The 52,768-nt window shown below is 45.3% G+C and overlaps 2 protein-coding genes across 5 annotated transcripts in view; both read right to left on the bottom strand.

Moving 5' to 3' along the window:
* The window catches only part of LOC141083465 (hepatitis A virus cellular receptor 1 homolog), a 9,303-nt gene extending 1,462 nt beyond the window's left edge, over window positions 1-7,841 (bottom strand). Inside the window, exons 1-5 of one of the 3 annotated variants that reach the window (XM_073567741.1) lie at window positions 7,734-7,841; window positions 3,444-3,782; window positions 2,287-2,364; window positions 2,101-2,159; window positions 1,195-1,231 (exon numbers count right to left, since the gene is read on the bottom strand). In XM_073567741.1, coding sequence (XP_073423842.1) covers window positions 1,195-1,231; window positions 2,101-2,159; window positions 2,287-2,364; window positions 3,444-3,782; window positions 7,734-7,806 — 586 coding nt within the window. In that variant the 5' untranslated portion in view covers window positions 7,807-7,841. Of the gene's footprint in view, window positions 1-482; window positions 1,232-1,936; window positions 2,160-2,286; window positions 2,365-3,443; window positions 3,783-7,733 lie in introns of those variants that run through there. The other 2 variants (XM_073567740.1, XM_073567739.1) reach the window with 2 other exon arrangements.
* A 17,241-nt stretch (window positions 7,842-25,082) lies between these two features.
* Window positions 25,083-50,277, bottom strand: LOC141083466 (hepatitis A virus cellular receptor 2 homolog). 2 transcript variants are annotated; one of them, XM_073567743.1, is made up of 5 exons: window positions 48,784-50,277; window positions 48,016-48,348; window positions 25,988-26,050; window positions 25,694-25,766; window positions 25,083-25,173 (listed from the first exon to the last, which is right to left on the bottom strand). In XM_073567743.1, exons 1-4 carry the CDS (start codon window positions 48,830-48,832, stop codon window positions 25,741-25,743), a joined length of 471 nt encoding a protein of 156 aa, XP_073423844.1. In that variant the 5' UTR covers window positions 48,833-50,277; the 3' UTR covers window positions 25,083-25,173; window positions 25,694-25,740. The 2 variants fall into 2 exon arrangements, with proteins under 2 accessions (XP_073423844.1, XP_073423843.1); XM_073567742.1 differs by lacking the exons at window positions 25,083-25,173; window positions 25,694-25,766; window positions 25,988-26,050 and adding exons at window positions 44,718-44,789; window positions 45,268-45,325; window positions 46,615-46,692 and having other exon boundaries at window positions 48,784-50,276.
* Window positions 50,278-52,768: the final 2,491 nt, after the last annotated feature.

The raw sequence follows: 52,768 nt of genomic DNA on the forward strand, positions 1-52,768 counted from the left end.
GGGGTTAATGGTACTGCAGACTGCACTTTGAGTGTTATACACTCTGGGAACCTGCTATGCCAAAAAAAAAATGCTATTAATCTATAGATATGGGGTTGATCTGCTGGTAATTAGCATTGTTAACCTGTGCAGCAGCTTCAAGGTTTATCTCCTTGCAGGGAGAAAATGAACTTTATTTCTCCCAGCAGACTCTGGCTTTCAGTCGTAGAGGCATGGCTTCAGTCACCGTTCAGTGAGCGGTGGCTGTAACCACATCCCCAGCACTGACTACCAGCCGGGTCTGTACTGATGGATAGATGTCAGTCAGTCCTGGGGGCATGATTACACCTGTTGCTCACGGAGCAGTGACTGAAGCAGCGGTAAAATCTGCAGCATGCGTACAGCAATTGCGGAATCCCATAGGATTGCATGGGAATGTGTTTTTAAGCGGTTCCGCTGCGGAAAAAAAGCAGCAAAAAAGCTTAAACGCAACGTGGGCACACACAGCCTCAAGGGTAAAAATCCTGCTGCCTTCAATCGCAATGTATGCGCAGTGCATACTAAGCTCCCCCTGGTGGTCACAACAGGTAGCAAGAGTTTTGGGGTTAGGGACAATTCTGAAACAGATGGTTTTTTTTGTTGTTTTTTTTAATCTACAGCAGAAAGCTAAAGCAGAAACTAATTTTTGATGGGTATTGGCATTGTTGTAATTTGGAGTCAGAAAATGTAATTATGGTCTAAATAGATAAGAGCGAGAAATGGGGAGCACGGATGCAAGGTAGAAACCAAACTAAATGAAATTTTTAATCATGATTTTTTTTTTTTAAATTTTTTTTTTTTATTGGATGCGTTAGGCTGTGTGCACACGCTGCGGATTCCGCTGCGGACACGCAGCAGTTTTAGCTGCGGTGTACAGTACCATTCATTTGAATGGTAAAAAAAAAAACGCTGTGCCGACGCTGCGGAAAAAACCGCGCGGATTTGCTGCGGTTTTGAATCTGCTGCGGGTTCCTATCTCCACCATTGTGGAGATAGTGAATCCGCAGGACCAAACCGCAGGCAAAACCGCAGATAATCCGCAGGTCTTTGGACCTGCGGATTATCTGCGGTTTTTGCAAAATCCGTGCGGATTAATCCGCAGCGTGTGCACGTACCCTCAAAGTAATAAAAAAAAAACTTGCCAAAATATACACACTCAGTAAAACTGATATTTACCTTTCTTTTTCTGTGGCTTTCCCATTTCGATATTTACCTGGAAAAAGAATAATGGGGTTCCAAATACTTCAGTGATAGGTGATAATAGGGCATTGTGTAAAATTAATATATAGCAGAGGGTCCTCAGTTGCTTCTACAAACCCCGCAATTTGCTTCATGACAGAAACAGCGCAACCTCTGTCCACTGGCTGCTCCTGGTATTGCAGCTCTGTTCACATTTAATCACTATATGAAATTCTCAGCTTAATGAGTCACATTTTCTGACCAGGCATTTCTATAGGGTGCCCCGTATTATCCATACTTATATATATGGTGACTCCCATCAAAGCAACAAGGAAAACTGCTCCAGAAACACCCGCGATCACAGAAGTGGTGACAGATGAGGGTTTTTCCAGTGATGTGGTCACCTAGAAACCAATGAAAAGTACATAAAAGCACCTATAGATCTTCCCGGACTCCTATACAAATTTTCTTTGTGGAAGCCACTTCTGATTAATTTAGGGGTTGGCTGTAGTAATAATAATAATATTGGCAAATACCTCAAATTAGAAATGTAGTATAGTTCTTCTGATTAGCTATGTTGCTTACCCCATGTGCAGGGCATTGCATAGCTTAGGTATCCATGGTTACTACCACTAATATAGTAACAGCTAGCTAGTTGTTAGTGGCCATAACCATGGATGTCTAAGCTACTGCAATGTCTTGCACATGGGGTAAGAGACATGGCTAATCAGAAGAACTATACTATATTTCTGATTGGAGGTATTTGCTTATATTATTACTACACGCCTTAATTTTCAGGTTTTGATGAGGTTCTACTTTATTTGTTGCAGTCACTTGCTTTGAATTTTCAATATTTTTGTGCATTAGGTCTATAACTAAGTATTGTGAGCAGAAACATCTCACCTTTGAGGCGTCAGACGTTCCCAGAGTCGTGAAAGACACAGAATTGTTAGATAAATGATCTATCAAGGGAAAAGAGAAGATGTGAAATTTCTAAAAAAAAATAAAGTTGTGCCCCATTTCTTCCATTCTACTTTATTTTTTTACTTGGCCGAGATCTAATAAAGCAAATGCGTCCGCCATATTTACACGTGTCATTCATGGTCGTCCTCGCGGTTGTGGAACCTGGTTCAGGATTTTTAACGCCGATCATTGTTGCGTTGTCCACTGAAAAGAGAAAATAATTTCTAATACATGTAAACTGCTGGAGACAAATGAAGGATTTGGGTTGCTGCATTTGGGGTGGGAAGTCTAGTGCTGCTGTGCCATCAAAACAGTAAGTATTGCAGCAGCATCCCCCTCCTCTCCCTCTTGTCTACTGTGTTTGAGTAGGAGGCGGTGGGTCGTAGCATTTGCAGAAAGTCTGCAGATAGGGAAAAGTAAACTATTCTCACTGATTAGGGGGCATTAACCCATGGATGCTTTACGGAGGCCACTATCAGAAGAAGGCCACGTCCGCAAGACTCCTAGGGATAGGTCATCAAGTGCCCCTATAATCACTACTATATTGTACATACAGTATTTCCAGATCTGAGAGTTATCAACAGAACTGGCCTTTGGGGTGTTCAGCGTATGTGGCTATAAGGGGTACAGGAACAACCCACGATGATAGAGGTGAGGTACCAACACAAGCAATGGGATGAAACTGAATGGGAGGAGACACAGATTAGATATTAGAAAAAACTTTTTGACAGAGTGATCAATGAGTGGAACAGGCTGCCACGAGAAGTGGTGAGTTCTCCTTCAATAGAAGTCTTCAAACAGAGGTTGGACAGACATCTGACTGGGATGATTAACGAATCCCTGCTTTGAGCAGGGGGTTGGACCAGATGGCCCAGGAGGTCCCTTCCAACTCTATGATTCTAAGATCTGACCTTGATGAAACTTTATATCAATTGTATCCCAGAAACTATTAATCATTTGACTAATCTAATCGTTCAACCGTTCTTGACTACAGACTATCTGTAGAGTTTTTTTAGTGTTTTATGTCTCTCTCTCCCTATTTCTATCGGTGCGCTCAGATGTTGTCTTAGTGGACTCACCCCAAAATGACCCCTGCATTCATTGCTTCGGCTTTTATACTGGCTATGAGAGTCCTTCTTCATAGGCTGCCTATAGGTTCTGAGTGACTATTCATCTCTTATCATTCATTGACCTCTTACTTGGGACTATGCCCTGACCCAATGGAATATAGCTTCTCATTTCCTTGACACAATCTAACAATTTGGGGTTTTCCTAGTTCTCACCTTCTCGTATCATCACTTTTCTATCTATTTTCTTATCATTGAATAGTCCAGGGATCTGCACGCGGCAGCAGTAGGTTCCTTCATCCTCTTTAGTGACCCCGGTGATGGTCAGGGACACGTCCCCCTGACTAATGTTCCCCAGCAGATGGTATCGGTCAGATTTCATCATGGTCACATTTTGGCCGTCAGTCCTGATAATCTCATTGTTACACCCAGATAATGGGCATTCGCCTCGTCCCCAGCAAATGTGGTGTTGATATTTATGAACAGTGTAAGTACAGGGTAAGGTTAGTGTATCCTTCACGGATCCTGTGACAACTTCTCCTGATACGGTCACAACTGTGGGGGACAAAATTATGTTTAAATTACACAACACAAATCATTTTTTTTGTTAAAGCAAAATAATGGCCAATGCTGAGAGTCATTTTCTCTTAGCCCATTTCTGCATCCGTAAGACCAGTGTCAGGCTGGGAAGCCAATGGCCCGCCCGTGGCATCAACTTTGGGGGCCCATTGTTCAACTACATGCAAATATTTCATTACCCTAATTCACAAATTTATGTAAAAATACACTGTGAAGTTTGTTAAATGAATGATCAGAAGCTTTATGTAATGAATCAAGTCAACTTGTACTTCCCATATGGGACGGTGAGGGATCCACTCTGGCACAGGAGCCCGTTGCAGGGATCCATCTGTTCCCCTATGGGCGCAAGACTCCTATAACCGGTAACTGTGACCCCAAAAATCAGATTCAGAGTACGGATTTGGGGTCTTTGTGTACCTCAATGTTGTAACATGAGGAACATGGACACCAAAGAAAAATCCATCCATGTTCCTTTTATAATACTATAACCTGTGGTGGTGCATGGAGCCATGGACTCCCTGCTCCACCAACATTCTTTGCCTTTAAAGACGCAAGTCGCTTTAGGACAGTGGAGCCATGCAACGGACGTCAGGGTCCTGATGCAAGTAGTGAGATAACATGATCACTTCGTGAATCCTGTGCTTGACTTCTATTTCCCCAGAGGAGAACTCGGTTGTCCTGGTACTCAGGATTAGGTGAGTATAGATTTCATGTTTTGTTTACTTTTATTTATTTATTTATTTTGGGGGGGAGCATTACTACATATAATAAGTAGCTTTTATTGCTTTTGGGGGGGCACTCAAGGGTTTTAATTACCCATTTATGAAGGACTGTGCGCCCCATTATTATCAATTATAGAGACACTCTGGGCTTTACTATTCAATAAAGGAGCACTCTGGGCATTTGTACTCATTAAGGGGATCTGTAGACACCCTGGGCATTAGTACTCATTAAGGGGATCTGTAGACACCCTGGGCATTAGTACTCATTCAGGGGATCTGTAGACACCCTGGGCATTAGTACTCATTCAGGGGATCTGTAGACACCCTGGGCATCAGTACTCATTAAGGGGATCTGTAGACACCCTGGACATTAGTACTCATTAAGGGGAACTGTAGACACCCTGGGCATTAGTACTCATTAAGGAGAACTGTAGACACCCTGGGCATTAGTACTCATTAAGGGGAACTGTAGACACCCTGGGCATTAGTACTCATTAAGGGGATCTGTAGACACCCTGGGCATTAGTACTCATTCAGGGGATCTGTAGACACCCTGGGCATCAGTACTCATTAAGGGGATCTGTAGACACCCTGGACATTAGTACTCATTAAGGGGAACTGTAGACACCCTGGACATTAGTACTCATTAAGGGGAACTGTAGACACCCTGGGCATTAGTACTCATTAAGGAGAACTGTAGACACCCTGGGCATTAGTACTCATTAAGGGGAACTGTAGACACCCTGGGCATTAGTACTCATTAAGGGGAACTGTAGACACCCTGGACATTAGTACTCATTAAGGGGAACTGTAGACACCCTGGACATTAGTACTCATTAAGGAGAACTGTAGACACCCTGGGCATTAGTACTCATTAAGGGGAACTGTAGACATCCTGAACATTAGTACTCATTAAGGAGAACTGTAGACACCCTGGGCATTAGTACTCATTAAGGGGAACTGTAGACACCCTGGGCATTAGTACTCATTAAGGGGAGCTGTAGACACCTTGGGCATTAGTACTCATTCAGGGGATCTATAGACACCCTGGGCATCAGTACTCATTAAGGGGATCTGTAGACACCATGGGCATCAGTACTCATTAAGGGGAACTGTAGACATTTTGGGCATCAGTACTCATTAAGGGGAACTGTAGACATTTTGGGCATCAGTACTCATTAAGGGGAACTGTAGACATTTTGGGCATCAGTACTCATTAAGGGGAACTGTAGACACCCTGGGCATTAGTACTCATTAAGGGGAACTGTAGACACCCTGGGCATTAGCACTCATTAAGGGGAACTGTAGACACCCTGGGCATTAGCACTCATTAAGGAGAACTGTAGACACCCTGGGCATTAGTACTCATTAAGGGGAACTGTAGACACCCTGGGCATTAGCACTCATTAAGGGGAACTGTAGACACCCTGGGCATTAGCACTCATTAAGGAGAACTGTAGATACCCTGGGCATTAGTACTCATTCAGGGGAACTGTAGACACCCTGGGCATTAGCACTCATTAAGGAGAACTGTAGACACCCTGGGCATTAGTACTCATTCAGGGGATCTGTAGACACCCTGGGCATCAGTACTCATTAAGGGGAACTGTAGACACCCTGGACATTAGTACTCATTAAGGGGAACTGTAGACACCCTGGGCATTAGTACTCATTAAGGAGAACTGTAGACACCCTGGGCATTAGTACTCATTAAGGGGAACTGTAGACACCCTGGGCATTAGTACTCATTAAGGGGAACTGTAGACACCCTGGACATTAGTACTCATTAAGGAGAACTGTAGACACCCTGGGCATCAGTACTCATTAAGGAGAACTGTAGACACCCTGGGCATTAGTACTCATTCAGGGGATCTGTAGACACCCTGGGCATCAGTACTCATTAAGGGGATCTGTAGACACCATGGGCATCAGTACTCATTAAGGGGATCTGTAGACACCATGGGCATTAGTACTCATTAAGGGGAACTGTAGACACCCTGGGCATTAGTACTCATTAAGGAGAACTGTAGACACCCTGGGCATTAGTACTCATTAAGGGGAACTGTAGACACCCTGGGCATTAGTACTCATTAAGGGGAACTGTAGACACCCTGGGCATCAGTACTCATTAAGGGGAACTGTAGACATTTTGGGCATCAGTACTCATTAAGGGGAACTGTAGACACCCTGGGCATTAGTACTCATTAAGGGGAACTGTAGACACTTTGGGCATCAGTACTCATTAAGGGGAACTGTAGACACCCTGGGCATCAGTACTCATTAAGGGGAACTGTAGACATTTTGGGCATCAGTACTCATTACGGGGAACTGTAGACACCCTGGGCATCAGTACTCATTAAGGGGAACTGTAGACACTTTGGGCATCAGTACTCATTAAGGGGATCTGTAGACACTCTGGGCATTAGTACTCATTAAGGGGAACTGTAGACACCCTGGGCATCAGTACTCATTAAGGGGATCTGTAGACACTCTGGGCATTAGTACTCATTAAGGGGAACTGTAGATACCCTGGGCATCAGTACTCATTAAGAGGAACTGTAGACACCCTGGGCATCAGTACTCATTAAGGGGAACTGTAGACACCCTGGACATTAGTACTCATTAAGGGGAACTGTAGACACTTTGGGCATTAGCATTCATTAAGGGAAACTGTAGACACCCTGGGCGTTAGTATCTGAGGAAACACTGCCACTCTAATGCATTATTTTTTAAGAGAGCGCTCAAGATGCATTATTACTTTGTAAGTGACACATGACACAGGGGACATTATTATCGTCTGCAAGGCGACACAGGGCACTTATTTTTTTAGGGTGCACATGGGTCATTATTATATTCTAAAATTTATTAGTGTATTCTAGAGTTATTAGCAACAGAATGGGAAGTTTCTGTACGTTGGTAATCGGTATAGATAGTGTTGGAAATATGAGGAGTCAAATGTGTCTTCGTTGGAAACAATGCAGACAGCAGTCATGCTTGTGAGAAGTCGCCATGCAGGTCAGGGCCAGATGGAAAACAATGGAAAAGTGAGCAATTCTGATAGCAAAGGATGGACCTCCTTTATCCGTGCCAATACAGCATCATTTTTCATATAAGGCAAAAATATTACGGTAGTAAGGTGCTGATGAGCGTAGATTACTCGACTCTCTAACTGATGGACACAAATACCCGAGGTTTAGTTACTCACCCACAAGATGCAAGAAGTAGAGACAGCCGGCTGCAGAGGTCTTCATCGTCTTCTTCTCGCTCCCCGGTGACATGTCGTCGTGTCACTGTAGAATAGACAGCAAGACCAGTTCTCTATGCTCTTTCTATGACAGGGCTTGTGGGGTCTCCTCTCATATCCTTTTTCTTACCACAGTGCACAGTGAAACGAAAGGTTGACTATATGAGTCTGTTTCACAATGCGCTGTGGTCAGGCAGTGGAGGAATCTCATCTGCAGTTTGTAAAAGTTTGCCCTCCCTGATCTAGTACCAACTATGTGAGAAACTGGCATAAAAGCAGAAAAAACACCCCAAACTTTTCTATTCAGAGCAAAATTTGGGGCATGAACAGAAATATTAGATTGTTTGTCTGACACCACCACCAATCACTGGAGCAAAGGACCCCTGTGCGGTGGAGAGGCTTGGTATAGAGGAGTAGTAGTAGCTGAGAAATGGACAGCATGAAGTGGATCCATTAGACATGTGACACCATATGGTTCCAGTTCCAGGTGGCGTGTGACGCCATATGCACCACCCGAGTCCCAGTGACCTAAACAGTGATGGGAGTCAGGTCACGTAGATGTCTTCGTAACCTAAGTCAACACATTAGCAAGAGTCAGGTCATGTCAACTCGCACACAGCCAAGAGATAACGTTAAAGGATGGGACAACCACACCAGTCGCCATGCATGAGCAACCCAGTAAATCCAATAACAGTGGTGGGTTGAGTGGACAAGGATCAGGGCTGCCACCGGGAATTTCATGGCCCCATACTGGCAACATTTTCGAGCCTCCTTAACGCTCTGCCCCAGCTCCACTCCCAGCTCCGCCTCCTCCCCTCAAACCTTTCACAGTCCCACCGCCCATTCTTGGAAAAGCTCCACTTCTGCACCATGTCCCTACCAATCACACATTATCAGTTCCCATCACGAGATCACATACATAGCCAGCAACTTTTCCTTTGACCAAAAGATTTTTTAAGCCGCCGCCACAACAAGGTAGACTCTTTTGGCCGGGCCCTACTCTACTCTAACCTATTAAACATTTGTTAAAATATCCAATACTCTTTTTAGGTATATTTTTATTTATTTTTCAATTTTTAAAATGACCAATAATATCATATACAAGGGATAAATACCGTCACACCATGACCAGACCACATAGTGACTGAATAATACCACATACAGGGGACAAATACCATCACACCATGATCAGATTACATATTACCATCACATAGTGACCAACAATACAACATACAGGGGACAAATACCATCACTCCATGACCAGACCACATATTACCACCACATAGTGACTGAATAATAGCACATACAAGGAACAAATATAGCCACACCATGATTGGACCACATATTACCACCACATAGTGACCAAATACTACAATACTGATCATTAATTAAAAAAAACACAATACTAATATTACCATAAGTGTCATTGTATACAGGAGCGCTGCACATAGTATACACTATCAGTGTACAGGCAATACAGTACAGTGATCACAAGGGACTTTATACACAGGAGCTCTGTATATAGTATACAGATGATCACCAGTGACATTACACACAGGAACTTTGTATATACTATATAGCAGGGGTCCTCAAACTACGGCCCGCGGGCCGCATGCAGCCCTCCAAAGACTTTTATCCGGCCCCCCGCCAGGCCGACTTTGAGCTCTTGAACTGCACTGCAGTTCAGTGCCGGCGGGCCGTGTAATTGCGGGTGGGACGAGGCGCCGAGGAAAGGCGTTGCTCAGCCCTCCCGCAGCACAGTGCACAGAGACGACGTGATTGTCATCACGCTGCCTGCGCGGTCTGATGACGTCACGCCGCCTGGGAATAATGGAGGATAATGGAGCCTCCAGCACCGACCTCCACCCGCTGAGCCCCACTCCACATAGAGAATAATGGAGCCTCCAGCACCGACCTCCACCCGCAGAGCCGCACTCCACATACATGGCTGCTCTCAGTGCTCTGTGCTGTGCGCACAGGACCTGTGATGAGGTCACAGGAGGGGAGGAGACAGGGGTCACATGATCGGGGGCCCTGACACCTTCCCTCCTGTGAGCTCATCACAAGCCTTTGCACGCTACCAGCAGCATCAGCGTTCACGCTACTTGTAGATGCTGCTGGTAGCAGAGCACATAATGCCGCCCCCACGGTCACTCACTTTTAGGTGGGGAGAAGATGGAGTGCCATTGCAGCAGCCAGCAGGAATGTGGTGGGGGCCCCCTTAGAAGCTCTTGTGGTGGGGGCCCCGGGGCTGAAGCCCCGCCTGCCCTGCCTATAATCCGGCCCTGTGCGGTGGCGGATTATAATGGGGCAATTTACTGGCCTGGGCTGTGGGCCCCTTAACCCCACTGGGCCCGGGGCAACTGCCCAAATTGACCTCATTATAATCCACCACTGAACACAGCGTTCACTCGCTGTCAGAAGGCAGCCCCATCTCACTCAGACGGGACCTTCCACACTGGACCAACCAGGTCTCAGCATTCACCCCATGTGACTCACCCTGGCCACATTAAATGGTTCATAGCCAGGCCCACCGGGTCACATGACTCTGACCTCATCACAGGTCCTTCAAGCATTTACACACTCTTTACAACAGTGTTCTTTAAACACACCCTCTGGGTGGATTTGTAGGTAACCAGGTCCGCCCATCTCTCTAGTTACCTGGAGACTTCTCCCTGACACATTGAAGCAACACCTCAGCAATGTCATTGCTGATCAACACACATACATAAGTCTCCATCTCAAGGCCACCCACCTTGAGATACATAACCGTCCTTCAGGATTCTGCCACTCATCCTCTCTCTCGGGACATCCACACAGCGCCCCCTAGCGGACACAGTGGTTACTACACCACACTGTCTACATATTGCGGCTTGCTTTCAGTAAAAAAAAACTTGCTCCTTACCTGGCCGTGGCCAGCGGCGTTGTGTCCTCTATCCATTTGAGGCGCGGACTCGCCAGTGCATGACAGTGACGTCATATACTAACAACGTGCACGCTGACATCATCTGCCAGCCTGTGATTGCCTGGTCTCTCTCTCTTCTTGATACATGACTCAACTTGTATGCTACATAATGTATATTTTCAATTCTATTAATTACATTTTCCATGGTAGCGTAAATAATCAGCACAATCAATATCACCAGGGATCAGGAAAGTTCTCCAGGGAGTTCTTCAGGAATGTAATAGGCTAACACCCAGCTCCTGTTGATGTTTTTCTGCAGCATTCACACTGTGTAGACAACATTGCTCCATGCACAGTAGACACACACAGCTCTGCTGCACAAACTGTACATACACAATTCTGCAGCACACACATCACTGCTGCATGTACAGTAAATAGATGTACAACACTGCTGCATATACACACACAGCTCTGATACATGCATGCACAATTCTGATGCATACACACACAGATATCGCTGATGTATATATCACACAGCTTTGCTTCATACACACATATTTCTGCTGCATACTGTTAGGAATGGCAGAACGCACTAAATAAAAATATAGATAAAGTGCGTTCGCCGCTCGGGGTCCACCGTGCAGTAGGTGATATAACCGCTGCTAAGTGGTGGCAGGAGCAATATGGAGGAATTGCACACAGGGTTAAACTCCACCGAGGTGTGCAGAGCAATCTCAGTTAAACTCACGGAGATGCCAAAAGTACAAACACAAGTAACTGAGCCTGTTGTAGTCACAGAATTCAGTAAAAAACGCACACACGGTATACGGTCACTGGAGTAACCCAAGACGGCGGCACTACGTCCGTCTAGACCTACCGTGTGCACGGCGTTGCAACTGCAAATGCAAAGGAGGCTGCTACTGCAGCGCGGCGTGGACTCTGCCGCCAAGCGACAAAGGCAAGGCGCAAGCACAATGTTGGGCGCTAGCAGCTGTGCGAGTTGAAGCAGAGGAGCGCTGGCGCTGAAACTAACTCAGTCCCTATCCACATGCGTAATATCAGAGGGAAGGGGGTTTCAAATGAGTCAGTCACCAGAATCATACATCCGTCCTCATACACATAGCAGCAAGTATGACTATACTAGCACATGGCGGAACAGCCATGCGCGCCTTTTATAGTAGCTGGGACCTTCTGCACGCTTCCAGATCTCTGAGATGGACCAATGAGAACTGGAGCGGGACCTGAGCACATGACTGGGAGATCGTCCCATGAGCATGCCCAGTCCAGTATGAGGACAGAAGGACAGCCTCAGGAGAGATTTGCTGCAAGGCAATCTCCTCTGCAATCTCGTCTGCAGTGGCAAAATAGGAGGAGACTGCAGAATGTGAGGGTCTAGATCCCTGCTGAGTAAACGCAGGAATCCGACTCCTAACATTACCCCCCCCTCCTAGGGCCCCCCCCTCTCTGAGCCTTACGATCCACCAACTTGTGCCCATAAGAGGTATAGGCCTCAGACTCATCCACAGGCAAGTCTGATGTCCCGGTAGATGACAGAGAGACCCGGGACACGTGGAAGGCCTCAGGGGTGGCAAGATCGCCAGGTCTGAGAAGGGACCCGTGGGAGACAGCGGGAGCGGAAGTTAAAGTGGAACGCCACCGTGTATCGGCAGGCGTCTCCGCTCTTTGCTTAAGGAGGCTATTCCGAGCACAAAAGGCACAGGCCCGAATATATTTTTTAACATCCCGAGCCCTGTGCGTCCACCAGTAAGACCCTGCCAGGAGTTTTGTGGTCTGCATATAGCCGCAGTGACCACCACTCCTGGACGTGTGTGCCCAAGCAAGAACCTTCAGCCAAAGGTGGGGAGGAACAAGGGTCTTACCCGGCAGTACAGAATCTGGCCATTGCGGGGCACAGTTGTTCTGAGACCCCGCGTGTTGACAAATGAGGCCGCGACTGGAGTCTTGTGCCGGACACGCCTGAAGAACGACGCGAGACACCTCCATGGGCTCTGGAGGTGGAACCTCTGGCTCGGGTAGTTCCAGAGGCTCAAAAAAATTGGGAGCCGGAGTAATCTTCCGTTTGGATTGAGCACGCTCCATACCGCGCTCCGAAAAACGGAGGTCAATGCGGGTGGAAATGGCAATCAGCTCTTCCAAACTGGCAGGAACCTCTCTAGTGGAGAGAGCATCTTTTACATGCTCCGCCAAACCTCTCCAAAACACAGGGATGAGGGCTTTATCAGACCACTCCAACTCGGAAGCCAGTGTCTGAAAACGGACGGCATACTGACTAACCGAGAGAGCACCCCGAGTCAAAGCTAGAAGCTGAAGAGAGGTATCGTGCGTGACCCGTGGACCGAGGAAGACCTGCTTAATAGCTTTTAGAAAGTGAGCAGCGGTCCGGACCTCTGGGTCACGACGCTCCCATAGTGGCGTAGCCCACTCCAACGCTCTGCCCGACAGCAGGGAGACAAACACCACCTCGGCCCGTTCCGTAGGGAATCGCGCAGCCAGTAACTCTAACTGAATGGAGCACTGGCTGATGAAACCCCTACAGGAGGCGCCATCGACAGAAAATTTATCGGGCAATGGAAGGAGGGTAACTGTCGGCGCGGGGGAGGACGTGGACATACGTGAAACCGCGTCTGTGATTACCTTTACAGCAGCTTCGGTGGATTGTGCAGCTGGGAGAGCCCTCTCAAGAGTGGCCAACCGGCCCTCAAGCTGCCGAATACACTGTAAGAGTTGCTGCTGTTCTGCCATCACTAGCCAGACCCTGGCGCTAGTATAATGTTAGGAATGGCAGAACGCACTAAATAAAAATATAAATAAAGTGCGTTCGCCGCTCGGGGTCCACCACCGTGCAGTAGGTGATATAACCGCTGCTAGGTGGTGGCAGGAGCAATATGGCGGAATTGCACACAGGGTTAAACTCCACCGAGGTGTGCAAAGCAATCTCAGTTAAACTCACGGAGATGCCAGAAGTACAAACACAAATAACTGAGCCTGTTGTAGTCACAGAACTCAGTAAAAAACGCACACACGGTATACGGTCACAGGAGTAGCCCGAGACGGCGGCACTACGTCAGTCTAGACCTACCGTGTGCGCGGCGTTGCAACTGCAAACGCAAAGGAGGCTGCTACTGCAGCGCGGCGTGGACTCTGCTGCCAAACGACAAAGGCCAGGCGCAAGCGCAATGTTGGGCGCTAGCAGCTGTGCGAGCTGAAGCAGAGGAGTGCTGGCGCTGAAACTAACTCAGTCCCTATTCACATGCGTAATATCAGAGGGAAGGGGTTTCAAATGAGTCAGTCACCAGAGTCATACATCCGTCCTAATACACACACAGCAGCAAGTATGACTATACTAGCGCATGGCGGAACAGCCATGCGCGCCTTTTATAGTAGCCGGGACCTTCTGTACGCTTCCAGATCTCTGAGATGGACCAATGAGAACTGGAGCGGGACCTGAGCACATGACTCCCGATCTCCAATGGGAGATCGTCCCATGAGCATGCTCAGTAGGAAGACAGAAGGACTTAGCCTCAGGAGAGATTTTCTGCAAGGCAATCTCCTCTGCAATCTCCTCTGCAGTGGCAAAATAGGAGGAGACTGCAGAATGTGAGGGTCTGGATCCCTGCAGAGTAAACGCAGGAATCTGACTCCTAACACATACACACACAGCTCTGCTACATACACATGTCTGCTACATACACACACATACTTTTTTTAGTCCACTTTTCATATGATTTTAAAAATTGCTTGGATTTTACCTTGATGTTTATAGAAGAACCCTGCAATACAATGTCCCAAAAATATAATCATATAGTACTCAGGTAACACTGCCTCAGTGTCCAAATAATACCGCCGTAAAGTGGCAAATCTGAATAATCAAACTGGTTCGGATCTAGATGGTCTAAGTTTAATCTCCCTGTAGGTCTAAGGTGGTAAAAAGCCATAAATATCTGGTACAGGACAAGATGAGATCAGGGACCCCCATAATGGAGATAGGTATGAATTTCAGCAGGGGGATCCGCATCAATTCTGTTGGTTTGCCATAAAGGTCTAAAATTAGAAATCCCATTTTTAAAAATTAAACACCGGTTGCCTGGTGTACAAAAGGAATTAAAGTAGTCAATAAATATGCTGTAATCTTCAGTCTCGGGAGCAGAATTCGGGTGGTCCCAGGAAAGGTGATTTTTCTTTTCTCAGCATGTATGTAGTTTTATCATGTATAGATATTTTCTACGGCTTCATTTCCAGTTCCTGCCAGAGACACTCCCAAAAATAATGGTCAGACAACTTGATTCCATTTCATAGATAATGCGATAGATGATCTGCAAATTACTGTATTTAATAAATTAGGTTTTCTTACCACCAAGAAAATACTCTAAAGTGCCGGCCACTAGGTGTCTCCCTTCTGTCCACTGCCTGTTGTCAAGTGTAATCTGCCTCTAACAACAGAGAAGAATTATGGGAAGTGGATGGCAGGTCTATATTTTACAGAGAAAGTAGAAGACGGAGCTCTTTCTCTACACAGTAAGTGGGAGGTGTGGCCATGTCTCTTTACAGGAAGTGGAAGGCGGGGCTATTTCTATACACAGGAAGTGGGAGGTGTGGCCACGTCTCTTTACAGGAAGTGGAAGGCAGGTCTATCGCTCCCTTTTTTGGAAGTGTGGATTGGTCTTTGTAGTTCTGCTGCTGCTCTCTCATATTTCAAAGCACATACAGAAAGGGCTTTCAGTTCAGTGAACAATAGGACAATGTAATGCATTTGAGGAAGTGAGGGAAAGGAAGTTCTGGCACAAATAGTGCTGGCTGAATACTGATGAAGGAACCGTCCAATCAAAAAGAGTGAATGGAACATTTCAAAGCACAAAAAGCTCAACAGCTTCTAAACATATTCGACTGCTATGTGCTTAAATAGCAGTTGTAGCTTGAGGGAGGGGTGAGGACAGAAAGACTACTAATCTACAGGTTATGTGCAAAAAATAAAAATGAATTATCCTGATTTATTTATGTTTCTGTTTTTTGTCATCTTTTTACTTAGATATTTACCTGGAAAAAAAAATTAAATATGGAAATTTGAAAACACTGTAGTCTTATAATAGCTGGTATCGAAATGTCATTGTATTAAACAGCATTTTTTGCTAAAAAATTCTCTTTTATTGATAAACAGTTTTTTATAACTTTGCAATATCTGTTTACTACAATCACCGACATACCAGAAATAAATCTATTTAAAAATATTTCCAAGCTTTCCCAGAGTCCCAGCACACAATCATAAAGACATAATAAAATTATATCTACCTGTAGTCACCACCATGAGTTAAACACTATCACAGCCTTCTCCTCAGTGTGGATTAGCTGCTGATGACTCTAGTTCTGTGTCTATATAATGAGTATTCATGGTTCTGTGTCTAAAGGAAAGGAAAATCGCTCCAACATCATAGGTAATCACATAAATGGTTGTGTCTCTGGATGAGGATTGTTCCGAGGTATTATGCTCCTAAAAAACAATGAAAACCAAAGTTATTATATATATCAACAGTCATGGCCCAGAGTGTTGGCACCCTTGAAATTGTTCCAGATAATGGATTATTTCTCAGAGAAAACCCAGCTTTCTGACACTGGACACTGCATTGCGACACAAAAAATGCTTTGTTATTCTACAGATTTCATGATGCCTTGCACACAGTCAAGACACCCAGTGCCAGAGGCAGCAAAACAACCCCAAAACATCTTTTAACCTCCACCATATTTGACTGTAGGTACTGTGTTCTTTTCTTTGTGGGCCTCATTCCGTTTTTGGTAAACAGTAGAATGATGTGCTTTACCAAAAAGCTCTATCTTGGTCTCATCTGTCCACAAAACACTTTCACAGGAAGATTTTGGCTTATTCACGTACATTCTGGCCAGAGCCAACACTTTTAGCGGCATGCCCCTGATTGAGGCCCCCTGGGGGAATGGGGTCCTAAAATGCCTAGTTTGCCTGCCCCTACTTTGCAGCATTTATTCCACATCTGCTTCAAACTTTTACACAGTACCGTATACATAGATAATACAGTATTATAGAGAACACCGCATATAATAAAATATTTAGACTCAAGGTACCAAAAGAATGAGAAATAATATTTTTTTTGCAAACTTTTATACAGTACTATATCTACAAACACATAGCACTGTGTAAACGTTTGTAAAAATGTGTTATCATTTTTCATTCTTTTGTCTATTGGGTCTGAAATTAAAATTTTCTTGTAGGAACTTGTTACCTGTGAAGTGAAGAAAGTTCTCTCCGTTGTGAGAGTCACAGGATTGTAGGCAACATTATCTATCAAAGAAAGAAAGAGCTAGGATTCTTCTTAAAACGCATGCACCTCCATACACCCCAATATATTTGTATTTTTCTTGCCTGATCCGTTTACAGGTCATGGTCTAGGTAACACAGATACATATACAGTGCAGATACCTTCTACTTACATTTTGTAAATGTGGTTTGTTCTTCAATTGGGAAATGGATACCAAAATTTGCCATTCCAGAAGAATTTGGTTTTTCTACCGATATGAGAGAAGAAACAACAATATACGAGACTAGTGGAACATTTAGGACACTGCATGTGGACATTGGGGAAGAACAGGAAATGGTGCACTGTAGAGAAGAGAGATGTTGTGTGACCTCAGCATTGTCTTTTTTTTTTACATCCGCTTGCTATAAATGTCTCTAGTGCTGTACTGTGGGCTCAGCCATCTACCTCTCCGTCTTCTTTTTAACTGAAATTCTGAGTGACGAACTGCACCAGCATCTCCCTCCTATCCCTCCTCACTGGTTTCTTTTGACTGTTTTACATTAAATTACGTTCTTGATGACTTAAGAAATTTCGAGGAATTAGACTAAATATGGTTGAACCTCAGGTTATTGGTGGGATTGGCCAACAGTCTAATGTGTATGGGAGCTTCGTGACCTTCCTCAAACATATGATAAGGATCTGGACAGCTGATTATCATAGGATCATCCTTTTGTTCTTCGAGAGATAAGCTATTGATAGAGGAGTCTGATGGTGGGTATCTCACAGAGAAGAGAATAACGATCTTACATGCAGACAATTTGTGTGTACTTGGCAGACTCAAGACAAAAGCAGCCGGCCGAAGAATATCATATGTATGGTGGCCTTTATAGAATACATTCAGGTAGGTAAAGATGATGTACAGACTACTGGAAGACAACACATTCTCCTTATAAAATCAATCAAGTGTCCCAACGTGTCGGAGCCTCCTCCCCTCTCACAGCATGCTTTCTGACCGAGATCATTTTCCTTTTTCTTTGGCTTCTATTTACTGGAATGATGGCTACACATTAGCCCCCATACTGTATGAACAAACTTAAACAAGTTGTCCAGGCTTGGGGCTTAAGTTAGCAAGAGATCATCACTAGAGGACTAGTAAACTTGCTTCCTTGTTGTCCAACATATTCATGAGCTCTGTATAACCCCACCCCCACCACTGATTGGCTGGTTTCTGCCTATTCACAGTGTACACTAAAAGCTGCCAATCAGTGGTGTGGACAGGGTTATACACAGCTCAGCATTCACAGAACTGGTAGATCTGCAGTAGAGGAAACAGGAATTTTTTCAAAACTGCAGTAAGCAGAGCAGTAAGTGATACATCAACGGAATCAGAGTCTGTCACTATATGATGCTGCTCTCAGAGAACACAGCAAAAACTTGGTAACAGATTCTCTTTAAAGCTACATCCTAAATCGATCTTTTTTTTCTACATTTGCATTGCTCCATTATTCCTTGTATTCAGCCATATAAGACTTGGATTGACTGAAAGAGTAGGAAGGTCACTTCCCACCATAGTTAATACTTTGTCTCAAACATTTTCAGTCCAAGGAGCCTACAGACACACTTACATATAGGTTTGTTTTTTGGCGTGTTTCTCCATGTAAGGCGATAGACAAGAGAGAAGATGTACACAGTAAATACCTAACAGAGTGTCTGCAAGAGAGCACCACCATCTGCTGGTCAAAAATGATAGAGAAAGTGAAAACAGAAAGAATGGAATAGTAGGAACCCAAAAGTGAAGTTCATGTTGCCTCAGGTAAGAGATTGGAGGAGACACCAGGTCAGGTGATAGTTGTGGCCCACTTAAGAATTATAAAAGGCCCAGGAGGGCAGTGAAGGGGATGAGTTGGCACTCAAACCTGTAGCAGAACGGAGATGCAGTACAGCATATGGCTTATAGCCGCCATTATGTGAGCTCAAATAAAGAGCTAACCCAAGTAGCCAGATGTGAATGAAGAGCTGAGAGATGAGAGACTAGATCTGGAAGATTCGAGCCTAGTGGCCCAAGGCCAGAGACGGGAGATCCAAGCTAAGTGGGTTGGGCTGAGGCCAGCGACAAGAGACCAGATCTGGGATGTCTGAGCCAAGTGAGTCGAGCCAGGGCTGAGAGAGAGACATGGCCATTACTTTCAGCGAAGACGTGCGATACAGAGTGGGATGGGTGCTATGCTTCAGAAAGCAAAGGTGGCCAGTATGATGAGTGTCCTGTAGACCAAGAAACTCACCAAGTTTGCACTTGCGGCCTGTCGAGTAGTATCGTTGACCCCTGTTAGGGTCTGTGTGACGTTTAGTGCTGCCTAGAGAGTGACGATTATGAAGGGCCTAGTAGTGAGTGTGACGCCCATTAGGTTGGGGTATTAGGACCAGACACTAAAGATGATAATAGACATTTGCTTGTACAGTGGCAATGACACATTTCCTTTGTATCTTAGGAAAAACAAATATATATATATATATATATATATATATATATATATATATATATATATATATATATATTTTTTTTTTTTTATTTTTTTTTTTTTTTCATCTTTTACATTTTAAAAATTAGGAAAAGGAAAATGAGCAGATGCACCCTTGGAGATTTGTGTGCTCAGATAACTTTGACCAAGGTTTCAGACCTCAATTAGCCTGTTAGAGTTGTGAATTTGTCATCGTTAGGAAAGGACAGGTGATGCAAATCTCCCAGTGTTATAAAAACCCAGCCTCTTCTAACCATGAGCCAAAAAACAGCAGCAGTGGGTTCTTCTTCTAAGCAGCTGCCTAGCACTCTGAAAAGGAACATGGTGGAGACTCATACAGCAGGGATAGGCTATACAAAGATAGCAAACCTTTTTTAAGTTGCCCTTTCCTCAGTTCGAAATTTTCCGTTTTGTAACTTTTAAAATGAAAAAAGATGAAAATATATATTTGGCTAAAATACAAAGGCAATGTGTCATCTTTAACGTTAGGCCTTTTAGAGATCATTTCATCTTCAAATTGCTAAACTGTTCACAATAACAGTAATTTTGACCAGCGGTGCCCAATCTTTTACATGCCACTGTACTTATAGAAGCTAGATATCCGTGTTAGCTAAATCAATGGTTGTTTGTCAAGTACCACTGGCTCCAAATTGCTGCATACGCATACCTGTTTACATCGGTGCGGTCTCACAGGGCTTATTTACCACCAATGGTGGAGGAGGCAGTGCCATCGACCACTGGGAATCTAACTTTAAACCTCAGAGAGGAGGACTTGATGCTCGTTTGCCCATCTCTGTTCTTAAGTTCATTCCCACATTCTTGTTTGCTAAAATTGTAGGGCACCGCACAAACAAAACTTAAAGTTCTCACCTTCTTGGATCTTCATCTCCGTCTCTTTTTGTAGGTCATTGAATGGTCCAGGGATCTCCACACGGCAGCAGTAGGTTCCTTCATCTTCTTTAGTGGCCCCGGTGATGGTCAGGGACACGTTCCCCTGACTAATGTTCCCGAGCAGCTGATATTTGTCAGATTTCCTCCAGGTCACTTTTTGGCCATCAGTCAAGATGATCTCATTACTACAACCCATCATTGAACAGCCTCGTCCCCAGCACATGGAGTGGCGATACTGATGAATAGTATAAGTGCAGGGCAAGGTCAACCCACTCTCCCCAGTCCCACAAGCTCGCTGCCTCGGGGTAATCCTTGACGCTGATCTCTCCTTCAAACCACATATCCAAGCCCTTTCCACTTCCTGCCGACTTCAACTCAAAAATATTTCACGAATCCGTTCCTCAACCAAAAATCTGCAAAAACCCTAGTCCATGCCCTCATCATCTCTTGCCTTGACTACTGCAACCTCCTGCTCAGTGGCCTCCCCTCGAACACTCTCGCACCCCTCCAATCTATTCTAAACTCTGCTGCCCGACTAATCCACCTGTCCCCCCGCTATTCCCCAGCTTCTCCCCTCTGTCAATCCCTTCACTGGCTCCCCATTGCCCAGAGACTCCAGTACAAAACCCTAACCATGACATACAAAGCCATCCACAACCTGTCTCCTCCATACATCTGTGACCTCGTCTCCCGGTACTTTCCTGCACGCAACCTCCGATCCTCACAAGATCTCCTTCTGTACTCCCCTCTTATCTCCTCTTCCACAATCGCATACAAGATTTCTCTCGCGCATCACCCCTACTCTGGAACTCTCTACCACAACATATCAGACTCTCACCTACCATCGAAACCTTCAAAAAGAGCCTGAAGACCCACCTCTTCTGACAAGCCTACAACCTGCAGTAACCACCGATCGACCAAACCGCTGCACGACCAGCTCTACCCTCACCTACTGTATTCTCACCCATCCCTTGTAGATTGTGAGCCTTCGCGGGCAGGGTCCTCTCTCCTCCTGTACCAGTTATGACTTGTATTGTTTAACATTGTTGTACTTGTTTTTATTATGTATACCCCTCCACACATGTAAAGCGCCATGGAATAAATGGCGCTATAACAATAAATAATAATAATAATAATAATAATAAATAATAAATAAATAACGTGACGCTCACTGGTCCTGTGACATTTTTCGATATGGCCACAACTGCAGCGAAAAAATGTCATATTTAACCCATACAATTTCCACCTTCACAATGCATCTAAACTGAAAAATGAAGCACTTCATTACAAATAGTCTTTATTAACCCTTGGAGATGCAACCATTTTTCATTTTTTCACCTTAATTTTTTTTTCCCTCCTCGACTTCAAAGAGCCATAACTTTTTATTTCTCTCTCAAGATTTTTTTTTCCTTTTTCAGAACGAGTTGTAGCTTTTTTGACACCGTTATGGCATATAAACATATGATATACTGCCAGTCATAAATTTATGTTTCTTTTTTTCTAAAAAAAAAAAAAAAAAAAAAATATAATAATAATAATAATAATAATAATAATAAATTCAACATTTTTTGGGCGGTTTTGTTTTTGTGACATTCACTTTGCTTGATCGGATACTAAATGCATAAATGAAAAAAACAAGACTTGATTTGGGTTTCCATACTCCTAAAGTCATAACTTTTTTAGAACTTTTGATCAAAAGAGTAGTATGAGGGCTGTAATTTTTATTGGTACAATTTTGTTGATTTTTCATCTCTTTTTATTCCTTTTTCAGAGAAGCAAAGTGACCCAAAAAACTTTAATCTTGCTATTTTCTACTTTTGCTTGACACAGGTAGTCTCTTTTTTGTGTTCTTTGACTCCGTTGGTCATGCATATCATACGTGCATATTAACTACAGGTTTCCTCTGAATCTACCTTGAAGCTTGGAATTAAAGAGTAAATGAGAACCCTGGAAATCTTTCAATAAGGTCCAAAGTAATAGGACAACAGACCTTAAATTCAGGCTTAAAAATTTGGGTGGAGAATTGTAGGTTGTAAGCATTGACTTCTTCTGAGGAGGAACGTGAAACTCTTGGGACATCAATGCAAAATGTACCTACAGTTTTAATATTTGTGCCAAATGGTTCCTCTAGGAATGAGCACTCGAATGTTTTTCCTGGGCTTCCAGTCTTTGGGAGCTATGTATGAAATTAGTCCTTGGACAACCATGGTTGATGTCTCCTGCGCCCCAGGTCAGCAGGCTCCTCACCTAACATGTGGGATTTTTAAAACTATACTAAAGGACTTTTTGGATCCCCTTAGACACCAAGAGCTCGGGTGTGAATGCTACCTCTGCACCAGCCAAGACTATAGACCTAGAGTATTGCAGTATCCTATATAGGGCAAAAATTAAGGCAATGATGTCCTGAGGAGCACAAACTTTAGTTACTCTCCCACGAGATGCAAGAAGTAGAGACAGATGGCTACAGAGATCTTCATCGTCTTCCTCTCCCTCCTCGGTATAGACATTGTCACATCTCAGACAGGGCTTGTTGGGTCTCCGCTCTTATGTTCTTTTACCACAATGCACAGTTACATGTAATGTTGACCTTATATATATGTTATTTTCACAATTATGTCTGAGCTGTGGTTAAGAAACGAAGTTAGGGATTTCCTGAGCTAATACTATGTGTGAAAATGAGAGCTAACATTAAAGCACCCCTGTGGTCTCCATCATATTTAGGTTTTGCTCCAAAAAGGCCTAAAAAACACTCATTGTGAACATACCCCCCAATAATGTGCCTAAATGAGCAGTGTAGCCATTATACGATCTGCCGAATAATGATGGGTGTACTTTCTAATAATTCTGTCCTTGAAGTAATAAAATAATCTGTCCGCGTTACGACTTTCTGCTGAAGTTGTGATGGATTTATGTTTTTGCATGGCAGCCATTGATGGAAGGCCGGGCTGAAGGGGGAGGAAAACAACTACCTGGACCAATGATGAGAAAGGAGGTGTTTCACAGACTACCATCGATCCCCTGTAGACACTGCATATGAGAGGTAGTCACAGATCACAGCTCCACTCTAATGGAGCAGTGCAAAAATGTAACCAATCACAAAAGACTAATAAAAATAGGACAATCATATGTGAAGATGAGCGGATCAGGCAAAATTCAAATTTGCTTGTTTTTCACCTTTTATCCTCAAAAATGTTGATTCGCAGAGTTTTTATTCTCTAATTTAATGTCCCTTTTTTATTTATAGGGTCTCTCCAAACCTCAGAGCAAAATTAATGCAAATTTTAACAAATAATAAAATTCCTTATGTTCACCTCTCCGGGCCCTCCAACTCCTCAATCTAAAAAAGAAAAAACAGAAGCGTGGGAATGGATGGCAGTCCAAATGTATCGGAGATCCCAATGTCATCTATAGGTTCCCTGATCACCTTAGTTGTGCTGTATTGTATGGCGACAACTCTATTTTGGTCTTGTAGAAAATAAATTAGCTCCGAGGCAACTCTTCCTCGAATCGGAGATGCTCCTGGACTTCTTGAGGTCAAACAGCCAAACTCAAGATAATGGAAAACGGCAAAGATGAGGCGTTTTGGGTTCTTCTATAGTTTGTGTTTCTGGTGCATACTGTACCCTTCATCAGGTCACTACATGCAAGCTGTATAAAATTGGTAGGTGTGGAGGTACTGAGTTCAGCATTACCTCGTTGCCAAAATTTGGCCATCATTCGGGAGGCATTAGTAATTTGCACCAATTTTGCAAAAATTTGAGAGTTTTGCAACTTAATCAAGGGACAAAGAAGGTTCCTGTGCAAGAAAAATATAAGGACTTTTTGCAGTTCAATAGTTCATCATAATACACAATCCCACCTGCTGTGGAAGTGGAAATTGACCCCCTTATCTCTTGGACCCCTGTGTGGTTGCACCAGTGGTATGTAAGTGTAGGGAAGTGGACTGACCTATGGACCTGTCTGAAGAAGAAAACTGAATGTAAAGATGTGCAGTAAATATACTTGATGTGAATTTGTATATACGTGTGGGGAAACAGCTGGGGTTAGGAAGAGATGGTGTAGGACCTGGTTTTGGCCAGTAGGGGGAGACAAAGAATAGCAGGAAAAGGAGACGGTGCAGTACTGAGGTTTGGCCACTAGAGGTAGACAAAAGTAAGCAGGGAAAGGACATAACAGCAGCTAATGCTTAAGAAACCGCAGTCATGGTGGGTGGAGTTACGGGAGCTCAGGAGGGGAATTCCTAGGCAAGGGAATAAAAAGAGAGAGTTCCAGAAGGGGAGAATCCAGTCCAGGAAGAGTTCATCGCAGCTCAGGAGGAGACGGAAGGAAGATGAACTCCGGAAGGGACTGGAAGGAGAGACAGTCAGGGGGTGGCCCTGACAGGATAGCCGCAGGACAGAGGACGCCCAGGGTACCAGACGGACGGACTTGGCCAGGTGAAGCGCTGTGGTGGTGGGCCTAAGGCAGCCACAGTGAAAGAACCGCGAGGACGTCACTTTAGGGGAAAGCAGGAGGTGAAAGGTACCTGGGCCTGTGTGTACGGAGGCTGTCGTGTTGCTGTGGTCATCGGGAGGACGGCCAATAAAGAGGACCTGTTGAACGCACATCGGTTTCTGTCTCCAGTCTGTTCGCAGCGCAAAAAAGGACCACCCCCCAGTCGGCTCACGTACCTACATCAGCCCCTGGTATTCATATCTACTCACCTACTAGATAAATCACACAACAATATTTATCGTATATATTTTTATTGTGCTGTAGTCTTTCACATTTCTACTTCTTGCATTAATCTTGTTCACTTCATGCTGCAGAGAAATGGAAATATGTGATTAGATCATTTACATGGAATTTTTTTTTTTCGCAATAAAACCCCAATTTTTCAATGTTTATAAACAACATGTAATGATTTATTTTAAATGACCAGTAGAGGGCAGTGTAATAATTTTGTAATATAAAACGAATGGTCAAAATCAGAAAGAGAATTAGAAGGCTCCTCACAGACCCTATAGGTCATAACTGGGGATTGCCAAAGGAAGTAATTACATTAATAACATACAATATTAAGGAGTTGTAAATTATGTTTATACTAATAAAGTAATTTAGGTTCAAGCTTAGTAGAGGAGGCGGAGTCACTCAGTCACATGCTCATACATAGGACCGCCCACTGGACTTGTGAGTCCTCAGTGAGCAGAGACTTAAATGTCTGATATCACAAGTTCTACTAATTCTTTCTCCAAAATACTATATATCAATCTACTCAGCTCCTCCTGCTCTGTAGCTTGCTGCATATCCAACCTGACAGATCTGCTTTAATTAATGTGATACCTGGTTTATGATCCTTTTACTATGGAAGATTCTTCTTTATGTCAGTTTTAATCTTCATCAGGACATTCTTCAACTGGAAGAGGACACAAAATAATGACATCTCAATGTAAAATGTGGCCCGTTACAAATAGGGGAAGGGGAAGTTAGAAATTTTTCCATAGACTTTTCTGGTGCTTAAAGGATCATACCACTCCGGGTAAAGCTGAAAACATGGACCTATGCCCAGATCATTGGTGGAGAGGATGGAGCAGGAAATAGGGAGTCACAGAACACCAATGATAATAAATGACTTACGCATGCTGAACATGTCCTCCTCCTCCGTAGTCTTGGGATGATGATCTGTAGATGCAGGAGTTACTGTTAAAGAAAACCTAATTTTAATAAATAGCACAAATACATCTCTAGTCTATAAAACATTACCAACAGCAATATCACCCAGGACTAAGTAAATGCAAGGTAATGTTTTATTACATTTGTAGGAATCCATTGAGAAAATACAAGTGACGTTTCGCAGACCTTCTTCAGGGGGAGAGCCACGATTAAGGCACAATTATAATTATTCTTGTGTTATTGCTTTGCCCACTTTATGGGTTTTGTATTATTTCTTACATATTTCTTAAAGGGGTGGACCAGGATTTTACATTATTGCCAAGAAATCATATTTATTGCAGATATTACCAATAAAGTAATTTGCAGTACTTGTTATGTTGATTTTGTTATTATTTAACCTCTTCCTATCTGCTCCATTCTATACCACACACCCATTCTGTGGGCGTGTAGGCAATCACAAAGCTACATATCCCAGATAGAACCTTGACCCCTTTTTTGCCTCCCTTGCTGCCATCCATTAAACCTCCCTCTTTGTTTGGAGCGGTGATTTAATTGCATTGCTTCTTGTATTAGGTAGGTCAGGCATCTTCATGCCATTGCCCATGTGGTCTCCAGACCAATCTCTGACAATTGTTGCTTTCAAGACCAAAGTGGATGAATACCTATATAGGGCCAGTATATAAGACCACTTCCAGAAAATCAGATGTAACCCAAGAGAAAAAGTGAAGCAAACAATGCCCAAATAATAAAATGATTTTATCTTGAAGAGATAATGGACATAGGACATATACCCCCAGGAAGAAGCCAACGCAAAACGCGCATCGGGGTCCCTTTCTTCTACACCTCCTGCCCATTTACAGGTATTAAAACCTTTATATCCATTCTCTCTTCTTTCTGCCATGGATTCAATGCTGGATATATGACTTTTGATACCTAGCAGCACTTTTATATTATTATAGGCAAAGGTATTCCTTTTCCATAATGCACATCTGCTCTTTACCTCATATAAGCTACATTTTTGCCATTATGCTGCTAGAACTATCTACCACATTTGTCTCGGCATGCATTTTACTTGCATTACTTTTATGCATTAATAGTGCTTGATCTATAATTCTTTCTGAGTGCATAATATTAATAGTAATCATTGTCTTGACCAGTTGTATATTTATTTATGTAATAGTTCTGCACCTTGTATATACATATACACTGCTGAAAAAAATAAAGGGAACACTAAAATACCACATCTTGGATATTTCTGAATGAAATATTCCAGTTGCAAATTTTTATTCATTGCATAGTGGAATGTGTTCAGAACAATAAAACATAACAATTATCAATGTAAATTAAAATGAATAAAGTGGAAAATCAAATCACAGGCTGATCCAACTTCAGTGGAAATGCCTCAAGACAAGGAAAATATGCTCAGTATTGTGTGTGGCCTCCACGTGCCAGTATGACCTCCCTACTGTACAACGCCTGGGCATGCTCCTGATGAGGTGGCGGATGGTCTCCTGGGAGATCTCCTCCCAGACCTGGACTAAACCATCTGCCAACTCCTGGACAGTCTGTGGTGCAACATGACATTGGTGGATGGAGCGAGACATGATGTCCCAGATGTGCTCAATCGGATTCAGGTCTGGGGAACGGGCGGCCCAGTCCATAGCTTTAATGCCTTTATCTTGCAGGAACTGCTGACACTCTCCAGCCACATGAGGTCTGGCATTGTCCTGCATTAGGAGGAACCCAGGGTCAACCACACCAGCGTATGGTCTCACAAGGGGTCTGAGGATCAAAATCTCGGTACCTAATGGCAGTCAGGCTACCTCTGGCGAGCACATGGAGGGCTGTGCGGCCCTTCAAATAAATGTAACCCCATACCATTACTGACCCTCTGCCAAACCAGTCATGCTGAAGGATGTTGCAGGCAGCAGATCGCTCTCCACGGTGTCTCCAGACTCTGTCACATGTGCTCAGTGTGAACCTGCTTTCATATGAGAGCACAGGGCGCCAGTTGCGAATTTGCCAATCCTGGTGTTCTGTGGCAAATGCCAAGCGTCCTGCACGGTGTTGGGCTGTGAGCACAACCCCCATCTGTGGACGTCGGGCACTCAGACCATCCTCATGGAGTCGGTTTCTAACTGTTTGTGCAGACACATGCACATTTGTGGCCTGCTGGAAGTCATTTTGCAGGGCTCTGGAAGTGCTTCTTCTGTTCCTCCTTGCACAAAGGCGAAGGTAGCGGTCCTGCTGCTGGGTTGTTGCCCTCCTATGGCCCCCTCCACGTCTCCTGGTGTACTTGCCTGTCTCCTGGTAGCACCTCCAGCCTCTGGAAACTATGCAGACAGACACAGGAAACCTTTTTGCCACAGCTCACATTGATGTGCCATCCTGGATGAGCTGCACTATCTGAGCCACTTGTGTGGGTTGTAGAGACCGTCTCATGCTACCACAAGTGTGAAAGCACAACCAACATTCATAAGTGACCAAAACATCAGCCAGAAAGCATTAGTACTGAAATGTGGTCTGTGGTCCCCACCTGCAGAACCACTCCTTTATTGAGGGTGTCTTGATAATTGCCAATAATTTTTATCTGTTGTCTATTCCATTTTCACAACAGCATGTGAAATTGATTGTCAATCAGTGCTGTGTCACGCTCATGTGGCGCCCCTGAGGGTTCAGTCGCCACAGAGGTACTGCACCTCCTCCTGAGGTGTGGTACCCCACCATCCAGGTAAGGTGGGGACACCTGACCACACTCCAACACCTGCATTCCACACAACATAGTAGTGTAGCAAAGCACCTTTGGTGGCTCCCTGCTTGGAACGCGAAGAGTGCTGGGAGGAGGGTGGAGCTTAGTCTGCACAAGAGAGCGGGAGATGATTAGGATTAGGTCAGTCTGTGAGAGAAGATCCCCGAAGTGGGATAGATTGAATTAAGTCCTGCAGCAGACCTCAGTGACCTAGGTCTGCTGGCACAGGAAAGAGATAAGTCTCCATAAGACAGATAGTTTTGTACGGAACGTAAGGAGAAGAAAAGAACTAAGGATTAGGGTTAGAGCAGAGCCCTTCCTCAAGTTCTAAGCGCATGGCCGGGGTCCGGTCCCCGAGGTTGTATGGATACTAATGGTCCTGCGATAGAAACCGGAGGAATAGAAGATGTCACCGCTTTATTCCCACACAAGACTTGGGAACACAACAGCAACGTGAGTGAGCCGGGACTTAGTATCAAGGAGTCCCAGAAGCAGGCTACAGCTGTCTGCCGTACAAGTAGAGTTCTAAGAACATCTGAAACAAGGAACTCCAGTGTAACTCAGTACTGTGAGTACTTCAAATAGGCGCTAGAAGGGAGACGTTCAGAAAAGGCACATATGTTGGTGGAGTGTTGGAACGGAGTACTTCATCTTGCCTGGAGGTTGGCTGAGCCCCTGACCTGGAGGACACGGCACGGATGCGGGCACCTACCTGTATGCACAACAGACTGTGAGTAAAGCTTTGGAACTACATGCCCTGGTGTCCTCCGCTTATTCCTGCGCCAACCCATTCAGCGCTGCTACATCGCTTTGCCTGACACCGCACCATCTACGTCTCCTCCCTATCTCTTCACCTACACTGCCCTGGGACCACAGCCCTGCCTGTGGAGGGCTACACCATCATTGCTGCACCACACCATCTGTCCCAGAGGATGTCTGCAGCATCGGCTTAACATCTTCATTGCCGAACACCACAGGTGGCGTCACGAATCATTCACTAATAAACTTTAATCATCATCCACACACTCAACATTCCCCTTTTACAATGGACGCCCAGGGCCACGGACCGGTTCACAGCTACCGTGACATGTCTCATTGAACTCCACGGGCCCGGTACCGAGTACCCCACGGCCCTGGGTGCGAGGGCGATCCACTCGCGCCTTGGCTGAATGGCGCGAGCCAGGGGGTTGTGGCCCCACTGTGCCACAAACCAGACTACCCTGGAAGGGGCGTGACTACGAAAGCTACCGCGGTCTTCACTGGAGCCTCTGATGGTGAGGTCAGGCTTGTGCGGCAGGTAGCTGTCGGGTGCCACTCCAGGGTAGTGTCTGGCTGTGGCTGCTGATCCCACTCAGGGACAAGTCACTTGGACAGGTGTGACTAATAGGCAGGCTGAGACACTGGGCAAGCAGGCACGGCTTGGAGACACAGGGCAAGCAGGCATGGCTTGGAGACACAGGGCAAGCAGGCACGGCTTGGAGACACAGGGCAAGCAGGCACAGCTTGGAGACATAGGGCAAGCAGGCACGGCTTAGAGACACAGGGCAAGCAGGCACGGCTTGGAGACACAGGGCAAGCAGGCACGGCTTGGAGACACAGGGCAAGCAGGCACGGCTTGGAGACACAGGGCAAGCAGGCACGGCTTGGAGACACAGGGCAAGCAGGCACGGCTTGGAGACACAGGGCAAGCAGGCACGGCTTGGAGACACAGGGCAAGCAGGCACGGCTTGGAGACACAGGGCAAGCAGGCACGGCTTGGAGACACAAGACAGGCGGGAACGGCTTGGAAACACAGGACAGGCGGGCACGGCTCTGAAAGGAACAGGTAGGGGCCTGTTCACAAGGCAGGGGCAGGTATAGGTTTAGGCAGGAAGAAGTGGAGTATGTTGGAACAGGTTAGGAACTGAGCCGCAGGAGTGCGGAGTAGGCGGAGCCGCAGGAGTGCGAAGTAGGGGGGGCCGCAGGAGTGCAGAGTAGGCTAGGCTGCAAGGGAGCCGGGCAGGCTGAGCTGCAAGGGAGCCGAGCAGGCAGAGCTGCAAGGGAGCCGAGTAGGCAGAGCGGCAAGGGAGCCAAGCAGGCAGAGCGGCTAGGAGGCAGAGCAGGCAGAGCTGCAAGGGAGCAGAGCCTCAGACAGGGAGGACACAAGGAAAGACACAGCAGAGAAGGAAGCCAAAGACAAGGAGACTGGCAGACAGAGGTAAGACTGAGTTCAGACAGAGACACAGGGACAAAGACACAAGGACCAGGATATTCTGCCTCCTGGCAGGCGGACAGAGAAGTACTAGGCAAAGTACCAAGACACAGGAATATGCAATAAGAGCCTTCAGAGAAGGCAAGACATAGGACAGGGCCTGGCTAGCTCAGCAGCAAGGAGCTAACTGAGTTTAGATATTGCACAGGCAAGGGTTAGTGGGTGTGGCGGAACTAAATAGTCAAGGGCGCTAAGTGATTGGTCAGGGACAGATTACACAGGTGCACCCTGACTGCATAAGAACCAGAGAGTTCTGGCGCCGCCCCCCTATACACACATAGCTTGGAAGCATACAGGAGAGCAGAGGCACAGGGCTGGCAACAGACAGAATTCACAGCATGGCTTGAAGCAGTAAGTAAGTTGGTGTGCGGGGGATGGGAGGCCATGCAGTGATGCCAGCAGGGTTGTTACATGTTGCTTCCTAAGTGGACAGTGTGATTTCACAGAAGTTTGATTTACTTGGAGTTATATTCTGTTGTTTAAGTGTTCCCTTTATTTTTTTGAGCAGTGTATATCCCATGGCATACATTTTTCATCATGATTTTTTTTTCACCATGTCTTTTTTTTATTACAATGTTATATGGATGGTAATTCTATGTTCTGTATTTCACTGTGCTGCATGCATAGGAATTAATCTGCCTTCATCTCCCTTTTTTATGAATTTTACAATTTTTAGAAATTTGTTAATAAAGATTATTCATTTTATTATTTCGGCGGTTTGCTTCCCTTTTTCTCTTGGTTTGCACAAGACAAAAGTGGGACTCATCTGTGAAGAGGATTTACCTCTCTTCCAGCCTACGTTGCAACTTACGTTGCATTGCACCATGATAGAATGTGGGATGAATTCGATGGAGCACCTGTAGCTGGTGGAAGTCTGGCTCATAGCCCAGTGTTGCGCAAACACCATGTGATGGTTTGTGTAGACACCTTGGTATGTGATGTGAAATCTCACTTGCAGTACAAAAGGGATCACCACGCGCCATTCTTCGAATCTGAGGAGCCCACTTGGGCAACAACATGACGAGAACTTCATGAGTGAAGGTCACTCTGGTCCTTCTCCTGGGATTATGGTGTGGGATGGCATAATGTATGGTAGCTCGACCCCTCTGGTCTAGTCTAGAACCAGTGATGTGGCTGTTTCTCCAAAATGTCCAAGGAATCATTTTTCAACACCGTAATGCCAGACCGTATGTTGCTTGTGCTACTGTGAGCAGCCTGCATGGACTAAACGTGCTACCATGGCCTGGCCTGCAGCATCTCCAGAATTGGGCTCATTTGGGACATCAGTGGTCGGTAATTGCAAAGGAGCTGCCAGCAGCAGATCTTGATGATTTTTGTGCATTTGGCGCTGCAGAACATTTCTCAAACAACCAGTAATAAGATTATTGATAGCTGCCACGGCTTTCGGTGTGGGGATTTTTGCTCATGATGCTCATAACTCATACTGAATAAATGGAGATATTTTGAAAATGTTGTTTAGATTTTTCCATCATTAACATATCTATCAATCCTGTGATTTCCATGACTATTTTCTCTTTCAATGTTGAGGAGTGTAGTTCTTCTAAATTATTACTAATGAGGAATAGAGAAACCCACTGGTTAATGACCCAACCTTGTTCCATGACAAGTGGCATTGGTGGTTGTAGAGGACAACATTGCGATACTCAATCTTTGGCAACTAGACATTTCGTATTCCTAATTGGAAGAGCCTCATTGGTCGTAGTTGCCCTAATTCCATAGACCTTTTTTTCTCTTAGAAGAAATCCATTTGACATTCTCGTAATGTTGTCCTCTTCTACGAATACACCTAGATTCATAGCTGAAGATGTGAACTCTCTCACCTTCTTGTATCTTCATGCCCACTTCTGTCATTGAATAGTCAAGAGATCTACACACGACAGCAGAAGGTTCCTTCATCATCATGGTCAGGGAAACGTCCCCCTTATTAATGTTCCCCAGCAGCTGATATCGGTCAGATTTCCTCCAGGTCACTTTTTGGCCATCGGTCCAGATGATCTCCTTTTTACAAGCAGTCATAGAACAGCCTCGTCCCCAGCACATTGTGGTTGTCTCGGCGGTATATGATCAGGGTAATACAGCGGTGCCATTCAGTGATCCGGTCACCACCAGTGTGGCCGGAGCCACCGGACCTAAAAATCGAGAAGATAATATAGAAATGTATAATGAAGGACAAAGTAGGAACAATTTGTAATGACTGATCACTGAAAAATCCAGCAATCTCCACACGGCAGCAATGCCATACTTCATCTTCTATAGTGACCCTGATGATGGTCCGGGAACCCAATGATCGGTAAATGATGTAACAAAAAGCGTGATTGCTTTTTACTTTTCACCATTAAACGTTAACACAAATGTTACTCTAACTTATGAATGTGGTAAAATGACCCCTAAAAAAAACTTCCAGCTCCAGCTACAGTCTTCCAAATAATCTAGACCTCATGTAGTGAAGCTTATGTAAGAATAAGAATAGTTATGGCTGCTACAACTATGAATGAATGAATGTCAGAAAAATCGTCTAGTGGTCCAAACAAATGCACCACAAAAATGTTGTGTTTTGTGTATGTGAGTATCTTATATACAGTATGTGTGCTCAATGTAACTGTGCGTGTAGATGTAAGGGGCTACAGAGTTCGTCTTTTGCCCTCACACAAGTCCCGGAAAAGTAATGATTTGATTGCTGCTATTGTAAATATTTTCTGTCATGTCTTTTATGTATAAAGCATATATATGTGGGTATTGTTTCACAGGGAAAGCGTAGTGCCCTAGTTGAGACACTAGATGGGGACATAGAAGCACTTAACTGTAAATAGTTAATATAGGAGGAGCTGTCTGCGGGTAAGCAGGAGGGATTCCGGATAGTTAGTGTCACGAACACCGCACTGCACTTGCTCACTGAGCCAGTGCGCGTGTCCTGAGTAAGACAAACTGTGCTCAGAGATACCTGTGGAGTGGGCAGCAGCCGAGTAGATGCGTACTTCAGACCCGCAGGACCTGAAACACGTGACTGCTGGGGGCGTGGCCTAAACTCCAGAGAGCTAGAAGCTGCAGGAAAACTCCTAGAATGGTAACTACGGAACAAAGTTACTAATTGGCATGAACAGGGACATAAACCAGATCAGGCCAGGGTCAAAGGGCAAGACAGAACGGATAGTCAAGACATAGCCAAGAAGTCAGAAACCAGAGAAGCAGATATACAGTACAGAATCAGCAGGCAAACTCACAACGGGGGACAGAACCGGATCAGAACCACATAAGCAAGCTATAAGACAACGGACAGGCACACAGGGGTCAAAACACTCAGCCAAAGGCAAAAGTATAACTGACAGGGATTAGAGTTTCTCAGGGCTATAAAAAGCTCTCCCTGAACCAAAGATAGGCCATAATAATTAACCCCAGGCGTGCAGGTCAAAGCCTGCACTGAGCTCAAGACATTAACCCCTGACGTGCAGGTCAAAAACCTGGACTAGGATCATGACAGTACCCCCCTCTCAATGGGGGGCCTCTGGACCCCCAGGCTTCCCCGGGTACTTGCCATGGAAAGCCCGAACCAGGCGATCTGCATGTACAGAGTGAGCAGGGACCCATGAGCGATCCTCTGGTCCATATTCCCTCCAGTGGACCAGGTACTGCAAAGAGCGGTGCACCCATCGAGAGTCCACAATATGTCCGACCTCATACTCGAAGTGACCCTCCACCAACACTGGAGGAACAACAGACTCGGAATCCTCCTTGACAGACCCCATGGGTTTCAACAGAGATTTATGGAACACATTATATATCTTTAAGGAGGCGGGGAGAAGCAACCTACCATATTTTTCAGACTATAAGACGCACCGGACCATAAGACGCACCCCAATTTTCAGTAGGAAAATAGGGGAAAAAAAAATAATGTGTCAAATGGGGGTTCGTCTTACAGTCCGAATTCAGCTTACCTGGGAAGGGATCCGGTACAGGTGGAGAAGTAATCACAGGGGTCATTCAGTGGTCCAGGCTCGTGCGGTGGCGGCTCTGTGCTGAGGCAGCTGCGCTGGGGTAGTGGCAGCTGTGCTGGGGCAGCTGTGCTGAGGCAGGGGCAGCAGTGCTGGGGCAGGGGCAGCAGTGCTGGGGCAGCTGTGCTGAGGCAGGGACAGCTGTGCTGGGGCTGGGGCAGGTGGGCTCTGCGGTGGTGGCAGCGGGCGGCGCTCTGCGGTGCGGTGGTGGCAGCGGGCTGTGCTCCGGTGCAGGGGCGGCGGCTCTGCCGGCATTTCTTCGCAGCCCGGAGGCCCCCGCACTTCCCTTGCTGGCCGCCGCCATGTTGCGGTGGCCTCCGGGAGCATGGACGCCGGAAAGATGGCCGCCGGTCCAAGGACGGCGCATGCGCGGGAACAGATCTCGTCCCGAGATCTCGGGGGACGAGATTCAAATCTCGGCAACGAGATCTCGTCCCCCGAGATCTCGGGACGAGATCTGAAGCTGCGCATGCGCCGTCCCCGGACCGGCGGCCATCTTCCCGGCGTCCATGCTCCCGGAGGCCACCGCAACATGGCGGCGGCCAGCAAGGGAAGTGCGGGGGCCTCCGGGCTGCGAAGAAATGCAGGCGGAGCCGCCGCCCCTGCACCGGAGCACAGCCCGCTGCCACCACCGCACCGCAGAGCGCCGCCCGCTGCCACCAGCCAGAAGGTTAGTACCGTGTATTGCGACCATAAGACGCACCCCCCACTTTCCCCCAAAATTTTTGGGGAAAAAAGTGCGTCTTATGGTCGGAAAAATACGGTATATGCCACCGGGTTGACTATCTCCACAATCTCGCACGGACCAATGAACTTTGGTCCTAATTTAGCTGACGGTACCTTCAAGTTGATGTTACGTGTGGAAAGCCAAACCTTCTCCCCCACCTAGAACATGTGTCCTGGGGCCCTCTTTTTGTCAGCAAAATATTTGTACCTCCCCTGGGCACGAGAGATATTACGCTGGACTTCAGCCCAGAGGTTTTTTAACCGTTGGACGGACCCCTCTGCCCCTGGACAACCGGAATCCACCCATGAAAACTCCCCAAAATGAGGATTAAACCCATAATTTATTAGGAATGGGGACATGTTGGTGGACTGACTCACCCGGTTGTTAAAATCGAATTCCGCCAACAGTAACGCATCACACCAATCCTCCTGTCTGGCGGAGGTCAGACACCAGAGAATTTGTTCCAGGGATTGATTGGTGCGTTCCGTCTGACCATTACTCTCCGGGTGATATGCCAACGAGAAGGAGAGTGAGATGCTCAATTTCATACAGAATGCCCTCCAAAATTTGGCCACAAACTGCACACCTCTGTCAGACAACACATTCAGGGGTACCCCATGAAATCGGACCACATGCTGCACAAACAACCTTGACAATGTTTCTGCTGAGGGTAGTGCTGCCAAGGGAATGAAATGGGCCTGTTTTGAAAACCTATCCACTACTACCCAGATCACGGTATTGCCCCTGGAAGGTGGAAGACCGGTAATAAAATCCATGGAGAGATGAGTCCATGGCCTATCAGGAACCGGTAAAGGTATGAGTTCCCCAGCCAGCCGGTTATGCAAGCTTTTGGAATGGGCACAAACTCCACAAGCAGCAATGAATTTCTTGACATCGGACCCCAGTGAAGGCCAAAAAAAAGTCCTGGCTACTGCCTCTCTAGTGGCCGTGATACCGGGATGAGCACTCAGCCTAGACTCATGAAACTCCTGCAGAAGTCTAGGCTGCAATAAATCTGGAACAAACAATTTATCCCCTGGCCTGGACACCGGAGCTAGGGCCTGAGCCCTCAAAATTTCTTGTTCCAACTCTGATGAGACCCCCGCCACTACCACCCCTGGGGGAAGAATGGAGGACGGTGGCTTAGGGGGAGACACCGGGTCAAAACTTCTGGACAGGGCATCCGCTTTAACATTTTTGGACCCTGGTCGAAAAGTAATGGAGAACTGAAAGCGTGAAAAAAAAAGTGACCAACGGGCTTGTCTAGGAGTAAGCCTCTTAGCAGATTCAAGGTATGCCAAATTTTTGTGGTCAGTGATAACAGTGATAGGGTGAGCTGCCCCTTCCAAAAAGTGCCTCCATTCTTCGAATGCCAGCTTGACTGCAAGAAGTTCTCTATTGCCTACATCATAGTTTCTCTCGGCGGATGAGAACTTCTTAGAGAAGAAGGCACAGGGTTTGAGATTAGTAAGGGTGGCCAGACCCTGGGACAACACTGCCCCCACCCCTACTTCAGAAGCATCCACCTCCACAATAAATGGTTTGGACGGGTCTGGCTGGACCAACACCGGGGCGGACATGAAACATTTCTTAAGAGCCGAGAAGGACTCCTTAGCGAGTTCTGACCAATTTTTTACATCAGCCCCCTTCTGGGTAAGATCTGTGAGTGGTTTAATCACTTGAGAGAAATCTTTAATGAATCTCCGGTAATAGTTCGCAAATTCCAAGAAACGCTGGAGCCCCTTGAGATCATGAGACTGAACCCAGTCTGCGATCGCCAGCACCTTCTTAGGGTCCATACGAAACCCCTCACAAGATACAATCAGCCCCCCCAAAAAAAGCCAGTTCCTGTACGAAAAACGAACATTTTTCCAATTTAGCAAACAAGTGGTTGTCCCTGAGTCTCTGGAGAACTGTCTGTAGATATTGTAAGTGAGACTGACTGTCTGGGGAATACACCAAAATGTCATCCAAATAAATGACAACAAAATGGCCTATCAGGTCAGAAAACACAACATTGATAAAGTTCTGGAAAATAGCGGGGGCATTAGTTAACCCAAAGGGCATAACCAGGTTTTCAAAGAGTCCCTCTGATGTGAGGAATGCAGTTTTCCACTCGTCCCCTTCCCGAACCCTTATCAGGTTGTAGGCCCCCTGGAGATCCAATTTGGAGAACCATTGGGCCCCAGATAACTGGTTACATTGGTCTGAGATGAGGGGAAGTGGATAAGTGTTCCTAACCGTTATCTTGTTAAGTTCCCGAAAGTCGAGGCACGGCCGCAAACCACCATCTTTCTTCTTCACAAAGAAGAATCCTGCTGCCATGGGTGACACAGAAGGCCTGATATGCCATTTGCGGAGACTCTCAGCTATGTACTCCTTCATGGCTTGGCGCTCAGGCCCGGACAAATTGAACAATCGAGCCTTAGGTAACTTGGCTCCAGGTACTAAATCAATGGCACAATCATAGGGTCTATATGGTGGCAGCGCCTCAGCCTCACTTTCAGAAAATACGTCTTCGAAATCCTTCAGGTACTCCAGAATACCTTCCAGACTGACAGACGACACAGATACGGTTTTAGCAGAGTTAACAAGAGGCCCCAGGTTACAACATTTATCTTTACATCCCCATTGAGTGATCTCTCCCGTCACCCAATCAATGGTAGGATTATGGCATTGTAGCCAAGGCATCCCCAGTACCAGTCCTTCAGGCAAGATATCTAACACAAGACAAGTTAATTTTTCCACATGAGTGGAACCCACTTTCAGAGAAAAATGTTCAGACCTGAAACAGATACCGCCTCGGGTAAGAGAGGATGAGTTAATTGCCACAAGTTTAACAGGATCCTGAAGCCTGACTGTCCCTATCTTATTAAGAGTCATAATCCGGGCATCAATCAAGTTAACAGCAGAGCCACAGTCAACAAAGGTGGTAGTCTGAACAGGACCATCACCAAGTTCCAGTTCCACCCGAAGCACAATTTTTGCAAGTGAGGAAAAAGGTACCTGACGGTCTGGGTAGCCTCCTCGACTACTACCCAGACCTAGTCGTTTCTCGCCACCTTGGAGGATGATGGACAGGAGGGGCAGTCCTTCTTTCAATGTCCAGATTCCCCACAATAGAAGCACAACTGCTTCTCCCGGCGGCGTCTTCTTTCCTTCTCATCACAGGTGACAGCGCTCACCTCCATAGCCACTGGAGGAGTCCGGGTCTCAACTCCACTGGAGAATAATGATGTTTCAAGTTGCATAACACCTCTTGCCCGCGGTCTGCGGTCCATGCGAACCGCTTGGGTCATGGCATCCTCCAGGGAGTCAGGTGGCGGATGGAGTGCCAGGGCATCCTTCAGAAGTTCACACAGGCCTCTACGGAACAGCCCCCGAAGGGCGGCATCACTCCAAGAAATCTCGGCTGCCCAACGTCTAAATTCAGAACAGAACCACTCGGCCGAGTACTTCCCCTGACAGACATTTATCACCTTGTCCTCAGCCAAACGCACTCTATCTGGCTCATCGTAAATAAGCTCTAAGGGCTCAAAAAACGCATCCACAGTCATTCTTTCCAGGGCAGAAGAGAAAAGAGAAAATGCCCAGGCTTGTGGGGACCCCCTAAGCAGGGATATAACCACCCCCACCCTCTGTTTCTCATCCCCAGAGGAACAGGGTCTCAAGGAGAAAAAGAGTTTACAGCCCTCTTTAAATGCTCTAAATTCATTTTTGTCACCAGCAAATGTATCTGGTAACTTAACCGGGGATTCGGGAGGGACTAAAATGACATCTCTATTCCCCACCTGCTGAAAGCCTGCGGAAAGCGCCCCCTGAACTGAGTCCGCAACCTGCCGTTGGGACTGGGCCAGAGTTTGGTGTTCCAAACTTAGCTTCTGCAGCGACTGAGTCAAGCATTTCACCTGCTCAGATAAGGCATGCATTGGGTCCATGCTGCAGAAGTAAAAGAAAGAAAAAAAGTTCACGGTCAGTTATAATGTCAGGAACACCGCGCTGCACTAGCTCGCTGAGCCAGTGCGCGTGTCCTGAGTAAGACAAACTGTGCTCAGAGATACCTGTGGAGCAGGCAGCAGCAGAGAAGATGCGTGCTTCACACCATGACCTGAAGCACGTGACCCCTGGGGGCGTGGCCTAAACTTCAGAGAGCTAGGAGCTGCAGGAAAACTCCTAGAATGGTAACTACAGAACAAAGTTACAAATTGGCATAAACAGGGACATAAACCAGATCAGGCTGGGGTCAAAGCACGAGATAGCATGACAATTACCAAAGGGCTAGACAGAACGGATAATCAAGACGTAGCCAAGAAGTCAGAAACCAGAGAAGCAGATATACAGTACAGAATCAACAGGCAAACTCACAATGGGGGACAGAACCGGATCAGAACCACATAAGCAAGCTATAAGACAACAAACAGGCACACAGGGGTCAAAACACTCGGCCAAAGGCAAAAGTATAACTGACAGGGATTGGAGTTTCTCAGGGCAATAAAAAGCTCTCCCTGAACCAAAGAGAGGCCATAATAATTAACCCCAGGCGTGCATGTCAAAGCCTGCACTGAGCTCAAGACATTAACCCCTGACGTGCAGGTCAAAAACCTGCACTGGGATCATGTCAGTTAGTCAGTAGGGCTTAGAGCCCGCACAGGGCAGACAGCTATGCAACGTTGAAGCAAGTTACCCAGCCATCCAGGGCCCAGTGAAGCCAGAAAGATAGTCTCAGCAACAGGGTGTCATCACTAGTGGAGCAGAGGCTAAAGGTAAGGCCATAACAGTACGGGGACGCAGGTGGCTCTATCATGTGGCAGATCATCGCATAGGCTGATGCCCTCATTTCCGGGGTGAAACGGACGAGGGAACCCCCAAGCACAGTGAGTCTGAACAGGGAAGATGCTGCGTTACCGCAAGAGGTGGTAAGACCCAGGCACATATTGAAGGCCGTAGGAAGAAGTGCAGGGAAAGTGGAGAATGTGGACTGTATGGAACCCTTTGCTGATGATGTATCTGACAAGGATGTGCAGTGCAAAGAAAAAAGTAAAGTTCTGCGTTTTAAGTTGCAACTGGACTGTTTCTCTGTTTGTGCACAATCGTATGAAAAGGGTCTGCGGCAACTTAGAGAAGATCCTGAAGGTGCAGAGAGCAGCGAAACAGTTACACTGATTAATGGACATTATTTTCATGTGACGGGAGACCAGGGTGCGCAATAGGCATTAGCCTCAGTAACAACTGCAACCCTGGCGCTCCCTCACATATATACAGGTGGGGCCCAGACACAAGTCCAGCACAGGGGCCCTCCGTTATCAGCTTCTGGCTTCGGTCCTGACTGGCATATATGCAACTGAGCTGGTATGTGCATGCATATTAAGTGAATGTACCCTCAATAAATGTCAAAACTGCCTTCATTACAAAATCAACAAATAGGGATACCATACAGTGTACATAGATTATACTGCCAAACTGTGCACATACATAATGTTGCCATACAGTACACATAAATGATACCACACAGAATGTACATAGATTATATTGTCATAGTGTACACATAAGCAATGCCGCCATACAGTACACATAAATGATGATACCACACAGTGTATATAGATTATAATGCCAAACCGTAAACATAATTAATGTCACCATACAGTTCACATAAATGATGATATCATACAATGTACCTAGATTATACTGCTGAATTGTGCACGGAGGTAATGCCATCAAATTATTGATATAAATGGAGATACCACGTGGTGCAAATAAATAATGTTGCATAAATTATATTGACATCAGAATATCCTTTTTAATAGGGCCTCTGTATTAAACAAAGTGCTCGTGGTTATACGTAACCCTCGATATAGAATTGAAACACTCACAATCACATGCCACCAAACGATTAATAAGTTTCAAGTGAAATACAAGCAAAAGCAAAAAAAGACAACCTAAAACCAACAATACAAGGCATAACCTGATCGGGTGCTCACCTGTAATGGACAGGACAAGGCAAATAATCCGACCTGGGCACACATCCATTCTGTGCAGTCAATGGGAAGATGCAGAACAGATAAACTCTGGGCCAAACGTGTGAAAATATTGATATTTCGTTAGAGAAGGGGAAGTAACAGACGAAGACTGTGAAATGCAGTGACATCTTGCTTGTGATATTGCTGCAACATTTATTTCTAACAGAGGAAATAAAAATACACTGCTGGGAAAATAAAAGGAACCACCTGCACGTCACGCTACAAACCCTAAGTCATCGGAACTTCAGGGATTTCAATCTCTGCAGTTTGGAGGCAGAAGAAACTTTGATTCAATGTCACTGGCTTTGAAAGTGACAACAGGAGCGATGGAGAGGATCAGCAAGATACCCACCAAAAGGTTTATAGGTGGTGGCCACACACAATTCCTCTTTCCATTTTCCTTCCTGACTGATTCTTCATTAATTTAGCTTTTGGTTAGTGTCTTTGTCACTACTGGTAGGGCGAGGCAGTACCTTCAGCCCATTGATAGTGAACAGGTAGTCCAGTGGGTCACCCTCACACCCAGGGCTGTGGAGTACTCAGTACCGGGCCGGTATCTCACAGGGAAGTGTCACAGCAGCGGTGACCTGGTCCGTGGCCCTGGGCGCCCATTGTAAATGTTCAGTGTGAATGTGTAAGTCGTGACACCACCTGTGGTGTTCGGCAATGTAGATGATAAGCCGACGCTGCAGACAGTTCCTCTGGGACGTATGGTGTGGTGCAGCAGTGATGGTATAGCCCTCCACAGGCAGGGCTGTAGTCCTAGGGCAGAGTGGATGTAGCGACACTTAGATGGTGTAGTGTCGGGCGCAAGGGATGTAGCAGTGCTGGGCAGGTTGACGCAGGAATAAGTGGAGGACACCAGGGCATGTAGTTCCAAAGCTTTACTCACAGTCTGTGGTGGCTCAAGAGCCCGCATTGGTACCGTGTCCTCCAGGTCAGGAGCCCAGTCAATCCTATCCTATCCTCTTCCCGCTCTTTAGTGCAAACTCAACTCCACCCGCCTCCCAGCACGCTTCGTGTTCCAAGCAGGAAGCCACCAAAGGGTGCTTTGCTACACTACTGTGTTGTGTGGGATGCAGGTGTTGTAGCGTGGTCAGGGGTCTCCACCTTACCTGAATGGTGGGGTACCACACCTCAGGAGGAGGTGTAGTACCTCTGTGGCGACTGAACCCTCAGGGGCGCCACACCAGGTCCTCCAGGATGGCACATCCATGTGTGCTGTTGTATGCAAGGTTTGCCATGCCTTAGAGCACAGTCTCAAGACTATGGACCAGACACCAGAACACTGCTCGTTACATGAGAAGCGCCAGGAAGGGTTGTAGAAGGACATCAAGCCACCAACAGGGCAGGTATCTTCTCCTTTGTTTGAGGAAAAACAGCTAGAACCTTACAAAATTTTCTCCAGGTTTTGACGTTCTGTAGTGGGACCTGGGAATAGTGCGACCCAATTGGCATTCTCCAGAGTACTCCAAAATTGGCAAGTCCTTCATTGGTACCTGGTTCTCTTTACTGCTGAGAGCAGGTTCACATTGAAGACATGTAACAGAAGAGTCTGGCGATGCCGTGGAGAACATTATGCTGGCTGTAACATGATCCATTATGACCAGTGTGGAGGTTGGTCAGGGATGGTATGAAGAGGCATACTGTATTTCTGCACAAATCTGCATGTGATAGCCAACAGCATCAAGACTGTTGTTAGATTCTGAGATGAATCCCTCAGGGAAATTGCCAGACTTTACAATGGTGAAATGGGCCCTGAGTTCCTTCTGGTGCAGGACAATGTACCGCCACTTCTGGCCAGGGTACATAGGAAGTTCTTGGATGATGAACACCTTGACGACATTGATGAGCCATCACGTTCCAGAGACCTCAAACCAAGTAAGAACCTCTAGAAGTTCTTCAGTCCTGTACCAATAGGACCAATAGGTTATGGATTGAAGTGATTTTCCATGAATAATGTACATGCGATCATGGCTGCAAGTCCAGCTGGCTAGTCTTAACAATGAGTTACGATATTTGTTTTATTTCATTTTTTACTCTTGGGCAACTTTTCAATAAATCCCAGGCCACCCCTAAGATGATAGAGGGACCATCGATCCAAGAAGGCTTGCCATCATTTTGGAAAAGAACCGGTTAGACCAGGATTTGACTTAAGTAAATTAAACTTGTTTGAAAATTAGAGAAACTTGAAAAATAAATGGAAAATCCTTTAATATCCATCCTATAAAAGGGGTTGGAGATACCAGTATGGTGGATGAGGGACCTGTTACAGAATTTGCCTTGTGCTTAAGAGCTTCAAGTTACTATAATGGGCTTTGGAAGACCATTTTGTATGCACTAAGTCTCACCTTTACCATACCCCAGTGGTCTGCCACTGATAGCTTTCCATCCCTTCACCTTCGATATGCCAGGAGAATCGATGACTGTCCGGACATGCTGGGAACCATTCTGTATGCGCTAATTCTCACCTTTAACATACCCCAGTGGTCTGCCACTGATAGCTTTCCAGTCTCTTTACCTCTGATATGCCACGAGAACATGTGACTGTCCGGCCGTGCCGGGAACCATTCTGTATGCGCTAAGTGTCACCTTTAACATACCCCAGTGGTCTGCCACTGATAGCTTTCCAGTCCCTTTACCTCTGATATGTCACGTGAACATGTGACTGTCCGGCTGTGCTGGGAACCATTCTGTATGCGCTAATTCTCACATTTATCATACCTCAGTCACTGCCACTGATAGCTTTCCAGTTCCTTCACCCCTTATATTTCACGAGAACCGGTGACTGTCCGGACGTGCTGGGAACCAGTTGATGACTACTGGTATAAACAGGTGTAATAGTAAAAAAATATATATAATAATTGGATTATAATTTGGTTACTCTCAGCTTCATGCCCCCTGCTCATTTCCTCCCCTACTAAGTAATCACGCAAAAGATTTTATCACATACGGTATCTTTTATTACATGGTAGAATTTCAATTTTCCACGTCTTGCGTTACCTTCATGCTCTAGACGGACAGACAGAGATACAAACAACATGATTATTTATATGGACTTTTTTAAAAATACTAAGAACAAGTATAAAAACTCTGCACTTTTTTTTAACTGACTAGTGGGAGTCTTACAATCAGTCTGGAAAATGGTAGTAAGTATTAAAAATCCCCACAGCGCCCCTACAGGTCAAAACTGACAACATACAGTGTTACGGAACTGGAACATATGTGATTTACTAAAAAATTAAAGTGGTTTAAATTCCTGCTCAGTCCAGGAGGCGGAGTCACTCAGTCACATGCTCATACATAGGACCGCCCACTTAACTCATAAGCTCACAGTGAGCAGAGACAAATCTGTACATCACAAGTTCTACTAAGTATTTCCCCACAAAACTATATATCAATCTGCTCAGCTCCACCTGCTCTTTAACATGGTGCTAGGAGATTGGACTTCATAGTAAACCTGACAGATCTACTGCAATGAATGTGATACCTGTGGAAGATTTTTCCTGGTCAGGGGTCTTAATCTTCATCATCGGGACATTCTTCCACTGGAAGATTATACAAGGTAATGACATCACAATGCAAAATGTACTATATATATATATATATATATATATATATATATATATACACACTGTATATATATATATATATATATATATATATATATATAGTGGGGCATCGATGGGTTGCTGCGACAGTCGGGGGTCTGCTGATATCCCCCGTGCCTGTCATTGTGATCCTCCTGTAAAAACCAGCCCTGTGGCCGTCGTTCATATATCGTGATTTTCATTATACATATCAATTATCAAGCGCTGCTAGTGCTACACATAGCACAGGCGATCAGATGATCGCAGCTTCAAGTTCCCTAAGGAGACTATTAAATACCGTAAAAATAGAAAAAAATTTTTTTGAAAAATATGAAAAATAAAAAACGCAAAAGTTGAAATGACCCCCTTTATCCCCATTAAAAAAAAACTGTTAAAAAAATTGTAAATACCGCACACATATTTGGTATTGCTGCGTTTGTAAAAGTCTGATCTATCAAAATATAAAATTATATAATCTGATCGGTAAACGGCAAAATTACAAAAAAAAAACCAAAACCTCCAGAATTATGTTTTTGTGGCTGCCGCAATATTGCAAAAGAAAAAATGGCGATAAAAGGCGATCAAAACATCGTATCTACCCCAAAATGGTATCAGTAAAAACATCAGCTCAGGACTCAAAAAATAAGGCCTCACCCAGCCCCAGATCCCGAAAAATGAAAACGTTATGGGTATTGGAAAATGGCAACGCAAGCAAATTTTTGTTTTGTTACAAATTTCCTAATTTTTTTTTGCCACTTAAATAAAAAAAAAAAAACTATGCGTATTTGGTATCTGCGTACTCGTACTAACCTGGCGAATCATTTCGCCAGGTCAGTTTTACAATATAGTTAATATGATAAATAAAAAAAACTCAAAAAAACAATTGTGGAATTGCACTTTATTTTGCAATTTCAACAAACTTGGATTTTTTTTTCTCGCTTTTCAGTGCACCACATGATAAAATTAATAATTTAATTCAAAAGTATAACTCGTTCCACCAAAAGAAAAGCCCTCATACGGCTATGTGGATGGAACAATTAAAAAAAAAAAAAGTTATGGCTTTTGGAAAAAGGGGAGGAAAAAGCGAAAATTAAAAAATGGAAAATCGCCCGGATGTGAAGAGGTTAAAGGCCCAGAACACTCCGGACAAAGTTGACGACGCGGACCTATATCCAGATCAGGGATGGAGAGGACAAAGTATGATATTGGGAATGATGGAATACCGATGATGATAATAAATGACTCACGCATGCTGAACATGTCCTCCTCTGTAGTCATGGGATGATGCTCTGTAGTTGCAGTAGTTACTGATTGAGATCCGTGAGCTAAAAAGCCATAAATATTATAAATTTCACAAAGATTTATCGAGACTCTAAAATATTAATAGCAATTAGTAGATATATGATAATGATTCACTACATTTATAGCAATCTATAGAGAGTGCAAAAGTGACGTTTCGCACACCTTCTTCAGGAGTAAACCATGAATGGTCCAATACTATAATTATTCTTGTGTTATTGCTTTGCTCTCTTTTTGGGTTTTGTATTATCTTTCACATACATATTACATGTACATTTTTCTTAAAGCGGTGGTCCAGGATCTCACATTATTGCCAAGTTAACCTTTTTATTGCTGATATACTGTAGTAAAAAATGTATTATTTTTGCCTCCGCTCCTGCCACCCATAATACTTATCTCTTTGAAGTGGTTTCTTGTGATAGATAAGCCAATCCCATGTATCCATATAGTCTTACCCCATACATGTCATGTAACTAAAGACTTTGCACCCATAGGAGCAGTGCAATTGTATTGGAAAAACCATGTGACTGATTGTCGTGACTTCACAGTCACAAATAAGAGGAAGTGGTGGCAGCATCATTTAACTTGGGGTTGGATTGGCTCAGCAGTAAATAAATTACCGTAATATGAAAGAAATTTTAAGAATGTCTTCATTTTTAAATAGGAAAACATTGAAGATAATAAAAAATAAATCTCGGCGTACCTTTTTAAAAATGATGCTTTTTTTAGACAGTCCTACGTTTCATTTTTTATTTTTACTGTCAATGATGTAATTGATGGTTGTCTGAGGAACTTTCTAAATGCAAGGAAATCATCAAGATCCGCTGCTGGCAGCTCCCTCTGCAATTGCTGATCAATGACGTCCCAGTTGTGCTCAATGGGAGATAAGACCGGCGATGCGGTAGACCGTGGTAGGACGTTTAGGCCATGCGGGCTGCTCAGCGTAGCACGGGCATCATGCGACCTGGTGTTGTTTTGTTGAAAAACGGCTCCTAGGACACATTAGCGAAATGGTCGTATCACTGGTTCCATGACTAAATCATTTTCCCTCATCAAGGGCTCGTCATAGTGTTGCCCACCATGGGCTACAGACCAGTCTAATGTTATTTTTGCATCCAAGGTTTTCATCGCTGAAGAGGACGTACCTCCATTGCAGAATACATTGCCACTTTACTCAAAATTTTGCCAGGGAACCAAATATCCCTAATTTTTTGTGAGTAGTGTATGTTGTAGGTGTTCTAATTCCATTGACCTTTTTCTTCTGTTACGAGACCTCCATCTAACCTCCTAATATTATCCACATCTAAATATGCACCCAGGTTCATAGGTGCAGATGTGAAATATCTTACCTCCATGTATCTTCACTTCTACTTCTGTCTTCTGATCATTGAATATTCCAGGGATCTGCACGCGGCAGCAGTAGGTTCCTTCATCTTCTTTAGTGACCCTGGTGATGGTCAGGGACACGTCCCCCTGATTAATGTTCCTCAACAGCTGATATCGGTCAGATTTCCTCCAGGTCACTCTTTGGCCATCAGTCTTGATAATCTCATTATTACACTTAAATTGTGGACATCCGCCTCTTCCCCAGCACATTTTGGTTGTCTTGGCGGTATATGTGCAGGGTAATACAGCAGTGCCATTCAATGATACGGTCACCTGTGCCACTGGAGCCACCGGACCTGCAATTCGAAAAGACGATATAAATAATGATACCATATAGTGTACATATACTGCCCAACTGTGCACATAGGTAATGCTGTCACATAGTACACAATAATGATACCATGCAGTGTACTTAGATTATACTGCCAAACTGTGCACATATATAATGCTGCCATACCATACACATAAATAATGATACCATACAATACAAATACATAATGCAACAATGAAAATTGCATCAGAATATCCCTATTAATAGCACCATCATACCCAACAAAGCGCCCATGATGGCACCAACACGTGCCTGGTTATAAGTAACCCTCGATGCTGAATGGTAACGCTAATGATCACATGCCACCAAAGTTTTAATAAGTAGCAAGTGTAATAAAAGCCACCGAAAAAAATGAACCAAAAATCCGATAATACATGGCATAACCTGATCGAGTACCCACCTGTAATGGACAGGACTAGGCAAATATTCCATATTGGGCACAGGTCCATTCCGTGCAGTCAACAGAAAGATACAGATCAGAAGAACTAAAAGGGGAAAATATAGGTATATATGTAGAGAAACGGAAGTAACAGACGGAGATTGCATAATGCCATGGTATCTTCGTGGCGGAATTGCTGAAACATTTCTTTAGAACAGAGGAGATAACACACAGTGCTGAGAAAATAAAGGGAACAGTTGAGCATTGCAGCATAAGCCTCAAGTCACCGGACCTTCAGGGGCAGCAATCTGTCCATTAGCGATTGTAAATTATTGTCACCGACTTTGGTGCGAATGGTGAAGCAACCACAGACAATTCCTCTCACCTTCTTCTTCCTGACTGATTTGTCTCCAGTTTTGGGTTTTTCTAGTGTCCTTGTCACTACTGTTGGCACGAGGCACTACCTGCAGCCCATTTACATTCCACATGTAGTCCAGCTGATCTAGGCTAGCACGTCTATACGTTCTTCTTATGTCTCCTAGGACAGTCTCGGGCATGGTGCAAACATCAAAATATGGACCATTGCACAAAGCGTGCCAGACAGAACCATAGAGGGGCATCGACCAAGCAGAAGGACCAATATCTGCTCCTTTGTTTGAAGAGCACGACCAAAGCTCTACAACATGACCTCCAGCGGGCAAGTGATGTTCATGTTTCTGACCAACAGACACCATGAGGGTTACATGATAGTCCCACTGTATTATAGTGGGTGCTTCATTCCCAGCTAAACACTGTGCAGCTCGATTGACCTTCACCACAAAAGACCATTGATGCTTCCTTCTCTACATAGATGAGACCTGGTTCACCATGAGCACATGTGACAAATGTGAAAAAGTCTGGAGATGATTTATTGTCCATTATTATCCAGCATGGCCAGTTTGGCAGTTCTCAGTGATGGTCTGAGTAGGCATGTTTTTAGATGGTCTCACAAATCTCCACGTGATACCAACGATACCTAACTGCAGCCTGTTAGGAGCCTAGAAGAAATCCTTGAGACCATTGTCAGACTTTACACTGGTGATTTGAGCCCTGAGTTTCCCCTGAGGAAGGACAATGGGGCAATGCCTAGGCTCATGTGGCTTATGTGTAGGCAATTCCAAGCCATCGATGCCTTTGACTCACCATAACGATCCAAAGATCTCAATTGAATTGAATCCAATGTTGTAAACTAGTGTCACAGACCGTCCAGGAGCTCACTGATGTCCACGTCTGGGATCAGACCACCAGGACACCATCTACCCCTTCATCAGGAGCATGGCACAAAGTTGTCAGGAATGCATACAGGCAGTTGAGGTCCATACACCCTATGAGTTGTAGTGATAAATTTGACTCAAATTGTATAAGCATGACTACATTTTTTTTACTTACTGGTTTTCAAAGTGATGTGGAATCCAGCGCTCAGTTGGATGATGATTATGCTTTATGTTGACCACTGATAAATCACTTTTCTCTTAACGAATTCCCCATTTTATAGCATGCCAATTGCCTCTTCAGAGAGAAAGAGGACTTGAGAACTCTATGGCGCCACCTGTTGGAAGCAGCAATCCTACAAGTCACAATCGACCCTTCAATGGGCCTTGAAATGTGACTTAGGATAAAAGCCAGATCCGAATCTGAAGAGATGGCGTTATAGCGTTCAAGTCCTCTTCCTCTGTGAAAGAGGCAATTTGATTATTACATTTCTCTGAGGAGCATTGCATGACGAACAAGCCTCCTTACCTTGGCAAGTCAGAGCCGATATGTCGCTCTCCGAAAGGAGAAACATTACCATTTTATAGCAGTAGAGATGTTCCATCGAGTCGCGGGATTTACATGGTACCTTAATATTTTTGAGCAGAATAGTTGTATACAATTGTCTTTAAGTCCCTCACACTTAGGGTGCCCAGGCATGAAGGACATGGAGTTGTGTTTTCAGACCTCTTCAGTCTTCACCCATCAAAACTTCTAACCACACTAACATATAGGAGGGCTCAGACCTGTAATGATCACCCCCTTCCTGAATATTTTCATCTCCCCATAGTTGCTTGGAGAAAGTGTCCCATTCCCTCATTGCATGGAATTCTGAGTAGACTCTTTGGAAGATGATTTGGTGAGCATTGGATGTCATGTCTTGCCCCATGCTTTTGTACATCTGTGATGTCCATGTGTGTGGAGGATCAGCATGATGCTGTGTGTGGTAATCTTGGCAAAGTCTGCCAGTGGCTCTGAGGTCCATAGTTTCCAGGCTGTCATCTACACATCTGTGGCGCCCCTGAGGCTCAGTCGCCACAGAGGTACTGCACCTCCTCCTGAGGTGTGGTATCCCACCATCCAGGTAAGGTGGAGACTCCTGACCACGCTCCAACACCTGCACCCCACACCACAAAGTAGTGTAGCAAAGCACCTTCGGCGGCTCCCTGCTTGGAGTATAGCAAAGCACCCATTGGTGGCTCCCTGCTTGGAACACGAAATGTGCTGGGAGGTGGGTGGAGTTAGATGACATTACAAAGAGCGGGAAGAGTTTAGATTAGTCAGTCAGTTAGTTAGAGAGTTGGAGAGAAGAAGATCCCCGGAGAGAGGGATAGATGGATGGAAGTGCTGCAGCAGATCCCAGTGACCAGGGTCTGCTGGCACGGGAAAGGAAGAGAGAGCAACGTAGACTGGAAGCCTGACTCTCCATAGAGAAGAAGATCAGTGTGGAACGTGAGAAGTAAAAGAGAACCCTTCCTAGAAGTTCTAAGCGCAAGGCCGGGGCCCGGTCCCCAAGGTTGTATGGATACTAATGGTCCTGCAGCAGACACCGGAGGAATAGAAGTAGTGACCACTTTATTCCCACACAAGACTTGGGGGCACAACAGCAACTGGATAGTGAGCCGGGACTTAGTAGCAAGGAGTCCCCGAAGCAGGCTACAGCTGTCTGCCGTACAAGTAGGGTTCATAAGAACATCGGACTGGAGGAACTCCAGTGTAACTCAGTACTAGGAGTACTTCACCTAAAGGCGCTATAAGAGGATACGTTCAGAAAGGTACATGTTGGCGGAGTGTTGGAAAGGAGTATTCCATCTGGCCTGGAGGTTGACTGAGTCCCTGACCCAGAGGACATGGCACGGAGGCAGGCACCTGTTTGTACAACAGACTGTGAGTAAAGCTTTGGAACTACATGCCCTGGTGTCCTCCACTTATTCCTGCGCCGGCCTGCCCAGCACTGCTGCATCCCTTGCACCTGACACTACACCATCTACATGTCACTCCATTTACTCTGCCCTGGGACTACAGCGCTGCCTGTGGAGGGCTATAACATCATTGCTGCACTACACCATCTGTCCCAGAGGATCTGTCTGCAGCGTCGGCTTATATCTTCATTGCCGAATACCACAGGTGGCATCACGAATCACTTATAAACTTTCATCACCACAAGCACACTGAAACATCACCTTTTACAATGGGCGCCCAGGGCCACGGGCCGGGTCACCGCTGCCGTGACATCTCCTATTGAAGCTCATCGGGCCCGGTACCGAGTACCCCACAGCCACCATGGATCTGAGCAGGATAGTCTAGAAGAGGCTCATGGAGACTGTTAAACCAGTGTGAGAGATTTGGGTTAAAATACTGAATGTTTGTCTTGAGTCAACAACCATCATAGGTTGCATTAAGATGACTATGTAAAATGTGTTAGAAGTGTCCAAAAGGCATGAGGTGTTAGCGCCCCTAGACATTACCACTAACCAGAAATTAATAGCAGAATGGGCCAGGAGGAGATAGCAGTGGCTCGAACTCTATGTACAGTACATGCAGGATAAGAGCTGCTATGGATGGTGAATGTAACCCAGAAAATTGTTGTCCTGATGCCTCGTGAAAATGGACTTTAGTCTGACTAATTCAATAAAACGTATGATTCCGGCAGTAGAAAAAAGGCCATTTTAGAGCACTGCCTTCAGATGGTTCCAGCCATCTATCAGCAAGCAAA

Source organism: Dendrobates tinctorius, unplaced genomic scaffold (genome assembly GCF_039654945.1).
Source record: "Dendrobates tinctorius isolate UK_male_01 unplaced genomic scaffold, ASM3965494v1 ptg000020l, whole genome shotgun sequence".
Classification (NCBI taxonomy): domain Eukaryota; kingdom Metazoa; phylum Chordata; class Amphibia; order Anura; family Dendrobatidae; genus Dendrobates; species Dendrobates tinctorius.

Excerpts from the sequence above, each read along its gene's own strand:
- LOC141083466 (XM_073567742.1), bottom strand. The coding sequence starts at position 48,832 with ATGGACCTGTGCCCAATATGGAATATTTGCCTAGTCCTGTCCATTACA. Across the intron at positions 48,349-48,783 it reads CCTAGTCCTGTCCATTACAG|GTCCGGTGGCTCCAGTGGCA; the intron begins GTGGGTACTCGA and ends TTCGAATTGCAG. Across the intron at positions 45,326-46,614 it reads GGAGGACATGTTCAGCATGC|TGGAAGAATGTCCCGATGAT; the intron begins GTGAGTCATTTA and ends ATAATCTTCCAG.